This window comes from Rhincodon typus, chromosome 9 (genome assembly GCF_021869965.1).
Source record: "Rhincodon typus isolate 14 chromosome 9, sRhiTyp1.1, whole genome shotgun sequence".
In the NCBI taxonomy this organism is placed as follows: Eukaryota; Metazoa; Chordata; class Chondrichthyes; order Orectolobiformes; family Rhincodontidae; genus Rhincodon; species Rhincodon typus.
This window is the reverse complement of record NC_063340.1, coordinates 20,516,548-20,571,250: the sequence shown is the minus strand read 5'-3', so window position 1 is coordinate 20,571,250 and position 54,703 is coordinate 20,516,548. Positions and strand designations below refer to the sequence as shown.

Here is a 54,703-nt window from a genome sequence, read left to right as displayed (position 1 = left end):
AAGCTCACCTTCCCAGGCTGCCCTCGCGCTTCCTCCCGGACTCCCGCCGCTGAAACAACTGTTTTGTTATGATGATGGATCAGAACCCTGAAGAATTTATAAACATTTATTTCTTTTAATTCCAAAATGCATTGTTTTCAAAAAGGGGATTTTAGATTTAAATTCAGAAACTCTCTAGCAAAGACCTGTGTGAAGCCATTGGAATATCGCATGCAAATTATCAGGGAAACTTCAAACAGGGAGAGATTTAACAAGAAGAGATACCAATGTGAGTTGACAATCTGCCTATCTTGACAGAAAGCCACTTCTTACAGACATGTTGTTTCACCCTCCAGGACAGGATTCAAATAGCTAGTTTCAACTCTACTGGAGTGGACTAGTGGGACTGACCACTCTCATGTGTTCTGAGGAAGGATTACCAGATCCAAAACATTAACTCTGATTTTTTCTTCACAAATACTGCCAGATCTGCTGAGTTTTTCCAGCAACTTCTGTTTGTGTACACTTATGAGTAGCTTGGGTTTGAGTGTTAGCATGCTGTAAAGATCACAGTCAAAGAACTATCCCCTAGTTACCCCCCGTGTTGCAGGTAAAGGCACTCTCTAAGCCCAAGTGCTGCAAACCAGTTAAAAGGAAACAAGGCAACAGGACACTCTCTCTCACTGTGATTCAGCCTACAAAACTAAGAATCTCTAAAGCAACTGTTCAGCTATCAAACTCAAAGCTACAGTAAAGTAACTTTCACTCCAACAGTTAAACCATTCAAATATTCACTCTTTGTCAATGATTTAAAGGCTGACAATAGGATCCCTACAATGTAGGAAGAGGTCCATCTGCATTGTCTGCAGTCTGCACTGACCCTCCAAAGATCATCACAACCTCACACAAACAGTCATCCAAGGCTGGAATTGAACCTGGGTCCTGGGTACTATGAGGCAGCAGTCCTTACCAATGATCCACCATGCAACCTGTGTGCCTTTTTAAAAATTCTTTTGTATTTTTGGACCTCGTTTCTACTCTGTATGCATGCTACAGCATTGTTTTTTTGTGTTTAGTAATTAATAAACTTTTGTTTATTAATTCAGAAAAACCTGGTTAAATTGGCTCCCTTTAAAATGTAAGTTCAGTTGCTTCTGGGAGAAAAGTATTGACAAAGGAAGGGATTCTTTTTGAATTAATTTTGTTGCAACCAACCAAGGGGTTTGGTGGATAAAGAAATGGATCTGGTTCAGGTATAGTTTGGGCCGTAGGGCTAAAAGTTAATGATGATATTCGACGGCTACATAAGAAAATGGATTGTACAGGATGGGCCAATAGGCTGGGAGAGTTTAGAATAATACTTAACAAGCTGCATGACCTTAAATGAGTCCTGTGTACATTCCTTTACAAGCTGAAGATGAGACCTGCACTTGTTTGCCCATCCTGTGTTGTCTGTACCAGCCAGCAGTTTTGTCTTGCTGTATCTGCTTTCTTTACGCTGGCTGTTTGTCACACTGTGTAAGAGAGACAGAGAGAGTTTTATTCCAAGCTGCTGCTGCTGTTGGATTTCACTTCGGCTCAGAATCACAAACAGTGCCAGGAACGAACCTAAGCCTCCAGGCCAGCCATCGATTGAGAGATCCCCAACAAGTAGAACAACATGAGACTTGTTGCTTTTTCTAGAAAGGTGTGAGCATTGTTGCTTTTTTTCCTCTTTTCTTTTCCATTTGTTATTACCACTATAATGATTTATTATTATTTAATAAACATTCATATTTAAATAAATTGCTGTTGTTGAACCTTCTCCTGATTATATTTACCCCAATCTGAAAAGAAATGCTCAGATACGTGCTGTGATCCAAAGCACCTTTTGGCGATGAGGATGGGATTTGGGAAAATATTTAAGAGAAGGGAAAGGCAACCTGGTATTCCAGAGCCTTCGTATTCCAGGATGGAATGCAGGCAGACTCTGGATTTAGGTCTGTAGCTAATTTGTTAGCACAATTATGGATGGTCATAATGGGAAAAAGAGAGAACGGAGGGTCTTTACTATAGGCTGTCATACATGAGTGCTAGTTGGAGCCAGGCTTCCCCAGAAACAAGGACAGTGTATCACAAATGGGATGGATATTGTTAACAGCTTTGTGTTCTACATGTAGGGAATTGGAAGAGTGCCAGGCCACATATAGACAGGTTGAGTCCGCATTGATGGCAGTAGAACTGTGCAATGTTATCCTAACAGAAGCAGTTAAGACTGCCCAGGAGAGAGCTGAGAAGGCAAAGGAGAAACAGAACCAGATAGTATGCTGTCTGGCAACAGCACAACAGAAAAAGAGAGAAAAACACCGCAACTTGAAAGTTGACCCACACAAAGTGTGCATGTTATTAACCTCGCAATGAGACCCCGACCATTGGGATGGAGACATTCAGTGTTCATCTGATTCAGAGTCTGAATGAACGGACGGGGAGGGAAATGCTGCAGCTCCAGAGCCATCCTAAGGTAAGGGACTAATAGCACGATGTCTAATTACAAATAAGGCAAAACAATGAGGAGGACAGAACCCATAAAATTCGAGAATAGTGAGAGATTACCCTATGTCCAAATTGCAGGATTTGGCATTACGCTTTAAGCAGAAGTTGAGCAAACCCTTGGCCTCTTGGTTGATGCGGTCATGGGACCAGGGTGCAGCCCATATTATGCTGAGTGCCACAGAGTGAGGGAATCTGGAAGCACCAAGTGTTGATCCACATGTGAATAGTGTCTTTAGAAACATAGGACAAACTGAATCATTGTGGAATGCACCGACACTAGCTGTAGGAAACAAGTATCCTTCCCCAGTAGACTGGGAAGGCGATGTTGAAAAATGGGAGAGCATACCAGAAGGTATAAAACGTTTGAGGGATTTGGCTACGCAAGCGGTTATGTATTTTCCATAGTTTCAGGGTCCAGATCAGGAAGCTTTCACAGCTGGAATGAGGAGCTGGCTAATGTGAAGTGGTCCAAGTGGATGAGATATGCCCTATTGGCCCTATTAGGGCCAACCGAGGAACAGGCAATGGGAGAGGTATGTTTGTTGTTAAGACAGTTAAGGGATGTGGAGGCAAAGAGTAAGGTCCACCTGAGCAAGTGACAAACAGGGACAACAAGTTAGAGATGGGGTGGGTTCGAAGGTGAACCAAAAGATAACCAGAAGGGAAATATGGACTGCATTACTGAAAGCTGGAAATAGAGAGGAGTAAGATAGACAGAATACCTATGAGTGCCATGTAAAATATGTGGAGAACCCACTGCTGTCCGAAGCAAAAGGAAGTAAGAGAGATCAAAGCAGATGTGGAGGGAGGAAAGAAAAACCAACATAAGGCAGGGTTTGCACTCCACTCCAACACAGAAAATGTTGAAAAATTGATAATACATAAGAAAGCTAAAGCTGTTCCAAATCAGAATTCATTCACTAAACATGTGCATGCCTTTCCTTCTGACTAGCACTGTCCCACTGCAAATAGGCAGATTGCACAAAGTAAAATTCATTCACCTTTTATGAAAGATGTCATGATTTCAGAAACTTCACCTTCCTTTCACACAGACTGCTTCAATACTAAACCCAGTACCAACATGTTTGGGCCTGTCAAGAAATTCAAACCCATCAGTCAGAAGCCTGTACAGAAAGTTGAGTGCTTACACAGTTCTCTAAAGGAAGCTATCCAATCAGTGCAAAACAAAGAATGGCTTAAAAAGATTTCTTATACAGTGATAAAAAATTTCTGATACAGTGATAAATGGAACCTTAAAAAAGATTCATTTATTGCACCAGAAAATGAACACTCTGCACTTTTGGCATCAATTGGAGCACACTGGAATTACAAAACTGAAACAGACAACTTCTGCAGTATCAAAACAGCTACAGGATATAAGGGAATATTCTCAAACAGGACAACCAGCCACTGAACCTTGTGCTCCTCTTCCTCCTCCTGCTCCTCCTCCAGATTTTCCAAAGACTGAGAAGTTCACTAATAAATCTGTTGTGAATGTAGAAGAGGCATAAACTGCATTATTAGAAGCGACTCAATCTGGCACCGGTGCAGCTCACTTAAGAAAGGTCTCTGTTCCGAGAAACACAGTTCAACTCAATGGAAGGCCATGTTCTGCACAAAAATCAAGCTGCTCAAGCCCATGCATTTCCCAATGAGCAATGTTGGAAATAATCGCATAATGACTTTAAAATGTCATTCAGAATACTTTCAAGAATGCGGAAGAAGTGTTAACCTTTTGTGGTCTGGTTTGAATGCCCCTTTGTTGGTTGCTAAATGTTGTCTTGTACAATTTGTGTCTTTTGGTTTCCTGGAGCTCGAGATCTGGGGATACTTTGAAATTTTAGTTTGCATTTTGGGAATGTCTGGTGATTTGAAACTGTGTTGTGTGCCTGTATCAGTGTGGGACATGTATGGTTAATGTAATATCCTTTCAAGAAACCATCAGTGGTTGTGTAAAGCAAAAAATCTGCAAAATGTTGGTTTAAAAATTTGGTTCATAGAGCTCGGTAAAAATTTACCTTTTGGAATTGGCTCCATGTTGTGTTTGGATTTGGGTAAATTTTAATTCCAGAAATTACCATGCTTGGAATTTCATGGCCAGAATGAACATCCTAATATTGTTTTGATATATGAGTGAATCTTTAATTCCGAATGATAAGATTGACTCAATGTTAATATCCAAGCGATAGGGATGTTGGAATATTGAAAATTCAACTCCCTGTGTGTGAGGAGTTTCGGAAAGGCAAATTTAACAAAGGTGTGGGCTTTACCTTCGTTCAAGGAGGAGGAGAGAGGGACGATATAATTATGTGCAGGAATTTACACCCCACCTCCTTTTTTCAATCCATTGGAGATTAACACTAATTAACCCATTCTGATTGTTGTGGAATGGTTGGAGATTGTTTGTTGATTTTAAAAATTGGAGACACTGAAGACTGAACCTGTTTGCAGAACTTCAACATTGCAACATCGTGATGGATGAAGTACCCTTGACCCATCAAGCAATTCATCAATAACACATTTCAGTGTTGGAGAAGTACTGTGAAAATATCAATTGTAGTGAGTGTCAGGAATCCTGAAGCCACTGACCCTGGGTGCACTTAAGCATGTCATGACAAAAACTATATTAAGACTCACATGCCCTGGTATTCGAGAACATTTAAATGGAATAATTACCTGAAAATTTAAAGGGATTCTGGAAAATGATAAAGTGCATACACACACAGCCTCAATGGCTCAATACGTTAAAAATGGTTAGTAATTTTAAGGGAGCAAGCAGAATATTGAATGTGGACAAACTTACATAGAGATATATAAAATATCTAAAATGAATTGTCAAGTAACTTTTAAAAAAATGTGGGTCATCTTAGAGAAAGAACAAAGTATGTTGTGCCTGAATCAAACAGAAAAATTTGACTTCTGTTTTAAAATATTATAAGATTATGTTCCACAGACTATCAAAAAATCTCTACAGATCTCTGTTAATCAGATATGATGGTAATAGTTAAATTGCAAAATTGGAGAGATAAGTAAAACTTCGTAGATCATTTGATAAGATCATGTGGGAGTCAAGAATGCATGACATGGTCTTGGGATACTGATATAAGTGTGCAAAAGTGAATGTTACCTCAGAGGTAACAAACATGAGACAGTACAAAAAACAAGCACTGAAGAACGGGTCTCAGACATTTACACTTACTTGACAAAAGGATTAGTGTGGCCTTGAAGAGCATAAAAACATAGTTTAAATGGTAAGACACTAACACAAAATCTGTAGAGAAACTGACTTTAAAACAATTAATGTAGTATTAGTGAAAGGGATGTAAAAAGAATTACAATCGAAATAAAAGTGTGTTTGGTTATTATGTCAAAATGCTACTGAAATGGAAGAATATGAATTCTGGGAGCAGTAATGGTGGACTGAGTGAAAGGGCCCATCAGATGACATACAGATACCCATCTTGAGTGTTTGTATGATGTATGTACTCCAGTGTTTACCATGTATATTGTATTTCAAAAGGGGGTACCTGCATTTGGAAGTTGTTACCACTCAATGATACAATCATTCATACAATTAACAAAGAGGCAAACATATATATGATGTTATTTTACAGTTATTGGGTGAGGTGGTCTGCGGATAGGGAACTGGAGGATAAAAACAGAACACAAATTAAGGAATCTGAATGTGGAATATACTGAATTTTAGAGAAAATTATGCAAGTAGATTAATTGAAAAAGAACGCAGACGATATTCTGGTCACCTCAAACAAGTGGCACGATTTGGTGGTTCCATCACGACCTTGACTGTACATCAGGGGTGGGATATACATGTTTAAGCGTCGGTCCCCAAAAGCAACTGCAATCATTAATTTGATGATACACCCTATTGTTGTACTCTTTGTATTGATGCTAGGTATTTTCATTGTGGTTTTAATCTTCTAGTGCAGGCTACATACACTAATTATATGTACTTGCACAGCTATCGTTGATTTGTGTCTGGGTTTGCAACTGTAACATGCGCTGTCAAATATCATCGGGATGGAATGTATAGGATGGGGCGAAGGGCTAAAAGTTAATGATGATATTCGACGGCTACATAAGAAAATGGATTGTACAGGATGGGCAAATAGGCTGGGAGAGTTTAGAATAATACTTAACAAGCTGCATGACCTTAAATGAGTCCTGTGTACATTCCTTTACAAGCTGAAGATGAGACCTGCACTTGTTTGCCCATCCTATGTTGTCTGTACCAGCCAGCAGTTTTGTCTTGCTGTATCTGCTTTCTTTACGCTGGCTGTTTGTCACACTGTGTAAGAGAGACAGAGAGAGTTTTATTCCAAGCTGCTGCTGCTGTTGGATTTCACTTCGGCTCAGAATCACAAACAGTGCCAGGAACGAACCTAAGCCTCCAGGCCAGCCATCGATTGAGAGATCCCGACAAGCAGAAGAACTTGTTGCTTTTTCTAGAAATGTGTGAGACTTGTTGCTTCTCTTTCTCTTTTCTTTTCCATTTGTTATGACCACTATAATCATTTATTATTGCTTAATAAACATTCATATTTAAGAAAATTGCTATTGTTGAGCCTTCTCTTGATTATATTTACCTGAATCTGAGAGGAACCGTTTGGATACACGCTGTGATCCAAGACAGTTCACCCCTCCTCACCGAAGAGTTTAACAGTTTGGGGTATCTCATCTAGAATCGTAAAAATTTAGGGAGCCTCACCCAGCGGCTTGTCGTAACAATACCGATAAATTAAATAGAGGGATCAAGGGATCAAGTTTGTGAGGATCCTGAAAATTAAATGGTGAAGATAGGTTAAGGAAGCAAGGCAGCAATAATGAAAATAGCAGCTAGAATATGATGGGAAGGGACAGATTGCAGAAACCTAAGAATGCAACAATAAAGAATGTTAGGGATCACAAAATCAGAAAAAAGACCAAACTAACTGCTATGCATATCAACGCATGTAGCATTCATAACAAAATAAATGAAATGACAGTGCAAATAGAAATAAATATATTTAATCTGATAACCATTATAGAGGTATATATGTCTAGAAGATGGTCAAGACAAGGACCAGAATATTCAAAGATTTGTGACATTAGGGAAATTTAGATAAGGTGGAGGGGTAACTTTATTAATTAAGAATCATTTTGTACCATGGAGAGAGATGATTTTAGTTCTGGGAATCAGGACGTAGAGTCAGTTTGAGTGGAGATGAGAAATAGTAAAGGCAAGGTTGTTGACTTTCTTACTAAATAGACAATAAGAGGACACAGTACGCCCTAACACACTGGCCACACTACCCTACATGAGGAACATATCAGAACTGACGCCAAGACTCCTAAGACCACTAGGAATCATGGTGGCACACAAGTCCACAGCCGGTCTACCCCATTCCTATAACATGCAGAACAACGATTAAAGACCCCATTCCCACAACATGCAGAAGCAACGTGGTTTACAAAACACCATGCAACGACTGCCACAAACTTTACATCGGACAGACAGGAAGGAAACTCGCCATCAGAATACATGAACATCAGCTAGCAGCAAAATAGCACGACAAACTTTCCTTAATATCGGTACATTCAGACAATGAAGGCCATCGGTTTAACTGGGACAAGGTAACCACAGTAGCACAAGCCAAATATAGAAAGGCACAGGAATTCCTAGAGGCATGGTTCTCCATCTGTGATGCAATCAACAAACACATAGAATTGGACCCCATATACAAACCCACACAGATCAAAACTGGAAATGACAGTACTCACCACAACGGACCGGACAGTATAAATTCCAGGCAGAGTAGAATAACACCGCTTTATAGGAGGCTCCACTGTTGATGTTACCTCATATGGTGATGAAACGTCTGAACGAGAACAAACCAGCTCAGTGAGGAAGTCAACAACCTCACCCACAACCTGAGGTACAGATGTTTGCCAAAACTTTGAAAAAATGTGTCTTTTTTTCAGAAATTCTCACATTCTGCACTACCAAATAAATATTTAAAATGCATTGAGGCAATTCACAGTAGAACATAATGCGTGGAGAAAACTTCATTTCTTTTGTACTCTCTGTAGTTTTCAATTTCAAATGTTTTGCCTTTCGGCTGTATACTGACAGGGAATACATGTTGTGAGAATAAAGATGATTACAATCATATTGGTACATGTAAGAGTGGACATACTGTGATGGAGACAAGTTGAATTTTACTGCATTTCTGCAACATTCAAGTCAATGCTTTTCATACTGTATTTTTATGTACTTTATGAACAAAGTACATTTTGAAAAAAATGAAAAAATTGATTGAAACTATCCTCTACTGTTTGAGAGTCTCATTTACAGCATGTAAGTGCGGCACCTGTTATTCTGTTCTGCGCACTACGTTTGACCCAGGTGCAATTCCACCCTCGGGCGACTGTTTGTGTGGAGTTTGCACATTCTCCCCGTGTCTGTGTGGGTTTCCTTTGGGTGGTCCGGTTTCCTTCCACAGTCCAAAGATGTGCAAGTTAGGTGGATTAGCCATGGGAAATGCAGGGTTGCAAAGATAGGTTAGAGGGGTGGGCCTGGGTGGGATGAATGGGCTGAATGTTCTGCTTCCACACTGTAGGTATTCTGTGATTCTATGATTGACATGGAAACAAAAAGTGGCAGAGAGGTCTCACAGAAAAGAATGAGTTGCTGGAAGAGGGAGGAGGAGAAGGACACAGCTAGCAGCTCACCTTAGCCCCCAGAGTCATCAGGAACCATGTCCCCTTCTTCAACCTCAGCTCAGACAGTTGTATCGGTCTCACTAAGCAGATGCACACTGAACATTTACCATCTGCTGCAACCTGAACTTTTTGCCCCTGAAGAGGGTAATAATAGCATTGCCATTGGCTGTGAAGGGAACTGTCGTGATGCAAGTTGTGCATCTGACTCCTTCCAGGCTTAAGTAGATGAGATTTGCTGCATCTTCCTCTTGGCAGGGAGAGGCAGGTGGTGTGAGAGTAAGGCTTCCTGAGGATTGCTGATTCCCTGATGGTGCAGGGTGAACTGACAGGTCTCACAGGTCAATGCACAGTTGGCAGAATTAGAAGCACAAGGGTTTCCTTTCTCTCAACGTCCAGATAGTGGGTGACTGGATATGACACATCATTGCAGGACAACACAACAGTCAAAATGCCCTCCTTTTGTGGCAGTCTGCTGCTGTGCCCTCTGCATGGGAGCTGCTGTGAAAAACACAGAAGAGTGGCTGGTGGGTAACTAGGTGACCCTCTGGCTGATGCCTCTGAGGCACAAGCCACACACAAATGGGCAAATTGCATGTAATGAGTGCCCAGCGTCCACATGAACAATGATTGAGCAGAGCAATGGGTTGTTGAAGCAATACATTCCCTGCCAGGATTGCCTAGAGGAAACCTGAAGAATTCAACAGGGTGCGTGTCGAAATTTGCCTTTGTCTAGTGATCATGAGGGGATGTTGTGGTTACTTTGCTGACTTTGAGCGTAGGAAGTTGAGGGGTGACCTTATAGAGGTTTGTAAAATCATAAGGGCTATAGATAAGGTGAATGGCAGGTGTCTTTTCTTGAGGGTGGGAGGTTTCAAAACTAGGGGCATATTTTTACGGTGAGAGGAGAAAGACTTTAAAAAGACAAGAGGGGCAACTTTTTTTTACACAAAGAGTGGTTTGTGTGTGGAATGAACTTCCAGAGGAAGTCGTGGATGTGGATACAGTTATAACATTTAAAGGACATTCTAGATAAGCACGCAAAAAGGAAATGTTTGGAGGTACATGGGCCAAGTGCAGGCAGGTGGAACTAGCTTAGTTTGGGATTATGATTGGCGTGGATTGTTTGGGCTGAATAGTCTGTCTACATGCTGTATGACTCTATAAGAACTACTAGCTCCATTGCCTTCTCAGTGTCTGCCTGGTGGATCTAGCCGATATATAGACATCTCTGCTCATCTTCACCTCCTCCACCTAGCCTTCTAGTGCAGCATCTGAGAACCTTGGAGTGCATTCACCTTTTCACCATTAGCCAATCCGCTTTGTGGGTGAGACTCTCCTGACCAACAACTCCTAGTAACTGCTCCAGTCAGAATATACCTGCCCTTTTAAGTACTGCAAGTTAGCATTTGGTGCGTGGTGACGTCATGTGACCTTGCTCTCCATCCTGATGTCTGCAACTGTTCAAAAGTCTGTTTAGCTGTGAGCTGCAAGAAGCAATCATTTCATGAATAGGTTTTGCAGCAAGCGAGCGTCATGGGCCCCGTTCCACATTTTTGCAGCCATTCAATATTCCCCATTCACCTGCCGCTTTTTCCCCACATCACTGGCTGGGCCAACACTTATTGCCCATCACTTTTTACCCTGGAGAAGGAGCCACCTTCTTGAATTTCCGCAGTCCATGCGCTGTAGGTCAGTGAGGGAACAGCGATGTAGATGGTGTGTGGTTTAAATGCAAACCCAGCAACTGGTGACATTCCTATGTGTCCGCTATCCTGGTTCAAGAAACATAAAACACAAAGTGACACTAGGCACAAGGTGGTAGAGGTCACAGGTTCGGATGATGCTGATTGGAAGCATGGTGTGTTGCTGCCGTGTATCTTACAGATGGTATTCACTGCTGCCCCTGTACACCAGTGATGGAAGGAGTTCATGTTTAAGAGGGACGTCAATGAAGTGGGCCACTTCGTTTTGGATTGTGTCAAGATTCTTGAGTGTGAGAGCCGCACTCAGGCGAGCGCAGTAATTTTATCAGAACTAACCGCTTTAAATTACTGTTAGTTTACGTAAAACATTTGCCTCTGAAGATCTCCCATCATCCTTTTTTCTCCAGTATGACATGACTATGCAATCTTTCTCATGTGCACGCAGTCATACTTTTCTACTGCCTCACATTCGGCCTTACTCTGGTCAATGCTCTGTTCTCAGATTGACTGAGAATTAATCTAACCAGAAAGACTGCAGTAGGAATGAAGAAGGATTTATTCCTGGGACGTGTTACAGAGTATTTGAAACCTGTGCTGAGATGCAACCAAATAAAGCCACGGTTTGATGGACTGGTCAGTTTTGTTGAGGTGAAGTGCCTGTACAAATGGACAGGCATATGTGCAAATGTAAATTCTCCCTCGCAGAATAACTCATAACAATTCCTTTTTGACTGGATCAAGACATCACAAGGCAGCGGGATTGCCAAATAATGAGTAATTCTTCCACTGAGTGATGCTGTTTGTTTTTAATTGGCTACGTGGACTGACCTGATGGTGTGGACAGTGTTTTGAGCAGAGCTTCAAGCAAATGGATTTCTAGCCTATGGTAATGGGTGCATTCTGCAGTTATTTACACTACTGTATTACATTACATTCGGCCCTGATTCCATTGTTGCCTGAGCAAGGAAAAATTGGAAACAACTTTCCATTATGTCCTTATGTATTTTGCTGTGCAAATTTATGCTGTGCCAAAATTTAAACAGATTTTTAGAAAGTGCAATATTTGGTAATTAAACACATTTTTAATTTTAACATGTGGAGAATTCTAATATTAGTTTTGTTTTATTCCATTTCAATGCTTTCAAATGATTCAATTCCTTCCTTTATAGTACACTTAATTTTTAATGTTATGAAACAAAAAACTGCAGAGACTGAAAATCTGAAACAAGAACAGAAATTGCTGGAGAAACTCAGCAGGTCCGGCAGCATCGGTGGAGAAAGAAAACAGACTTAACATTTCAAAGCCAGTGATCTTTCTTCAAATCAAAGGTTCCTGATCCTGATAATTTAATTTCCTATTCCCATTAGTAAGTTATAGATGCAAGGTCATATATTCATCAATGTTATCATATCAGTTATAATGGGCAATCTATTACTACCCATTTTGCAATTGTAATTTATTATTCAACAATGCATAATAGGCTTCCAATTGATATCAGTTATTCACTCAACTTTGTCTTTTGCACAAAGCTGTACTAGCAGAATGAAGACAATTGATTGTAGAAAGACAGACAAGTAAGGTTTCATTGAATTTTGATTTGACAAGGATCTCTTTCTTCCTGTAATAGTTTTCTTTCCATTCTCTAGGTGGAAATGCTGAGATTGATCATCTCTTTGTATTCATCTTGGTTATAAAGCCTGTAAGTAAAAAGTGGAAGAGAGCGTGAATCTGGTGTCACCGTTTGAAAAGAAGCAAAGCAACTGACGTCATTCAGGATCACATTGGTAGTTACCGCATAATATTTTCCACATCGTCGACTGTTTCTAGTAATCTTGTGCCCTTTGTTTCAGGCAACAGTTGCATCAGACCACCAGCTACCAGAGATAGAGCACCTAGAAGAAAATGGAAGCCAATTACAATATGCTGCTTATGCTACAATATCCACCACTGTTTGATTATGTGGAGACCACTATTGGCTGGTCTTTGTTAAAAAAAAAAACTTGCATTACGTATTGAAAAGTTGAATGTGCAGTAAACATCAGTCTGGACATGGCTGTCATAAGTTAAACAAAATATGCATTGCAAGTGTCAAGATTCCAGTTGGAATAGTGCACTGAAAATCATGTTCCACTATTCTTAGCAGAGAATATCACAAGTGTAAAATGTAACTAATTTAATCTCCAGAATGAATAATGCTTAACTGTAACCATTGACTGAGATAAAAGAAACTTCAGGCTTCATCAATGAACAAGAAACCAAAAATTTATTATAACAAAATCATCCTCTAACATGTGACAGAACAGATTGTTAATTACCAATGCAAGCTTAAACTACACCCACTTTAAATCTAAACACATATATATTCATTTATATATAGGTTGGACAGACAGATGACATAAACATACTTCTTAGGAATATCATGGGTAAAAAAGAAATATGCAAAAAGGCACAATGTCTGTGGCTCCAAGTTCAAACCAAAAGTGTAGAAGAGATGACCTTTCTCCAATTTATTTACGTTTTTGGCAACCATGTTATATTCTTTTTGACACTGGTGAACCTCAACTCGATAATCAACCAGTTGGGCCTAGGTCTTGACTTGAATTAGAAGTTATCTTTCCTTTTGCAATGCCATTGGTTGCTATTTAATTTCCAATTAAAAAGAAAGAAAGAGAGAGACAGCAAGAAGTATTTGGCTTGCTTACAGGCTTTTAGAAATCTGTATTCCAACTGTTTCTAAACTGTCTTAAGCCAATGCAAACCTTTTTTTGCCGGTCAGCTACATTTTGTCAAGACATGTGGTGATGGTGTCTCAAAAGTATTAAGTCCAGTTCCAGCAAATGAATGCCACACAGTTCTTCTATCCTTCAAGTCATTCAAGCTTCTATTTTACAGTTTATAATATATCTATAGTCCATACATACCCCACTCTTGAATAGTGAAATGCCAGTTTTAAATGCAAAAATAAAACACAAAAAAAGTTGTATCAAATCATCTCATTCATTCTTTTTGCAGGGTTTGTACAATTTCTTATTTTATTTTCAAATTATTAACCTATTCCAGTACATTTATGTTCTTGATAATGTGTCTGTAATTACATTCTCCATTCCAGCAAAGTGAACAATCTGATATTATAAGGTCAAATTGGTAAGTTCTGTTGAAATAGTCTTGCACGTTGAGATTTAACTTAAGTCTACAAAAGCAAAGGGATTAATGTCAGTGCATGTTAGTGCTTCTTTCTAGTCATGGTGGACATAAACTTCACAATGTTTAAGTGCCAGTATCAATCCCAAAGTCTCCTTCTCCACTGCAGAATACTTCTTCTAATTAATTTCTTAGTAACGTACCCTACAGGTTTCCCTATTCTTGGTACATCATTTTACAATAAGACTACACCCACCTTCAAGTCATTAATGCCAATTGCCGTTTTCAAAAATTTACAAAATTCAAGTGTGACCAACACCAATTCATTAGGTTGGCCTTCAGCTTCCCAAAACTGTTTGACACTCTTCTGACCATATTACTGTTGCCTGTTCATTTACTAGGTTATCAAGTTATTCTCAAGCAGGTATTGAATCTCCATTTCCACGTGATCATTCTCTTTTGGGTTTAAATGATAAGGATGTTGTTTTGTCTGTAATGATTCCCCTACATCCACAGAGTATAGGAGTTGGGAGGTCATGTTGTGGCTGTACAGGACATTGGTTAGGCCACTTTTGGAATACTGCGTTCAATTCTGGTCTCCCTGCTATAGGAAAGTTGTTATTAAACTTGAAAGGGTTCAGAAAATATTTACAAGGATGTTGCCAGGATTGGAGGGTTTGATCCATAGAGAGTGGCTGAATAGACTGGGACTATTTTCCCTGGAGTGTCAGAGGTTGAGGGGTGACCTTATAAAGGTTTATAAAATCATGAGGGGCATGGATAGGATGAATAGCCAAGGTCTTTTCCCCAGGGTAGGGGAGTCCAAGACTAGGGGGCATAGGTTTAAGTTGAGAGGGGGAAGATTTAATGGGACCTACGGGACATTTTTTTCATCAGAATGTGGAGCATGTTTGGAATGAGCTGCCAGAGGAAGTGATGGAGGCTGGTACAATTACAACACTTGAAAGGCATCTGAATTAGTACATGAATACGAAGGGTTAAGAGGGATATGGGCCAAATGTTGGCAAATGAGATTAGATTAAATTAGGATATCTGGTCAACATTACTGAGTTGGACCAAAGGGTTTGCTTCTATGCTGTACAACTCTATGACTCTATCCAGTGTATCACTATAGATTGCCTTCAATTTCCTAGCTAAACTTACTAAGTCTTCCTGCTGTCTTTCCCAGAAGTATGAAAGTACAATGTACAACTGTCCCAATCTTTTAGTATTGTAGGATTGTAGGAAGTACACTTTTGACCTGTCTAACTTTTCTTCTGCCTTACTGCTTACTGTCTCTGCCATCTTCAACTACTCTTACCACAAAACAAACTTGCTTTTTGTTCTTTTTTTCTCTACATTGATATTGCTTTAACATGTTTATGTGACATAAGCTATTCTTTGTGTGATCTGGAACATCTGTCATAAGACACTTTATGCACACTCCTAATTACCTTATATCGATCACTAAATCTCACTTTCAAAGGTTCACCTTATAACACTAACACTTCATCTTCTGTTTGAAACATTCTAGCTATATATAGCAGACCTGTCTGCACATTCTTTCATCTGTGGAGTTTTTAATTGCTCCTGCGCTACTGTACATGTTCACGTGAGCCTGTCTAGAAACATGGACATGTAAGCCAACATTGACGATTTGTTCTTTTTGCCTTAAAAACCTTTCTCTGATCAATTTTATTGGACCACTTATCCCATGACCATAGATCAATTAGACCTATTGGATTAATTTGGGGAATCTCTGGTAGCAATTAACAAAAATTCAATCCTTTGTCCCAATCTTGCAGGTATCTGTGACAATATGTCTTAAGCATTGTCTTAAGAATCTGACGGTATCCCTCCACAGCACCCTGTATTTGAGGATAATAAGCAGTTGACCTCAAATGTTTTATACCCAAATTACTGATTGTGTCTTGAAACTTTTGACATTAATTTGGAAATTTAGTCCATTTTTTCATTGCTAGTCTGCAATGAATAAAAAATCTGAATTGATTTTGGCAGGATTATAGCATCACACACAATTATTATGGCACAGTAGGAGATCATTCAACCTGTCATGACTGACCAGCACTTCAAACAAGCATCATGATCAAATGGCAATCTCTTATTTTTATCCCCATGCCTTGGCACACTTTTACATCCAAGTAATCAGCCAATACCCACTTGAATGTCTTAATTGAATCTGCCTCCTTGACATTTCCAAGCTATGCATTCCATACCTTAACATCTTGCTATGCCCAAAAACGTTTTCTCTCTCATCACCATGCTTCTATTGCACATCATTTTAATTCAATGCCCACTGATTCTTGTTCCTTTATGAGTGGGAACAGGTATTTTGCCTATCCACTCTACCCAACCCCACTTATAATATTGAAAACTTATATTAAATCTCCTCTCAGCCTTCTTCTCTCCAAGGAAAGCATTCACAATCTCTTCAATCTGTCCTCATAACTGAAGTTTCTCATTCCTCAAACCATTCTTGTAAATCGATTCTATATTCTCTCCAATGCATTCACATTTTTCCTATAATGCAGCATCCACAACTGTACACAATAATCCATCTGAGATCAAACAAGAATCTCATACAAGTTCTACACCACCTCTTCACTCTTATACTTTATGTCCTTCATTGGGGTTTGGCTCCTCTGCACTGACTGAAGGCCTGGTTCCACTAACAAGAAGGCCCACAATGGAACAAGAGAGAATAAGCCATGTCTTCTGCAGTGATTGCCAAGCCTATATGAGAGGCCTGTTGGCCAAACATCTACAGTTTCACTTGGCTGTGGCATTTGCTTTAGTTTTTACAGCAGCTGGCATCTTCAGGTTTGTAGTCGGTGAACCAGGAAGAAAGCATTTGCTGACTTTTTGAGGAAATATGAATCTGTGAAGGCATTTGAGGCCATGAGGGATGCTAATGTATTTGAAAGTGTGAAACCAAAACAGCAGATTCTTGCAAAAAGGAATCTTGGAATGAGTGATAAGATTGGTCCTCTATCACACACTGGGGAAATGGTGATGGAAGGATATGCTTTGTACATCAATACCTGATTAACAAATAAAACATCTAGTTCACTGAAACAAAAGCCAAGAATACTGTATGCTTTATTAACTGCTCTCTCCACCTGTCTTAACAACTACAATGATCTATGCACGTATACACGCAGGTCCCTCTGCTCCCTTTAGAATTGTCCCCCATTATATATTGTCTCTCAATGGTGTTCCTACCAAAGTGCATCAGCTCACACTTTTCTGCATCTGTCACTTATCCACTCACTCCACTAACTTGTCAATGTCCTTTTGGAGTTCCTCACAGTTTTCAATTCTACCAAGTTTCCTGTCAACTGCAAACATTTGAAATTGTCCCCTGTGCACCAAGATCCAGATCATTAATATATATCAGGAAAAACAAGAGTCCTGATTATCTTCGCTGTAATTCCCCTTAAGGAATAATTTCCAGAAATCAGATTATCCCATCTATAACTGTAAGGAAATACTGGGGAGCTGCATTTATTTTAAGTATTTTTTCTTCAAAACGTGGTGCGTATTAAGTTTTGGTAACATTTTAAGATTTCCTTACTACCGGACATGTGTGGCATGTTTTACAGCATTGGCCCACACCTTTATAAAGTCCTAGCCAGCTAAAATGCCTGTTTTTCAATGCTTGAGTTTTCTGTATTCCTACCTATCCTGCCATAGGAATTCCATGTGCTACTCACAATATCCCCTTATGATATCCATCAAACAACAATGCATTCCTCACCTGCAGATCTGTGAAGGGCGTCTCCCCTTCCTCATTAGAACTTCATACCCAGCATAATGATATTCCACAACACCTTTCATCTCAACTCCAGAGCAAATTGGTTGTATTAACTTGTTTAACTCTGGATCTGCTCCCCGAGCCTCAATTAACGAAGACATGCTAAATACTTCATGAATTATCCCCTCCCTTAAAGAAAGGTTTGGTTACTCTAACATCTGTTCTTGGTCTCATTTTGACCTCTGCTCATGGACTTTGTTTAGCTATTGCTTACGTTACCACACACGATGGGAAAATACCTGGAATTTGTTCCTATAACCATTCTGTCTCTTAAATCTCACTTGGACATTCTGTGCTTATCGGTGAAACTATAACTTTCACTCCAAGTAAATCATTACCCAGAAATAAGTCAACTCCATCCACAGGTTATTTCTGAACAACTCCATTACCACTGTCCCAGACATCAAGTCACCTTCCAAGTTCACTTTTCACAAATAAACAGTTGTGCACTCTCCAGTTATCGTGTTACCTCGGACCTCAGCTTTCAATGCATTCCCTCAAGGAAAAAAAATACTAAGACCTTCTCCAGCAAAGCAGTTTGCATAGCTCCTGTATCCTTTAAGATAGTTCTGGGTTTAGCTGGATCATTTGAAGAAAAAAAGGTTATTTCCCTTTTGACAAAGACATTTCATGCCTCTCATCTTACTTATTCACCTCACCTGAACTCATAGTAGTTTTTACCTCCGGTTTCCTGATTATAGCTACAGCTACAATTTGAGCTGTTGCATATTCTTTGTCAATTCTCTTCTCAGATTCATTGTCATGAACTCTATTAACTGCCATGGGTTTCCCATTCAACTTGTAGCATTCTGAATGAAAGGGTCCCACTTTGTCACAATGGAAATACTTCAGCCTACAGCTCTCACTTCCATGCTCAGTATCTTCCTTCCTGATCAGAAGAGGAGATCTTGGTGCAGTCCCAGATGTCCCTTCTTGACCATAGCTACCTGTCTTCCTTTCCACTCTTCCACTGTCTACCCATCTTGAGTTTACAGGGGTGACAGAAAATGGGTTTAGTTTTATATATCAGCTCATAATTATTGTTCATTTTTGCTACCTGCTTTGCAGCTGCTAGCTCTAGACTTCAACAGGAGTTTCAATTACAATAAGTAGTGAGTTTTTAAATTCTTTTAAAAGTCTGATTTCATACATGGTATTTACTCCAAATGTCCATATCCACTGGTCAAAATTACTTTGTTTTACACTTTCAAGTTCAGTGTAGATTTGCCCAGACAGCTTCCTTAAATTTCAAAACTTTTGCCTGTATAATTCAGGAACAAACTCATACAGACCCAGAATAGCATTTTTTTTTAGTGTCATAAGGTCCTCTGACAGTGATGCATACATTTAATGTACTCTACTTAATGTAGTCAGCTATTTTATTGTTTTGCTTCATTTTCAAATGGCATAGCGAATGATTCTACAACCCATGTAGGGTTCAAATAGAATTAAATATTTCTTGACTTAGTCTTTAAGTTATGGCTAAGGTGTTCCCCATCTTCTACATCTAAGTCTTTTTGTTTCTTCTAACGGTAGTCTTCTAAACCAATATTTTGTTTCTTTCCTCTGTTCTGTTCCCTTATGTAATTCAAGTTCCAACTTCTCAAATTCTCTTTACACTTTCCTTTTCTGATCTCAGGAATTCTCACTCTTTTTCTTTCTCTTTTTCTGTCAGGCTCAAACCTTTTCATCTCCATCTCTGTCCTTTTCAAATGCAATGTTCTTTTCTTTTCTCTCTGTCTCTCAAGCTGCCTCAATCCTTTTTCAAGCTGGAACTGCCTTAACTGTAACTCAATCATAACTATGTCCGTACACTCACTGCTTGGAGTACCTGATCTCTTTTGTATTTGTGCCAGTCCCTGTGCTAATATGTTAATTATCTCTGCCTTCCTAGTTTTTGCAGAAAATTTCATCTTTATTTTCTTTGCCAATTCTGTGGCCTTTGACTTTGTTAATTCTTGTAAAAGAGTCAGCTCTATTTCCTTTATTTGGAGGATATTTTCGCTGCTCCAAATGCTACCTTACGATACAGCATCAAATCTGATTTCTGTCCTTTTATCCTTTACCAATTAATCTTATCCAATTTCACACTGTCCATGTTTAAAGATCCTGGACTCAAACTCTTGTCACAGTCCTGGTGGAAAGAGTGCACTGGACATTGATCCTCACTTTTCCCCAAGTCATCACAAATGTGAAGTATGACCAATTCAATCTCTAGGATGGTGTCAGCCAAGGGCAGCTCATACATAAAACCAGCAGTTTGTGAACTGAAGTAACCCAAGCCCCAGCCACTGGCTTGTGTTGGGTGGAACTAGCCAGAACTAGCTTGATTCAGAGGAAAGCAAAGAAAATGACACAAGGTACAAATCTGTATTTGGTGGAAGAGAAATGAGGTAATGCTACCAGTGTCCTTGGGCCAGAGCCTATAACAAAAGGACGCAGGCTCGGCAGATGATCCAGAGCCAATGAAAGCAAGATGCCACAGTTTGGGAAGCTAAGGGAAAAAGATAGAAATGAAGGATTTTGAGCGTGCAACCAGTGAAAACTTCAGAGAGCAACAAGATCCCAAGTGGAACACCCAACATTGGAAGTGTGGAGACTACATCGAGGACCCAAAGGATTGTCTGACCAGCGTGAACTCGTATTCTTGGGTATCAGCCTTTTTTTCTGTGACTGTCCAGGGAACATCAGAGAAACCCAATGGGTATGCGCATAGATGTCTGCTTCATGTCTGGGTATGTCTGCTTTAACTAAACTCAAAGTTAATTGTTAGTTGATACAGATTTGGCTCTCTTTCTCTTTGTGTCAGCCCGTTAACTGTTGTTGAGGGTGGTAACCAAGCAACGATGGTTAATGCCTGACTGACTATAATCTGAGAAAAAAAATCAATGAACTAGAACACCAAGGACTGAATCTTACATATTTTGGCAAAGGCTAAGTTGCATCCAGTTTTTTGGAGGAGTTCTAGCTGTGAGGCTTAACAATTACTCTCATCGTATCTTACCAAGCTCGCCTCATTAATTAACTAATTTTTGGAGTCTCTTACTTCCAATTTCTGTCCCATCTTTCCACATGCCATCCCTGGAATAATGCACTTATCTGTTGATATCCGAGAATTCATTGGCACATCATCTTTAAAAGTCTGATGTGTACCAGGACAAGTACCTGTCAGTTTGGAGCTGCCCTATGTGGTTCTTGACATTTTCCCTAGACATGACAGACATGGGGAGATTGGCACCCCACTTTCCTGGTACTTTTTTTGTAGCAATAATTTCCTTTTCCTCCTTTTGTTCTTGAGTATTTAGCATTTTTGGAATACTAATAGTCCACCCTGAACACTGATGCAAAATATAAACTTTGGAGACAAAGCAGAATTAACGTTTTGTGTCCAGTGACCCCTCTTCAGAACTGGACTGGAAGCATTAACTGTGTTTTCTCTCCACAGATGCTGCTAGACCAGCTGAGTTTCTCCAGTAATTTCCGTTTTTGTTACAGATTTCTAGCATCTGCCATCCCTTGCTTCATCTTATTGATGCACAGTATTGTGTGCAGTTCTGGTTACCCTGTTATAAGAAGGGTATTATTAAGCTTGAGAGGGTTCAGAAAAGATTTACCAGGCATGTTGCTGGGAATGGAGGGTTTGAATTATAAAAATAGGCTGAATAGGCTAGGACTTTTTTCACTGGAGCTTAGGAGATTGAGGGGTGACCTTACAGAGGTTTATAAAATCATGAGGGGCATAGATAAAGTGAATAGCAAAGGTCTTTTTCCTAAGATGGGGTAGTTCAAAACTAGGGGGCATATTTTTAAGATGAGAGGAGAAAGTTTTAAAAAGGACATGAGGGGCAACTTTTTTTACACAGAGAGTGGTTCCTGTATGGAATGGACTGCCAGAAGAAGTGTTGGATGTAGGTACAGCTACAACATTTTAGAGACATTTGGGTAAGTACATGAATAGGAAAGGTTTGGAGGGATAAAGGCCGAATGCAGGCAGGTGGGACTATTTTAGTTTGGGAACAAAGTTGCCGTGGATTAGTTGGACGAAAGGGTCTGTTTTCATGCTGTATGACTCTATGGCTGTATGACTCTGCCAGTTCCTGATTCCCCATTGTTATTTTCCCAGCTGTGTTCTCTCAGGGGCCTACAATCACTTTGGAATCTGTTTTGCTCTTTATAGATATTTACTGTCCATTTTCATAATATTCTGTAGAATTTAGAAGGTTAAGGGGTGACCTGATCAAAGTTTTCAAGATATTAACAGGAAAAGACAAGGTTGACAAAGAAAAACTATTACTACTGGTTGGGGATTCTAGAACTAGGGAACATAATTTAAAAATTAGGGCTAGACCATTCAGAAGAGATATTGGGAAGTATTTCTGCACACAAAGGGTGGAGGAGATTTGGAACTTTCTTCCACAAATGGCAGTGGATGTTAGATCAGTTGTTCATTTTAAATCTGAGATAATAAATTTTTGTTAAGCAAAGGTATTAAGGGATATGGGCTAAAGGCAGGTATACAGAGTTAGGCTACATATCAGCCATGATCTTATTAAATGACAGAACAGGCTCAAGGGTCTGAATGGCCTACTCCTCTTCCTCTGTTCCTATTTGCTACTTTACCCTAAACGTTTACTGTCTCCATCTTTACTTCTTCTTTGGTTGTCTTTTGTTAGTTTTTAAAACTTCCAATCCACTATGTTATGACTAATGGTTGCCAAATTGTGTTTTTTTTTCAATTTGATGCGATCCTTATAGTCCTTGGTTAAACACAGTTGACATATCCCCTTCCTAGAATCAGTCTTTCTCACAGGGATATGTCCCTTTGCGAGTCATGAACTATTTTCTTAAACATCTGCAATTGTGCTTCAACCATTTTCTTTGCTAAATTCCTTCCCTTGTCCACTTCAGCCAATTCAGTCTCTACTCCTTTGTAATTTGGTTTAGCACCGTTGGTTCGGACTCATGTTTCTTGTTGTCAAATAGAATGCTAAATTCTACCACGTTATGGTCACTGTTTCTGAAGGAATCATTCAGTCTCAGATTATTCATTAAACCTGCCTCATCACACATCACCAGAACATTTTGGTTTGTTGTCTCCCAAAGCAGAATTGCCAGTCCAAAAATCGTGGCGAGTGAGCAGTATTCTTCCAGTAACATGAGTGAGAATGTGAAAATATCTCATTCACCACCATAAAGACAACCATGGGTAGTGAATGAAGATGTCAAACTTAATCAACAAGTTGAAATATAAATGCAAAGTGTTGCATTTTGGTGGGTCAAACCAGGGCAGGACATACACAATCAAAGAAGAAGGTTTCTGAAGAAGGGTCTAGGCCCGAAACGTCAGCCTTCCTGCTCCTCTGATGCTGTTTGGCCTGCTGTGTTCATCCAGCTCTACACCTTGTTATCTCAGATTCTCCAGCATCTGCAGTTCCTACTATCTCTAAGGCTACAGGTTCATAGCTCTTTGAAAATGGACCCACAGGTAGACGGGGTGGTGAAGAAGGCTTTCGGCATGCTTGGTTTCATCGGTCAGAACACTGAGTATAGGATTTGAGATGTCTTGTTGCAACTGTGCAAGACGTTGGTGAGGCCACATTTGGAGTACTGCGTAGAGTTGTGGTCGCCATAATATAGAAAGAATATTATTAAATTAGAAAGAGTACAGAAAAGATTTACTAGGGTGCTACCTGGACTGGAAGGTTGGAGTTATAAGGAGAGGTTGGATATGTTGGGGCTTTACTCCCTGGAGTGTAGGAGACTGAGGGGTGACCTTATAGAGGTATAGAAAATCATCAGAGGCATAGATAAGGTATATAGCCAACAGCTTTTCCCCATAATAGGGGAGTCTAAAGCTAGAGGGTATAAGGTGAGAGGGGAGAAATACAAAAGTCTCCAGAAAGGCAATATTTTTCACTTAGAGAGTGGTGAGTGTCTGGAATAGGCTGCCACAGCTAGTGGTGGAAGCAAATACAATTTCATCATTTAAGAAACATTTAGACAGGTACATAGATGAGATTGGTATGGAAGGATTTGGACCAAACACAGGCAAATGGGACTAGTTTAATTGTGAAAACTGGGTGGCATGGATAAGTTGGGCCAAAGGGCCTGTTTCCATGCTGTAGACCCTAATGACTCTATGACGTGATGCTTCATGTATCGGTAGATTGAGAGCAAAGATTTGCTTATAGAAAGTGGAGATGAGCTGAATATGATTCTGTTGAAGCCAGACCAACATCCACAAATTCAGGACACATTTAAATAAAAAAGAGAAATTGCTTGATATGAACTCCCATGATACCGCAAAAAAGAGAATGCCTGTTCCGATTGAAAAGCAATTACCTGGTCCAGAAATCCAGGATACTACAAGGAAGAAAGTAATTATTTCATCAGAGAGGTTTGGGTCTCCTGGGTCTGTAATCGGCCACATGCTGACTTCAGGAACAACAACCTCCATTAAGAACATCTAAGAGGATGAAAAATCATCTACCAGAGTAACAGGAGGAGGCCATTCAGCCCTCTCAATTCATTCTGTCATTCAGTAGGGTCATGGATGATTTGTATCTTAATGCTATCTACCCATTTTGGTTCCTTAATCCTTAATATATTTACCTAACAAAAATTCAGTAAGTTTAGTTTTGACGTTTTCAATAATAGCTTTTTGATACTATCTGTGACATAGTTTCAACATCTTGGGGAGAATGGACTCAATAGTTCTGCTCTCCAAAAATTGGATAAAATAAATTCATTCAATTAAGTGCTTTCAAAAACTCACCAAAAATTACCAGAGGAAGTTCGCTCCAAATGATCGCTGATTTGAAGAGCACAAATGGTGCAGCAATCCCACCAATGGCACTCAGGGACGAACATGCTGAAACACCAAAAGTCCTGTTGTTTTAAAGCAACAACAATTACTTCATTAGTATTTTACACCAAGAAAAGAGAGAGCAGGCAAACAAAATAAACCAAAACCAAGTGCTGACAGAGAAATAAATGGCTACAGACTGAAGGACAAGTTTGCAGATAGGCAAGAAGGAGATGAAAGATAGAAAGGAGCAGATGAGGGAAGAAAATCAAAGCATTAGCAGCATAAAGTTGGCAGGAACAGAAAAGGTAGAGAGGATGCAGTTGAGAGTAAGTAAATCAGGCTCCATTAAAGAAAAGTGGAACTGAGATAACCAGCCTCCAACACACCCCATCCTCCTGGACACCACCCCAAGGCCTCCTATCCTCCCTTGACCTCTTCATCTCCAACTGCCGTCGAGACATAATCGCCTCAACCTCTCCACCCCTCTCACCCACTCCAACCTCTCCCCCACAGAACGTGCAGCCCTCCGCTCCCTCCGCTCCAACCCCAACCTCACCATAAAACCCGCGGACAAGGGAGGCGCAGTTGTAGTATGGCGCACTGACCTCTACATCGCCGAGGCCAGACGCCAACTCTTTGACACCTCCTCCTACTGCTCCCTTGATCATGATCCCATCCCCGACCACCAAACCATCATCTCCCAGACCATCCACAACCTCATCACTTCAGGTGACTTCCCATCCACAGCCTCTAACCTCATTGATCCCCAACCCCGCACCACCCGCTTCTATCTCCTTCCCAAAATCCACAAACCTGACTGCCCTGGTTGACCAATTGTCTCCGCCTGCTCCTGCCCCATCGAACTCATCTCTACTTATCTCGACTCCATTTTCTCCCCCTTGGTCCAGGAACTCCCTACCTACATCCGTGACACCACCCACGTCCTCCACCTCCTCCAAAACTTCCAATTCCCTGGTCCCCAACACCTCATCTTTACCATGGACGTCCAGTCCCTATATACTCGCATTCCCCATACAGATGGCCTAAAGGCCCTCCGCTTCTTCCTGTCCCACAGCCCGAACAGTCCCCCTCCACTGACACCCTTATCCGCTTAGCTGAACTCATCCTCACCCTTAACAACTTCTCCTTCAATTCCTCCCAGTTCCTACAGACAAAGGGGGTGGCCATGAGTACCGGCATGGGCCCAAGCTATGCCTGCCTCTTTGTAGGACACGTGGAACAATCCCTCTTCCAAAGCTACACTGGCCCTATCCCCCACCTCTTCCTCCGTTACATCGATGACTGTATCGGTGCCGCCTCGTGCTCCCATGAGAAGCTCGAACAGTTGATCCACTTCACTAACACCTTCCACCCCAACCTTAAGTTCGTCTGAACCATCTCTGATACCTCTCTGTCCTTTCTGGACCTCTCTGTCTCCATCTCCGGCATCCACTTGGAAACCGATATCCATTTCAAGCCTACCAACTCCCACAGCTACCTAGAATACCCCTCCTCTCACCCACCTTCCTGCAAAAAGGCCATCCCCTATTCCCAATTCCTTCGTCTCTGCCACATCTGCTCCCGAGATGAGGCATTCCACTGCCGGACATCCCAGATGTCCTCGTTTTTCAAGGACCGCAACTTCCCCTCCACAGTGGTCAAAAATGCCCTCGACCGTGTCTCTTGCATTTCCTGCAACTCATCCCTCACACCCCCTCCCCGCAATAATAACCAAAACAGAATCCCCCTCATCCTCACGTACCACCCCACCAACCTCCGAATCCAACGCACCACCCTCCGACACTTCCGCCATCTGCAATCTGACCCCACTACCAAAGACATTTTTCCCTCCCCACCCTTATCTGCTTTCCAGAGGGACCACTCTCTCCGTGACTCCCTTGTCCGCTCCACACTCCCCACCAGCCCCACCACCCCCGGCACTTTTCCCTGCAACCACAGGAAGCGCTACACCTGCCCCTACACCTCCCCCCTCACCCCCATTCCAGGCCCTAAGAAGACCTTCCACATCAAACAGATGTTCACCTGCACATCTGCTAATGTGGTATACTGTATCCCGCTGTTCCCGTTGTGGCCTCCTCTACATTGGGGAAACCAAGCAGAGACTTGGGGACCGCTTTGCAGAACACCTACGCTCAGTTCGCAACAAACAACTACACCTCCCAGTCGCAAACCATTTCAACTCCCCCTCCCATTCCTCAGACGACATGTCCATCCTGGGCCTCCTGCATTGCCACAATGATGCCACCTGAAAGCTGCAGGAACGGCATTTCATATTTCGCTTGGGAACCCTGCAGCCCAAGGGTATCAATGTGGATTTCACAAGCTTCAAAATCTCCCCTCCCCCGACCGCATCCAAAACCAGCCCAGCTCGTCCCCACCTCCCTAACCATTCCTCCCACCTCAAGCCTCACCCCCATCTCCTACCCACTAACCTCATCCCGCCTCCTTGACCTGTCGTCCTCCCTGGACCGACCTATCCCCTCCCTAACTCCCCACCTACACTCACCTTTACTGGTTCCAACCCCGTCTCTATGAACTGCCTGTCTCCTCTCCACCTATCTTCTCCTTTATCCATCTTCTATCCGCCTCCCCCTTTCTCCCTATTTATTTCAGAATCCCCTTCCCCTCCCCCATTTCTGAAGAAGGGTCTCGACCCGAAACGTCAGCTTTCCTGCTCCTCTGATGCTGCTTGGCCAGCTCTGCACCTTGTTATCCCTTAAAGAAAAGTTGGGTTTGTATTGGATTCAATTGTGTTGAATTCTGTTGTATCCCACATTTAATCTTTAAAAAAAAACTGCTACCTTATTTCCATTATTTCTCCAACAAACCCTCATGAACGCATCCATTTTGTTGCCTTTACTATTCTCTTTTCATCTCTGGAGTTACACACTATTGGTTCGCACCACAGAATTATTATTGTACAGGCCTGTCCTACCTGCACTTCAGTGGCACAGAAAGACCTTGGATTTTTCTCTGTGGAAGGGAGAAAGGCAAGGAGGGATTTTATAGAGCTTTTTGGGGGATTTCAAAAGAATCAATAGGAAGAAATGATTCTGCTGGCAGGATAGTCAGTAATGAGAGGAACCATAGAATCCCTACAGTGTGGAAGCAGGCCATTCAGCCCATTAAGTTCACACCAACCCTCTGAAGAGCATCCCACCCAGCCTCAGCCTCTACCCTATGCCTGTAACTCTGCATTTCCCATGGCTAATTCATCAAGCCTGCACATCCCTAGATACTATGGGATAATTTAGCTTGGCCAATCCACCTAACCTGCACATCTCTGGACTGTGGGAGGAAACAAGAGCGTGCAGAGGCAACTCTTAACAACAGTTGTCTGAGGCTGGAATTAACCCTGGGGCTGTGAGGCACCAGTGTTAACCATTGAGTCACCATGCCACCCCAAAGGAGGAGACAAATGCAAATGAACTAGCAAAATAACCAGGGAAGATGAGGGGAGGATTTTTGCCAATTTGCTGCATGTGATCATTCTGGAATGCCCTGCCTGAAAAGATTGAGCCAGTAGGTTAGAAAGTATCTTTCGTAAGGGTATCGGTGATGTTGAAAAGGGGTATAAGGAGAAAAAGACTGAGATGGCACATCTATCCTTTCTTCGTTCAATCTACAGTCATTGAAAAGGTTTTATTAGTTACCTTATTGAAGTGGGTTGTAGCTCATTGGTCACAAGGAAGAGTATACTGAGTGACATTGTTGTTCCACATCTGCCCAATGTGGCAACGGCACTTTTGAGCCAGTGCATTTCTTTGAGATGAGAAAACAAAGTTGATATAAGAATGTAGAATGAAATGTAGAGTTGGCAATACAGCAGAACAGTCAGTCACTTTTGGTACATGATTTCCATTGAACACTAAACACACCCATTCAATTGCATCATACATTTTCTAAAAAGGAAATCACCATCAAAATACCTGATGTTTAAAACATTTATCAATGCTCTCCCCAGTCATTTTTATGCTATATGCAGTGGAAAATCGATCATGGGTTTTGATGAAAGGAAGTCTTGCAGCCCAACACTAACCGTCTTCTGCCCCGGTACGGAGAGTGGCGGCAGTGCCCTGGTACAGAGCGTGGCGGCAGTGCCCCGGTACGGAGTGTGGTGGCAGTGCCCCGGTACGGAGCCCTTGGGGAAAGACTTTTTTAAAAATTTTGCCTCTTGTCTCTCTGACCTATGATTATACTGCGTATAGCTGTAATGTAATACTTTTTTCTTGATTTTTCTATTCTGTAACAAAGGATTGCACCTAGGTACTGTGTACATAAGATGGCGCTGTGTGCTGGTGACATTGCTACATTGTCACTAATCTGTAACTGAAGACGTTGTACCTAGGTGCCTATACTGGTGTTATAAGTGGCGACTTATAAACTCTTCACTGTATCATTTGAGTACATATGACGATAAAGCTCATTCAATCCCATTAGGGCATGCACACTGACGTGAGCACTGAATTATGGGCTTACAGCCTCTATGCTGCTTTGTTGCGTGGTGATTTAGTGCAGGGAAAGAGGTTGGCAGCCTGTTATTGTTGGCAGCACTGAACAGTTAAGGGACTAGACATGCCACTCTGCGGTTCTGTGCTGTATCAATGGTACATCTGCAAATGTGCCAGCTGTTTATGCAGCAAACTCCTGCATGTCATTTACCAAGAGGGTGATGTATGATACTTGGAGGGGAGCAGCTCATTGTGGAGTCAAGACAGTCAGTCTGGGTATACTGCCACACTCAAATGAGGCACTTGTCTGAGTCCAGTTCAGGGGTTTGGACATAGTCAGTCAGCATCTGGGCGTCCATATCATTCCTGCCTGGGGTTACGGGCACAGACAGTCCTCCAAGTCAAGTGCAACCATTCCAGGGATTACAGGTAAGTCACTCAGGGAGTTGTGGAGGCATCAGTCCTGGGACTGGGCCATGCTCAGTAAGGGTTGCCCTGTCAAGTCAGTCTTGGAGGTTTGTTCAATAATATTCAGGGAACGTATCAGGTGGCAGTCCATGGAGTCCTGGAGAAAATGGCCAACTGAAGACTGGGCATGGACTTCATTGGACTGGGCTGTTGAGGGAACTGTCACTGTTACAGGGGACAATTGGAAAGAGCAGGGTTTGCCCACAAATAGAGTAGGAGGGAGTTATGGAGGGCTAGGGGCGGTGGGGGAAAGGTTCACACAGGTAATGGCCTCTACATATGGAGGGAGTAAAACCAAGAAGGACAGGGGGATTTCTAAGGTCATGGGCTCTGGTGGAAAGGTGGGGATATTAATATTTGTATAAAGGGGCTCAATAGGAATGAACAGAGGTTGAAAGCTCCTAGGGGCCACAGGGACAGCAACACAAAATGGAACATGAAGGATGGGCGGGGTGGGGAAGCTTCATGGGTCATAGGTGGAGTCCAATGTCAACCTGCTTTCCCCCCATATGCTTGTGATATCACGTCCATCTGAACAACCATCCAATGTGACCATTAAACCCATCTCCAGGCAGTGCATTCCATACACTAACCACTTGTTGAGTGAAAAGATTTCTTCTCCCATCACATTTACAACGATAATTCAAGAAGCCATGTCCCACTGTTTGGTTATAATTGTACGTTTGGCACAGGAAGGTTAGTGCTCTGCCTGAAACAGCGATCCTCTGGATAAGAACTGAAACCGATTCCATGTGCCCGTTTCCACTCTGCAGAAAAGGGCCGGGTTCAAGGAGAAAATCGAAACTCAGCAAAACCTGAGGTTTCTCTTTAACATTTCTCCCATGTATTAGGGAGATAAGCATTTCTTTACAGAATTGGTGAGCCCTTACCAACTGAAATACATGCCGCCAGTAGACAGAATGTCCCTGCCAGTATGTTGGAAATCAACAAGGGACTGCGCCGTCCAAAGCGATCGACCACAAGGATACCAAGAATCGCTGCTAGAAGTTCCACTGCACCCACGACTAAGAGATCTGTGTAACTGTCACCTCCCTGGATTCCTAAACGCAAGATAAGCCCAAGGTACACCAAATTGTTTGTGAACCTGAAATAAAGAGATACAATAAATACAACAGCTTTTGTTCCTCTGAACCCCTGATACTGATTACATTCACTGCGCACACTCACCGCTGAAATCAAAAGTTAACCTTTTCAATCTCTTTAAAGCTCCATTAAACAAGAAGGGATTGGACAAAAATTAAATAGCTTTTTGTCCTATGTTTTTTATAGCTGCTCATGCTTAGAGGCTCATTCATACCGACAGACAGTCCTCGTGAACTAATGGGTCAATGGCATTTAGACCTAGTAACATTTTTAACCAAAATGTGACCATGAGACTACAGGCTGTCATCTGGAACCATAGTCAATGGGCCCTTCAGCAATTACTGTGTCTGACCTCTCTCCTGATCACTGTTCTTCTTCCAGTCCCAGATGAATGCTAGGATTTGGTAGTTCACCCAATGAAAACCCTTCAGGTTTACCAATTAGCCTTTCTTATTCATGTTTAGGATGTTGGCAAAGCATTTATTTCTTGTCCCTAATTGCCCTTTAGTAAGGGGTAAAGTCACTATATCTCTATTGGACCGTAGGGCTACTCTCTCATTTGACAGAGAGAGAGACAACAGATGGTGGTTTAACCTGAGGGTTACCACACCTCAGGCGAGGTTGGGGTGAGGGAGAATGATTGAGAAGGCGTCTTTCAGAGGTAATCTCAGTCAGTGCAGGAGTTAAACCCGTGCTGTTGGCATTACTCTGCATCACAAACCAGCCTTCCAGCCAACTGAGCAAATCAAGCCCCTGTTTGAAGGAGGTGATGAATCACCTTCTTGAATTCAACTGAGCATCTTACTAGGCCATTCCTCAGAGCAGTTAAAAGTTAATCATATTGCTTGGATCTGGAGTTATATATAGGCCAGACAAGAATGACAGAGGATCTAGGGTGTTGGTGCTAATCTAAAATTTTCCGGGTTGGCCGAAATGAAATGTGTTGAGAAAAAAAAAGATAAAGTCTGCTCTGTTGAAATGTCAATGGTTAGATGATGACCTAATAATTAGAAAAATCTTAATGTTTCTGCGTCTTTCTGAAGTAAAGTATGTATGTTTAATTAGGTGGTGTAAACTCAGCAGTAATGGACTAAACTGTTACAGCAACTCTGAAAGGTTAGAGTCTTGTTTTAAAACTGGCTCAGTGAAGTAGATGACAACATGACTATTTATCAGCTAAACAGAGTGTGCTTAACCACAGAATTGCGCTGTGTAAATGTCATATGGTTGATTGGATGACATATAGGAGGCAACAAGCTAAGCCAGGGTCAAAGGTCGTGAAGACCAAGAGAGAAGCCTCTTTCCAGGGAAACAAGTAAATGTCTGGTCAAGCTGGTCATGGAAAACAGGACACATTTGTGATTTAGGCCAGTGGTCAAACTGATCAAATTGCTGGAGACTGGACAATGTCAGAGTTTGAACATTCAGCTTTGCTTGTTTGGAAAAAAGAGTATAAGAAAGCCTGCCTCAGGGTGATAGTAAGCTAGCTCAGCAGAGGCCATCTGATCAGTGACTGGAGGTCAAGACTGATCACTTGTTTTGGTCTGATCTTCCACATAAACAAGTTCACTTACAATTACAAGCATTATATGGGTAAGCTGTAATGTATTGCTATTTTTGTAATATTTTGTGGTGTACTTTGCTTAAGTATATCCCATTGTTAGTTCTGCTTTGTGTTTTTGAAATTCAGAGTAAACCTGTTGGACCTGGGAAGGTGGGAATTGAAGTTCTACAGAATTTACATATAGGCCAGACCAGATATGAATGACAGATCTCCTTCCTAAAGGAGATTCTTCATCCTGGTAGGGTATATGTAGGGCCTGCTGAAGCAACAGAGAAGCCATGACAGAACTGGTGATGATGAGGCATGAGTTGTTGACTAGAGAAGCCTGGCTGTTTTTCAAAATGAAGGGATTTGCTGTTTCCTCCAAGACATCATTATCTACACCATAATGGCCACATTCTTTTGTGTTCTGTCACCTTGCACTGGGAATGCTTCTTATGTCAATAGTTTTGTGTTTCAGCCTTGCTGATGTGGGAGAGATCCTCCAACCCGGAAGGAGTTGGCGGCAAAAAAGTAAAATTCAAAACGACAGTCATGTTCAGTTCAATTCACTGTGCTGCTTCCTTAATGGAAATGTATTGAAATTCTTCAGTCAGAGCCAGCATAATTCTCCAGATGCTCCTAGGGAAAGCAAAGTACTCTATGGATTTCAGCAACAAAAGCCAAATTAGGCTTCTAAGTCTGTAAACCCTGTGGAGTAGATGTCTGTAAGTAAGAATTGAAATTTATTCTGTGATACCTCTTTCTCATTTGTTCAATTAATCCTTTACAATTTCTTCCTCCCCCATAAGATCAGAAGTGAGGTAAATCAAATTAGTGACATTTCTCCAGTCCAAAAATCAACTCTCCCCAACACTCGCTGCGAACAGCAGAAGCTTCCAGAGAAACTCCACCAGGTCAAAAACAGCAAAAGTTGATTTTGGTACAAAGCTTCACAAAGCTTGATCTCAATGAGACTGGCCTGTTCAATATCATAGATTCCTCAGGGATGAGTGTGTGCTCCTTACTGAGGGAATCTGACCAGCTCTGCTGAGGCCAGTCTGATGACATAAGGGGCGATATTTTAAACGTGGCACATGGAACTTGGATCACCGCTTGGCACGATCCAGCCACTGGCTAATCCTGCCAGAGCGAATGAGCATCGGAAGCAGCCATTAGCCTCTCACCCCCGTGGGGACATGGTAGCCATTCATTCCAGTTAATAAGCCACTTGGAGTGCTGTCGGGATCTTACCAGCTACAGATGATCCTTAAACTATGGATGAAGCCCAGCGACTCCCCAGTGACAGTCCACAGACATCAGCAGAATCCCTCCACTCCCCACCCAACCCACACCCCAGCATTACCTCCATCTCAGGACCACAGCTATAGTCGCAGGTCATCCAGAGAAGAGGGTCACAATTATTGCTTAGCAACAATTGGTTGGACAAGACATATCTTCATTTCATAGAATCCCTACAGTGTGGAAACAGGCCCTTTGGCCCAACAAGTCCACACCGACCCTCCGAGCATCCCACCCAGACCCATCCCCCTATAACCCATCGAATCTACACATCCCTGAACACTACAGGCAATTTAACATGGCCAATCCACCTAACCTGCACATCTTTGGTTATCCTAAGTTATTTTAAAATGTTCCTCCATCTTCGAAGAGTGCCTCCGTCTTGATGTCCTTCTTCATGCTGCGGTGGTACTCCATGCTAGCATCTCCGCAGACCCTCACATTGGCCCAACCGCATTCATACCCTATTTACCATCTTGGATTATGTTCTTTCGAGTTAATGTCTTCATTAGGAATGTGGCACAGGTGGGCACTTTTACAGTACCAGTGGCAGTGGGACCCACGCTCAGTCCCAACATTGGAAAATGCTTAGAAGCAGTGAGATTTTGCCCAATGTCTTTAATGCAGAGGCCAAGCACTCAAGTTAGACTTTGAGGTGGTGATTGGTAAAAGTATTCCAGAATATAAGGTCCATGCGCAATTCTGGCTGGGTGGACAGGAAACTGCAACTTTTCACCAGGCGAACCCTGGTTTATGAATCTTTGGGGCAAGGTGATGTCGATAAAGCACATCATTTGATTTTGCTTTTACCTTAATACCCGATAATTGAGTGGTGAAAAGAGTTACACTGCAATAGACAGCACAGCTATTATAGATTGTCACCCAACAGGTAAATGGCTTCCAATAACAAATGGTGCCAATTTGCATGATTTGCAATTTTACCTGATTACAAATTGTAATCAAATTATCTTTACAAATATTCCTGCTGAATTGTGACCGAGAAACATTTTTGCTTGCTCATGTTGAACAATACTACTCCTTTTGCCCAATTTTCTTTAACTTCATCAGTGCTGTTTGACTTGCAGTCATGCACAGAAACTTGCTGGCATTGTGACAACTGCTGAGTCTGAACCCCAACATCTACACACATACAGTTCCAATGGGAGTTATTAAAGGTCAAGACAGGATGATTTTCCACTGCCTAAAACAAAGGCCTATAGCATTCCTTCTACAATAATGAACTGAGCGCAAGTTGGGCCTTGAATCTTCCAGGTCAGTATGGGTTTTTTTATTCAACAGTACTAATTTCACAGAATCCCTACAGTGTGGAAACAGGCCATTCAGCCCAACAAGTCCACACTGCCCCTCTGAAGAGCATCCCACCCAAACCCATTCCCCTACCTCTGCATTTCCCATGTCTAACCCACCTAACCTAAACATCCCTGGACACTATGGCAATTTAGCAAGGCCAATCTACCTGCCCTGCACATCTTTGGACTGTGGGAGGAAACCGGAGCACCCGGAGGAAATCCATACAGACACAGGAGAATTTGCAAACACCACACCGACAGTCGCCCGAAGGTGGAATCAAACCCGGGTCCCTGGCGCTGCGAGGCAGCAGTGCTAACCAATGAACCACTGTGCTGCCCAAACTCAACATAATCCTTAATTACAAGGGTCATGCAAATAGTATACAAAGGTAGAGTGCTATTGTACTTCAGACAGAAAAAGTGTCTTAATTTTCAGTAACACATTCGAGCAACCCACATGTAGTTTATATAAATGACCTTACCAGGAGTACATTAAAATAAATGTTCGCTTTCTCATTTGTGGTGTTCTGAACAGATCAAGTAAGGAGGGATTCTTTATTTCTTCAGAGCTGTTCTCTCCTCTTACTATCTGAAAAACATCAGCAAAAGCACCATGTCATTGGAAGGAAAGTTCATTGTTCAAAGTGCTTTTGTGCAAATGAAGAGTAATACCTGTACTTCATTAGGGAAAATGGTAGATCATTTCTGCTCAGCAAGCTCTTAAAAATAGTATCATAAGTGTGTCGTTACAATGTTATAGATATTGTAAAAGATTTTTATTTAAATGGATACTAAAAATGATTTAACTGTGATATCAACACAGACAGTCACAACTGGGACACCACCTTCATCTTCCATAGTGCCTGCCCTTCCTTTCGAAGGAGAACACCCACAATTGAGCAGAAAGACCTAAGACAGATGGTGCGTTGTCTGCCATTTAGCTCCTCATCCAGTATAATCATACAATCCCTACAGTGTGGAAGCAGGCTATTTGGCCCATCAAGGCCACACCGACCCTCTGAAGACCATCTCACTCATACCCAATATAAGGAGAAGATCCTGACTGAGCACCCTAAGCAGGACCTGGACTAGTAGCAGAGGGCACCTTTCAATTACAGTGCGGGAATTCCTGAGTGAAGGCTATTCCAATTGACTGGACTGAGGCCTACTAACTACTATGACAAATGCCCTGGCTCTGTGTTGGTGCTAAACGGCACAGCAAGACAGCAATGATATAAGAGATAGTAGGAACTGCAGATGCTGGAGAATCTGAGATAACAAGGTGTAGAGCTGGATGAACACAGCAGGCCAAGCAGCATCATAGGAGCAGGAAGGCTGACGTTTCGGGCCTAGACCCTTCATCAGAATAAATGAGTTTACCAGATTAAGAGGAGACTTAGAGAAGACACTGTCAGCAAGAGACACCAGTCACCATGGAAGCAGCAAAAAGGCTAACTTAGAACTCCAGAGGCAAAACTTTATTCAGTAGCTCGTAAGAATCCCTGCGATAAAGGTATAGGCTAGAAAAGCAAAGAAATGCAAATACCAGAAAGTAAAGACCAGGGAGTATAAAGCAGAGCTCTCAATTCTCACAATGAGCATTGCCATCATTAAAACTGAAGAGCTACAAGGAACAGTGAAAAGATGATAGGAAATTTAGTCTGGGACAGCAGGAGTAAGAGGGCCTTAGAGTTTATTTAAGATGAAAATTGGCATTTTTTAAAAATCCAGCAAAAGAGTCTTGCAGAAGAAGAAAGCTTGGGAAAAAAAAAAGATTTAAAAGGACTGGAGCTCAATAATTGAGTGCAACTATTGTTATCTCAGCAATGATATAAGCTGGGTATTGCTAGCTGAAGGGGCAAGGCAAGGCAATGTGTTGTGAGCATTCAGGTTGGCTCAGAATGAGCGAGTACTATGGGTCCAAGCAAGGAGCCCAGAGCTGCATCCTGGTGCAGTCCATGAGCTTGGTGTGTATGCCTGAGCACGCAGTGACCTTGCTGCAGCTTTACAGTGAGAGTGCACCCAGTGGCATGTGAGCGAATCAGAGATGTGCCATGAGGTTTCTTAGAGGCTGGCACATGTCGTTTGCCAATGTCCATGGGCACGAATGTGTGTACCTGGTGCCCTTGAAGTATGCCCTGAGATGTTAGTGCCTGGGGTCCAATGCGGAGGTAGTTTGGAGCATGCAGAGAGCTGAATCTGCCAGGTACGAGCTTTGATGTCCATGCCGAGTTTTCCTAACGTCTAGTTTGTTTGGTGAGTTTGGTAGATTCACGACTGGAATAATAATGAGGTGAGTTGGACTGTCAACGAGGATCTTAACAAACGATAATCCCCATCACCCATCAACTAGCAGCTCACCACCACCCTGTGAGAATCTCTCGTGAGGAATCTAAAAGATAGTTATGAGATGACCTTGACATTGAGGTATGAGTCACCAGATTCCTGCCCTGATTTTGCCATGCACCTGACTGCAGCTCAAGTTGTTCAGACCATTGTAAGGTTTTGCCCCGTGTCTCCACACCCAGACTGTGTGACATCAGTAGAATAGGTGTAACCCATGCAACATGAACATGAACCCATTCAGAACCTGTACCTTCTCCTCCCAAGCTTTTTTTTGCCACAATGGTGTTTTTCCAGTTAGTCCTAGGTAAAATAGGTGTTTTCCTGCCTTTCCTTCTACACAAATATTCAAATTCTCTGGCTGTAGCCTTTATAAATCTTTCTGCTAAAATTGCACTCAATTATTGAGCTCCAGTCCTTTTAAATCTTTTTTTTTTCCAAGCTTTCTTCTTCTGCAAGACTCTTTTGCTAGATTTTTAAAAAATGCCAATTTTCATCTTAAATAAACTCTAAGGCCTTCTTACTCCTGCTGTCCCAGACTAAATTTCCTATCATCTTTTCACTGTTCCTTGTAGCTCTTCAGTTTTAATGATGGCAATGCTCACTGTGAGAATTGAGAGCTCTGCTTTATACTCCCTGGTCTTTACTTCCTGGTATTTGCATTATTTTTCATATAGATATTCCTTTTTTCCTTAAGGATCACTAACTTTATTTCCTGGAAACTTCCATTACAGAGCTCCTTTCAGAACCTCCTTCACTAAGACCTTTGTATTTTCTAAATGTAGCTGGCACTTCTTTGCTTTTCTAGCCTATACCTTTATTGCAGGGATTCTTACAAGCTACTGAATGAAGTTTTGCCTCTGGAGTTCTAAGTTAGCCTTTCTGCTGCTTCCATGGTGACTGGTGTCTCTCGCTGACAGTGTCTTCACTAAGTCTCCTCTTAATCTGGTAAACTCATTTATTCAAAGCGTTTTCTATTCTTCAGGGCTTTCTCAATTTTTTTCACCTTATAGTAGGGATCAGATTCATACTGCTACAACCCTGTAGCATTTTCCCAGATGACCACTCCTTACCACCTCTATCAATATGTGGTACTGGGCAAGTGTTATGTGAGGTACTTCATTGCTACTAATCCTCCTTTGTGCTTGACCTACCTCGTGATTAGTGGTAGAGGAGACATTACCATAGAGTATCTATAAAAAAGGCACTGTTTTTGATAACAAGAAGGGTTATTGCTGGATATTAATAAGTACAGCTATTTTTCATTTGCCATAATTTATAGGATTTTAAGGAGCTGGTATGTCTGCTCCCTTCAAAAGCTACAGTAGAGCACCTTGTCTCCACCACAGACTGTGAATCAGCAGATTGGGTGGAGTCAATGTAGCATGAACATTAACTCCTTCAGAATCATTACCTTATAAAACTAATTCTGCAACGGTAAACCAAAACTCATTAACTATGGTTTCCTCAGAGGTGCAAGTTCCTCTTTTCTACCTTATCGAACTTGCAGAGTAGAGAGGCATTCAAGTTACAGCTCAGACAATATCTCAGCTAAAAGACAATGGATGGGACTGTACCCAGCACATTTAAGACACTTGTGACGTCAACATTTAGGCTGGAACTACAGACAGCTTTTTCCTGGAGCTAGTATATATCTGCTAAATGTACTCAGTATGAAATAACCTCTTCAGGGTTTTGTCCCAACTCTTCAAGTCTGGGACTAACATTCACTCTTCACTCTAAGGTAACTTAGTTCATTATATATCCTTCCCTTCTCAAGAGAACTGGTCTACACAGCCATCCCGTTCAAAAGTCTTTATAGGATTGCTTCAATCACAAAGTAAAACTACAAAAAAAACTCTGTGTAAACTATGGGTATTTCCCTAAAAGTCTTTAGCAAACCTTGAGGCCCCATAATTTACCTTTCTGAGTTGCAAAACAATCTAAAGTACCCATAAGTCCATGAGCGATGTGCACAAACCCATTTCTGTAAAGCCATGCCTCAAAAACTGCTTTTGAAATAAATCACCATAGATGCAGAAATGCTTCAATTTAATTGATAACTTCAGACACACAGAAAAACCCACATATCTCACAAACCCAGAATCCAAGGACCAATCTTGGAGTAAATGATATTAAAACATACAGATAGACTTAAAAAAACCAAAAACTGAACAGGTGTTGGGGAAGTAGGAGTGGTCAGATATTCACTAAGTATTAAACGGGTGCTTGAACTCTCTTATTTTGGTCCCATTACTGATCCTTTATAGGTGACAGCAGAGTAGTAGTGACACCAATGTCACCTCAAAGTATATTTAGGCCTAGACATGTCCATGACAAAACTATTCAGGGTTTGCTTTTATATGTTTTCAATATATATGATCCATACATAATATTGTATAATTTGTTCACTGGATACAAAAATATTTTCTTATTTATATGTCATTATGGACATGATTTGCCTGTTACTTTATGATTGACTCTGACTCATTTTAAAACAGAAGTTAAAAGAAATGGAATCTTGGCCATTATTTTCTTCATTTGCAGTGGTGTTCAGTAAATTCAGTGACCTTGGTTAAAAGGTCCTCACAGGGATCATAACAATATTTTTAACCTTTTACACATTTTAAGCTCTGTACAGCATCAAGATTGCGACATTTGAAATTCATAGCTGGTTATCCAATATCCCAGCATAAAACACAATCTATTACCTCTTTGTAAGTCGATGGGAGACTCTTGCCATTCTGTTCTGCAATATCCTGGGCAATTTTCAATGCTTCTTTGATCCGTTTACGAGTCAACAACCATCGAGGAGATTCTGGGATTAAGCTAAAAGTGGAAATAGTCAATAATGCGCAATCAATTCCATCATACAGCAAGTGATTGCGGTGCAATATTATCAATGTGAACTTTCCCCGCAAATTCAAATTACCAGCAGTAAAGCAGCAGAACAAAGTTTGGAATGGTAATGGCCATTTGGATTCCTTTCCAAGATCGAATTAAATAGGCCAAACCAGGAAGTACCATGATACCCGATGAGACAGCTGCTTGTGTTACAACTATAACAACTTTTCTGTATCTTGGTCCAACCAATTCTGCAGCTGAAAGAGAAAGCAAGTTCATTTGTTCTGTTGGTTATAATGATAGCCACACAATAAAACATCAAATATACACGGTTATTTTATTTGACTATAACTGAGCTTTGAGCTGACAACAACAGACTAGAAGACTCTTGGGTAAGGCAGCATATCAAGTGAGAGAGTGAAATATAGTTGGATTATTGTATCAACAGGAAGGATTAGTGGATGGAAGCAGGCTTATGTTATTAAGAGCCATGATTGCAAAATTATACTTTTAAAAGGCATTTACTACACTCAAAACACATTCAGATGTAAGATTTACCAATGACAGCATTGATCAAGCAAATCCCTCTTCCAAATAAGCCTTGTAGGATTCGAAAAATCACAAACACTGGGTAAGTTGGTGCAACAGCGACAGCAATCCCAGAAACTCCTGTTCCAGCCAGACAGGCCAGCAAGCAAAGCTTTCGTCCAAACCTGAAAATTGAAAGACTGCTTCACTTAGGCAATGAAGGAGTAAGTGGACAAGGCAATAATCAGGCTGTGGGTGTCACGTACCTATCTGCAGAATAGCCTGTGATCAGTGCTCCTAGGAAAAAGCCGATTTCAATACATGTTTGAGACATATCCACCTTCCAGGCATCTTCACACACAAGTTCATACTTTGGGAGATGATAATATGGGAAGAACGGAGATAGTTTATTAGCTGTATAGATTTACCATGTATTTCGGAATCTCAAATGTTACAAATACATCTGATACATCTGGTTCTTTCCTGATAACACCGGCTTGCTCCTGAACAGATTCCTGGAATTCTACCCTCTTTATATCCTTCCTTTTCTGTAGTACTGTCAAACTTTCTTACATTAATAAAGAAAAGGCTTCAACAGGGTGAACAGTGAAAATGAAGGATTTCCCCTGGGAACTGAAGGCTTAATAGTCAGATCTTCAAAGCAAATGAAGGGAAAGGTTGGGAGAATTTTCTTTACACAGTGGACTGCTGGAATAGTGAAGAAACAATAGTAGTTTTTAATAATTTTTATAAAGTAAGAAAAAAGAAGGGAAAGGAAGGATATATATTTGATGAAGAACACATTAAAAGGGATAGCACTTTCATAGAACCAGTGCAGAAATCAAAGGCTAAATAGCTTCCATCTCTACTGAAAGTTGTTGCATTTTTACCACTTCACTGTTGTCACTGCCATATTCATCAATTCCCTACCTTCATCCTGTGCATCTAGAAATCTGTGATCTGTGCTATATCCAGCATAACCATGAGAATAGCCACTACCCTGTGGAACTATTCTGGCTCCTCTCCCAAAGTACCTCAGCTCAAAGCAAACCTGTATTTCCTATGAAACAAAATTTGACCTTAGGCATGAAGTGAATAGGATTGTACATTATAGGATGACTAAAGAACCCATACGTCATAGTGTGTTGAGGGACCAGCTAGCTCAGTTTGTTCGACAGATTAGGTCAATACCAACATCATGAAGTTAGATTCCCATTCCAGATGAGACCTGCCTCCTTGGTTACCTTGAGCAAAAGAAAACTCACAAAGCTTTGCTGTGGTTTGGCAAATGACTGCAGAGGATCTGCCTTTGGACCAAGAGATGAAAATAATACGACACATCAGAAATAAGACATGCTACTCCTGTTGGGTTCACTGAATCACTGCTCCAGTTTCGATATGGCAGGTCAGCAGTATTCCACGATATAAATGGAGATAGGGACAAGGATGAGCTTTTTTTTTCTGTGAGATTGTGTGAATAGTATCTCCTCTTATCAGCACAGAAATTGTTTTTTGTCAGATCCCATTGCCGGGCAGAATGGGAAACTTCGTCCTTCAAGAAATTGTGAATGAAACTGACCTTTGTGGAATTTCCAGCAAACATCCTCAGTCCATCTGTGATGAGGGAAGCCATTCATGAAATTGTTAGAGTTGGTTGAGCAGCATTGAGTAATGGATGTGCCTCTTCATCAAGATTGTTACAATGAATTGAAGAGGGAATGTCAGCCATAAAAGACAATCCCTTTCGGGCGAGTAAGCAACTGTTGCAGTTACATATGCAGAACATTGGTGCCATAATTTAAGTCTGGTGCCATAATTTAAATCTACAACTAGTTAATCCTTTTTCAGAAATTGATCAAAACAAAGCTAGTAATTTAGATGAGATAGTAGGAACTGCCAATGCTGGAGAATCTGATATAACAAGGTGTAGAGCTGGATGAACTCAGCAGGCCAAGCAGCATCAGAGGAGCAGGAAAGCTGACGTTTCGGGTCTAGACCCTTCTTCAGAAATTGCCTGAGATGTGGTGATACTGAGGTTAAACCACTATCAGTCATCTCTCTCAAATGAGAGAGCAGCCCTGGTAAGACTATGACGACTTTACCTAACACAACTACAGATTGTTCCTCTTTTCATTCTTAGTTCGTAGGTTAAGTTATAAAGTCTTTCTTTATCTAAAATGTGTAATTTCAGCTAGAAAGAAACATGAGTGAAAATTGTAGCCAGAATTCTGCTGCTGGTCTCAGTATCAGGAGAAAAGGAAACAACTTGTTGGAGTTGTGCTAATGTAATAACACAATAGAAACATAGAAATGTAGAAAATAGGTGCAGGAGTAGCTGATCATGCAATTTCAGTATCCCATTCCTGCTTTCTCCCCATACCCCATGATCCCTTTAGAGGGACACATCCAGCTCCCTCTTTTTTATATCTAATGAATTGGCCCCAGCAGCTTCCTGTGAGAGAGAATTACACAAGTTCACAACCCTCTGAGTGAAGAAATTCATCCTCAACTCAGCCCTGAATGGCTTACCCCTTATTGTTAGACTGTGACCCCTAGTTCTGGACTTCCCCAGCATCGGGAACATTCTTCCTGCATCTAGCCTGTCCAGTCCCATCAGGATTTTACATGTTTCTATGAGATCTCACAATCATTGTCTGAGGAAATCTGGAGGGTTTGCACTCTGCACTTTTCTTCCCCCTACCTGAGGACAAAAGGACGTTTACATGGAAACACCGGACATACAGATTACAGAATGGAGAAGTTATGATGATTTACTGCAATTTCTATAAATTATTCACCATTATAAATGAGACTTTAAGTGTTACCACACACCAGAAGGAAAATATAAACAGTCTTTCTTACCTTTACTTCCTGGCATACTGTCAATAATTTACAAGGATGACAGCAGGCATGAGAGGCATCAATTATATGGGCATGTTCTCCTTACAGCAGATTGTAGAAAGAAGTCTTAATAGAAATATTTAAAACTATGAGGGGTTTAAATAGAGAAAGTAGGGAGAAACGATTGAATCACTAACTAAAGGATGCACATTTAAAATCATTGGCAAATACGAGGGTTGGAAATAGGAGAATATATTTTTCACAGAGAAATATCAGCATCTAAAATGCACAAATTGAAAGGCAGGTGGCAACACAGTCAATAGGGGCTTTCAGAATGAAATTACACAAATATTTAGAGGACTAATTTACAGGTTTACAAGGATAAAACTGAGGCATACGTCAAGATGGGGCAAACATGTATAAGCATGACGGGCCAAATGGCCTTCTTCTGTGTTGTAACCTTCTATGATTCTATGAAACCTCCAGTTATACCTAGTGTAGTCAAAATTAAAAAGGCCCACTTTCACAATTACCCATTTGTGGACTAAAAGGAACTAGCAGGAACATTACAGGTTTGCCAATATTCACCCGGCTGTACATTCATGAAACAAATATGATTTCTAGTTACCTCGCTGACAACTGTTGTTCGTGAACCATCAAAAGACCAACCATTTTTACAAGTTGTGCGTAGAAAATCTCCAGAATCATTAGTCATTAATGATACAGGATATTCACAGGTGAGAAAAGTTGCATTCCAGTCTATCTCATAGCTTTCACATCGACTGTACGAGGAGCTGCTTGATCTCTCCAGAGGCACGGTATAATTCTTTTCCTGTTCCAGAGACCATCCACACCTTTCTCTTAGCGCCAATAGGCCAGGGGGACCCCTGCACCAGTGATTTGGAGTCATTCCCAGAAAAACAAATGCGATAATCAGGAATGAAAATGTTACCCCACTTAAAGACAAAAGCAGAATAATCCACCTCTGGTATCTTCCAAACTCTCCGATGTCCTTTAAAATATCATCATATGTTAACATTTTTGCAGGCTATGTGTCTTGCACAAAGAGACAAAGATTTACTGCTGTCTGCCTTTGCTGGCTCACGTTCTCTCTCATGGGCTGTCACGGTTCACTAGTACACAGTGAAAGTAGAACAGAGTTCACGTAAACACCATGACTGTAAACTCTGATAAACTGATTCAAAAAGTGTTGACCATTCATAAAAGCCATCAAAACTCAGAAACAGCTTTGAATACAATCTACCACCTTAACGCAATTTAATAAAAATGTTATAAGGATTTGAAAACTGCAAAACAAATGCTATGGACATATCTAGCCTGTCCTTTGTTGCCCTAAAGAAGGCAATGTGGGCCATCTTCTTCAATTGCTGCAGCTCCTAGGGTGAAGGTATTCCCTCAGTTCTGCTTGGCAGCAAGTTCCAATACTTTTTCCCAACAACAACAATTTTCCTTCAAGCTAGGATGATGTGTAACTTGATTAGAAACTTCTTTAGCCATGGACCTGCTTCCATCTTGCTTCAAGGACCTGAAACGCACAGCTTGGGAGGTGCTACTAAAGGAATATTAGTGCGTTGTTGCATTACATCCTGCAGATAATCTTCAATAAAGTTACGACACATCTTTAGTGGGGGTTACTTAGTCTGGGGCTGGAGGAACACAGCAGGCCAGGCACCATCAGAGGAGCAGGAAAGTTGACGTTTCAGGCCGGGACACTTCTTCAGAAATGGGCGGGGATGTGGGCGGGGAGTGGGGGAAGGGAGCTCTGAAATAAATAGAGAGAGGAGGGGTGGGGCTGGGGTAGGTAGGTGGGATGGTGATAGGTGAGTGCAGGTAGGGAGTGGTGGGGATTGGTCAGTGAGGTGGGAGGGACGGATAGATGGGAGAGAAGATGGACAGATTGTGTCAGGTCAAGGAGGCGGGGATGAGAGGGAGGGTTGGACATGGGATGAGTTCGGGGGTGGGGAGATTTTGAAACTAGTAAAATCAACATTTAGGCCATTGGGCTGTAGGCTCCCGAGGCAGAATATGAAGTGCTTCTCCTCCAGTTTCTGGGTGGGGTCGTTGTGATAATGGTCTCAATGTGGACATTACTAGTTTCAAAATGTCCCCACCCCCGGCCTTATCCCAAGACCAACCCTCCCTCTCATCCCCGCCTCCTTGACCTGTCCATCTTCCCTCTCACCTATCCGCTCCTCCCACCTCACTGACCAATCCCACCACTCCCTACCTGCTATCACCATCCCACCTACCTTCCCCAGCCCAACCCACCCCCCTCTATTTATTTCAGAGCCCCCTTCCCCTCCCCCATTTCTGAAGAAGGGTTCCGACCCAAAACATCAACTTTCCTGCTCCTGTGATGCTGCCTGGCCTGCTGTGCTCCTCCAGCTCCACACTGTGTTATCTCAGACTCCAGCGTCAGCAATTCTTACTATCTCTGAGTGAGTTACAACAATAATGGAGCTTGTTGACTAATTATAATGCTCTATCTCTATCAATCAGTTTACAGCAGACCCAGATATGACTGAATGAAAACACTAGCAGTAAAGATATTGTAAAGGTGTGTAAAGTCATTCAGTAAGTTTGCTGCATTTACTATGTGGCACTACTTGTATGGGTTGTCCCAAAATGTTATTTTTGGAATGAAGTCAATGTGGTTTGCAGGCTATGACTTAATACTAATCATTTTCCATTGTCTCCATAGAGAGCCTTCCTTATAGATTAAACACTTATACACTGAAATATCGGCCGCATTGATTAGTTTGGGGCTTGCCACTGTTTCAAAGGCTGTTGTTCTGTTGCTTTCGATAAGAAGAAATAGAATGTTATTATCGTTGTTGTTTGTGACATCTATATGTCACACAAATTAACTGCATTGATTGCATTTACTTGAAAATCGCTTGTGTGTTTGTTTAAAGCTAAAACTAAGACACGCAGTACAGAATACTGTCTAGACACATCCTTGGCCTAGGATATTGCAATGCAGAGTGACCATGATCTCCGGTCACAGGGCAACATACTGACCTTTGGCCCATCAGAACTTGTTTATGTTTCCGTGGTCAGGAATTTAGAAGTTTCTGAAGAGAATGGAATTATAATAGACAGACTCTCAGCTGTGGAAGGGGTGGGCCCTGGGTCAAAACCCCAACTGCCTCAGCAGTGGGCTTGCTGCTGCTGTTAGGGTGGTTCATCGCACAGCAGGAGTGATGCCAATGCACAATCCCAAACTAAACTAGGCCCACTTGCCTGGGCTTAGCTTATATCCCTCCAAACATAAGTGTACCCACATCCACCTCTATCTCTGGCAGTTCATTCAATACACAAGTGTCTCTCTGTCTAAAAATATAGCCCCTCATGTCTTTTAAAATCTTTCTCCTCTCACCTTAAAAATATGTCAAAAATAGTCATAAATTCCCCCACCCTAGGGAAAAGACACCAGCCATTCACCTTATCTATTCACCTCATGATTTTATAAACCTCTATAAGGCCACCCCTCGACCTCCAACACTCCTGTGAAAAGAAGTTGCCTTGCCTGAAAACTCAAATCCTCCAGTCCCAGCAACATCCTGGTAAATCTCTTCTGAACCCTCTTCAGCTTAGAGAGTTGGGGGCTCACTGAGGCAGTGAGCAGTAAGAGTTTTGTCCCTTGTAGTTAGGTGCACTGCTTCAAAAGAGATTGAATGCTTTCACAAGAGCAAGAAAGGTGAATGGCACAATCACCTCCACCCTCCAACTACACAGTGCTCTTCAGGGCAATACACATTACAGCAGATTCTCCTACCCACATCTGAACCACCAACTCTCTCATCCTTATCCCAATGCCATCCCTTGTGGGAAAGAAAACCTTCACTCAAGGTCTCATTCCATTCTTTCCACATGTTCCACTTCTAATTTCCAAACTCTGTACTTTGTGTAAGACAGTGCACAATTCTCAGAAGAGGCAGGGAACTTGGGGGAGATAACAATAACTGCAGATGCTGGAGTCAATACAGTGTGGAGCTGGAGGAGCACAGCAGGAAGGTCAGGCAGCATCAGAGGGGCAGGAAAGTTGACATTTCGGGTGTACACCCTTCATCAGTATTGTGGAGGGGGAACGGAGCTCAGAAATAATTGGGGGAGTGGAGCTGGGGGAAGGTATGTGAGATGGTGATAGGTGGATGCAGGTGGGGGTAGTGGAGGTTAGTCAATGGGAAGGGTGGGTGAAAAAGATGGACAGATTGTGTCAGGTCAAGCAGGCGGGAATGATAGGGAGGGTTGGACATGGGATAAGGCTGGGAGTGGGGAGATTTTGAAGCTGGTGAATTCTACATTGAGGCCATCAAACTGTAAGCTCCCGAGGTGGAATATGAGGTGTTGTTCCTCCAGTTTACGTGTGGCATCACTGTGACACTGGAGGAGGCCCACCAAGAGAGTGGGAGGGGGAGTTAAAATGGTTGGAAACTGGGAGGTGTTGTTGATTATAGTGTACGGAGCGTAGACGCTCTCCGAATCAATCACCGAGTCTGTGCTTGGTCTCACCGATGTAGAGGAGAGCACATCGGGAGCAACAGATACAGTAGACCAGATGGGAGGATATATAGGTGAATCCCTGTCGGATTTGGAAAGATTGTTTGGGGCCTTGGACAGAGGTGAGAGGGGAGGTGTAGGGGCAGATGTAGTACTTCCTGCGATTGCAGGGAAAGGTGCTGGGTGTAGTGGAGTCAGTGCGGTGTGTGGAGTGGACGAGGGAGTTACAGAGTGAGTGATCCCTATGGAAGGCAGATTGGGTGGGGAGGGAAATATCTTTTTGGTGGTGGGGTCAGATTGCAGGTGGCGGAAGTAAATTCTTCTATACCGCACATTTCTACATTCTTTTTCTGTTTGAATAATATTCAGCTCCTCTTTTCTCCAACATTTTCCAACATTGTATTCCACTGCCAAGTTTTGCTCACTAACCGAAGCAGTCTATATCTCCCTGCAGACTCTTTGTGGCATCCTCACTATTTGCCTGCCCACCTATTTTTCTGTTATCCACAAACTTAGTGACAATACATTCACTTTCTTCATCAGTCATTTATTTATTGCAAATGATTGTGGCCCAGCACTAATCCCTGTGGCATTCCGTTTGTTACAGATTGCCATCCTGAAAATGCCTTCTGACTCTTTGTCTTCTATTAGTCAGCCAATCCTCGCTCCGTACTACTGTATTACTAACATCATGGGCTCTTGTCTTATTACATTGCCTTATGTGTGGTACCTTACCAAATGCTTTTAGAAATCTAAATATATTTAATCTACTAATTCTCCTTGCCATGCTGACTCTGCTTGATTTTATTATATACTCCTAACTATTCTGTCAGGGCAGGCAAAAAAACAGTCAACCTATAACTTTGCTGTAGCCACAAGTGCGATACCAGATAGGTCTACCTGGCAGTGTAGTTAAAAGCATATTTGTCCAATAAGGAGATTAACCTCTAAGTGTGCGTTATTGTGTTACTGCTTTAGGAGTTGTGCTGGTTAATAATCCAATAATTCAGTGTTAAGGAACACAACACAAGAATATGACAGATACATCGCTGGTGATTTTTCCTAAAACACAAAGCCGCAGCCAAGATTCAAAGGACAGAAGTTACCTTTACATTGAGAACCTGGAGAAAATAATTACTATACAAGTGCCACAGGTAAAGTATGATTTCATTTGTAAGCTGGCTGGTGATCCATGGGAGCAGCATGTCAGCTTCGAATTGGACTTCAAAGCACAGGGCCTTTGAAATGAAGTGGGACATAATTCTTGAACAGAAGGAAAAATGCATGTGACACAGAAAAACTTGAGCCACAGCTAAAAACAGTACAGGAGAGGATTAGAAAAAAGCAAATGAAGATCATTGTCTGCATTGTCTACTAATCCAGCAAATACCCTCAACATCAATAACAACTGCAAAGCTCAGGGGCCCATAGGAAGATGACTAGCAAATTCCCTAATGTGAATTGGAAGGTTACAGATGTCCTATCTGAATTTAGATTTTTTAAACAAATGATGGAGTTTTTTTTAGATTGAGCCACTGCAGAATGGGCAAGCAAGCGGTGAAAATAAATATAGCCATTAGAAACAAGGGGCTACACAGGGCCATTGTTTCAGGTCGGTCTGAAGAGGATCAGAAAGATCCTGCTGAACTATGGGAGATGCTGGAGGATCACTCTCATATGAAAGTGAACTTTACAATTTATCATCTAGAGCTGATGACTTAGAGGCAACAGCCAAAAGAACCAATTGATCAGTTCAGTAGGAACTGTGACTGTGATTGTGATTGTGACTGTGACTGTGACCGAGGCTGAGCAGGTAATGGAGCTGGTTATCGCTTTAACGCCCATCAAAAACCTTTTAGAGAAAAAGGAAGATTGTAAGATTAGCATGTTGCTAAAATGTGAAACCATTTTAGCTAGACAGTAACATCAGCAAGTATTAGGTGCATTTACGAAAATTGGCTGGTAGTCAGGGCACAGAAGGCTAGCTGGGAGGGGGTGTCTCTCGCACAAACCATTAAGCTGACCTACATTTCACGACTTTTGCAACTCAACAGTTTCTAAGGGACAATGTGCTTATCAAGAAAAGAATTTTGGGGAGAACGAACAAGGCAAGGGAGTACATTTTGAAGTGTAGGATCCTAGGAAGTGCAGAGGATCAGAGATATCTTGGTGTGCATGTTCATAAATCCTTTATGGCAGCAGCAGAGGTAGATAGGGTGGTTAAGAAGGTATCTCAGATACTTGCCTTTATTAGTCAAGGAACTGAGTACAAGATCAAGGAAGTTATGATGGAACTGTGTATAATATTAGTTAGGACATAGATGGAGTACTGTGTGCAAGTCTGGTCACTGCACTTAAATAATCATAGAATCATGCAGTACAGATAAGGCCCTTTGCCCCATCAAGTCTGTACCCCCAAAAATATACTGCTACCTAAACTAGTCTTATTTTCCCATACTAGGCCCATAGCTTTAGACCATATGATATAGGAGCCATTCAGCTATGAAAAGAGACTAGATAGGCTGGGATTGTTTTCTTTATGGCAGAGAAGGCTGAGGGGGTCTGACTGATGGGCATAGACAGGATAGATAGGGAGAAACAGTTGGAAGCTTTCACCACAATTAATATTATTTAGCTGAAGAAAATTGGTAAACACATGCTCATGACCAAAGTCTATAGGGGAGCCAATGCAAATATGCTAGCAGTCATAATTCAGAAGGATATGTAGCTAGATCTTTGGCAATCATTCATACAACTTACAACAGCAAACATAACTGCATATAATGAATCATTCATCTTTACTTTGGTACATTCACAATGAAATGTAGCAATGGGGATTCTACATTGAGATTTTACCTGGTAGACATAAATGGACCAAGATATCAATTACAGCAGAAGTAGCAATGCATGCTGGCATCAAGTCTGTCCAGAAATTACAGCCAGTTTAAACAGGCAGATTGAGATCATAGAAAACTTCAAATATGATTCTACATTGCACCTCAGGGAAGACCTGGAGAAGGAAGACTGAAGAGCAGCAAGTCTAGACAAACCAAAGGATCATCTCAGCAAATCCTTGGACAGGAATCTTTGAGCTACTTTCCTAGGTGTTCTTGGCTGGTTCGAGTAATAACTAGAGGTTATTAGAGGTAATAACTAGAGGTTGCTGGAGGTCAATCATCACAGCACCAAGACATGACCCCAAGAGGTCCTCCATTCAACCATCTTCATCAATGACAGTTCCCTCCATCAGAAGTTCAGAAGTGGGATATTTCCTGGACAAAATCCATACTGGAGTTTATAAGTGGCAAATAATATTCATGCGACACAAATGCCAGGCAATGAGCATCTCTAATAAGAGACGGCATAACCATTGCCCTTTGACACTCAATGGCATTGCCGTTACTGAATGCTCCACTATCAAAATCTTAGGGGTTACCATTGACCAAAAACTGAACTGGCCTAGCCATATAATTGCTGTAGCTACAAGAGCAAGTCAGAGGCTAGGGATATGGCAGTGAGTATCTAACCTCTTGACTCCCCAAAGCCTGTCCATCATCTTCAAGGCACATGTCAGGAGTGTGACAGATTATGCTTACTTGCTTGGATGAATGCAACTCCAACAACGCTCAAGATATTTGACACCATCTAGACAGAATCTATGCTTGATTGACACCCATCCACCACCTTCAACATGCAGTCCCTTCATCATTGTGTGGACTATCTACAAGATGCACTGCAGTAACTCACCAAGGCTCCCCCGCCAGCACCTTCCAAACCCACAATGTCTACCACCTGCAAGGGCAAATACAGCAAGTTCATGGGACACCAACACTTGTGAGTTCCTTTCCAAGCCACTCGGCGTTCTTGCTTGAAACTATGTCACTGTTCCTTCTCTCTCTGATGCTTCTGGTCATGTACTAATGAACCAGATATCTCAAGAGCTGTAACCGTTATAAGGAAATAAGTGTTTATACCTAAAGCTTTTCACCAGGAAATACTTTCACAGTTACATCAATGACATATGGGCATAGAGTGAACAAGACACCTGGCACAGTGGCCAGGAATTAACAATGGCATTGAGTAGACAGTGAGGAGCTTGAGACCACCACAGTCACCAACCACAGCACTATCCCTTGATTCAAAATCACAACAAATTTATTCACGGTACATAGAGTCAAGTTTCTCCCAGTTATCATCTCCAAATTTCCAATTGTTCGACAGTTAAAGCACACTTCAAGTGTGTCCATGGCAGATACAATGAGTGCCATCTTCAATATATTGGGTACACCTGAAGACATCATATCTGTCAATGGCCACAAGATGAAGATCAACCTTTAGGAGCATGTGTGCCAAATCGAGTATAAATTGTAGGAGGAAGGAGATAGATGGTAACTTCAGGGAGGTGGTCACACTGCAGGTTCAGTCAGGCCGATGGTTGATCACCAGGAGAGGTAGGCAAGTAGTGCAAGAGTCTTCTGTGACTATCGCCCTCTCAAACAAGTAAATCATCTTGTATACTTTTGAGGGGGGAGGTATAGTCTCTCAGGGAAAAATAGCAGCAGCAGCCAGGTCTTTGACATCACAACTGGCTCCACTGTAAAGCAGGGTATGGCCATGTCCAAGCGAGCAATTGTGGTACTGCACTCTTTAGTCAGGGGAACAGACAGGCATTTCTGTGGCTGTGAATGAAACTCAAGGATGGCATGTTGCCTCCCTGGTGCCAGGGTCAAAGTTGTCTTGGAGCGGTTGCAACAAATTCTCAAAGGGCAGTATGAGCAGCCAGGGGTTGTTGTACACATTGGTACTAACGACATTGGTAGAAAAAGGGCTGAGGTCCTGGCAGTGATTGCAGGGAGTTAGGCAGGACTTTGAAAAGAAGGATCTCAAGGGTAGTAATCTCTGGATTACTCCCAGTGCCACATGCTAGTGAGAGTAGGCATAGGAGGATAGGGGAGATAAATGCGTGGTTGAGGAGCTGGTGCAGGGGGGGCAGGGATTCAGATTTTTGGACATAAGGGTCTCTTCTGGGGCAGTGATGACCTGTACTAGAGGGGCAGGTTGCACCTGAACTTGAGGGGGACTAACAACCTGTCAGGGAGATTTACTAGAACCACTTGGAAGGGTTTAAACTAGTCTGACAGGAGGGTGGAACCCTAAACAATAGTGAGACAAGAAAGAAGGTTGAGGCTGGTACAGATGTTAAAGAGAGCCAGTTGAATAGATAAGGCAGGCAAGAGCAGGAAATGAGGCAAGACTGATAAATTAAACTGCATTTATGTCAATGCAAGGGGCCTGACAGGTAAGACAAATGAACTCAGGGCGTGGTTGAGAACATGGGACTGGGATATCATAGCTATTACAGAAACATGGCTGAGAGAGAGAGATAGACAGGGCTGGCAGCAGCTCAATGTTCCAAGGTGCAGGTGCTATAGAAAGGATAGAAGGGGAGGCAAGAGAGGACGGGAGTGACGTGTTTGATTAACAAAAATGTCATGTCAGTACTCACTGAAGTTAGACTCACCAGAAGTGGGGACCGCTGATGTTTGCACAATCTTCAGCACCACTCACAACTCCTCAGATACTGAAGCAGCCCATGTTCAATTGCTGCAAGACTTGGGCTTATCTATGCTTGAGCTTATAAGAGGCAAATAACATTTGTACCACACAAACGCCAGGTAATGACCATCTCCAGTAAGAGGCAACCTAACCATTGTCCCTCAACATTCAGTGGCATTGTCGTTACTGAATCCCCTACCCTCAAAATCCTGGAGGTTAACATTGATCAGAAACTGAACTGGACTAAACATATACAGAAGAAGGTCGGAGGCTAGGCTAGGAGGGTGATAGTGCAGAATGAGAGAGGCTATTGAGGCAGTTGGATTGGTTTTTGAGAAGAACCTTCAAGGCCAGATTAGCAGAAGTGAAGAATTGTGATCCCTTGTGACGTTTAATGAGATCTTACAACCCCCGTATCATTAATGTCTATGAGGAATTGTGAAGATATCGATGCGTACTGTATTGATCATTTTACTATATATTGTGCACTAAGAGGTGCTTAGTCACAGTCTATTTACATGTTAATTCTGAATGTTAGAAATAAGTTGTAAATACCTTGTTGGTTACATTACTGTTCTAATATTCAAAACAATGGAAGTTTTAGCCTTTATTTTCTCACTGGGTCTCCTGTCTCCTTTTAAAACCAGAGATTACTGGCCTAGCCAGAACGTAAGTCAGGATCATAACAAATGCAACGAAACAGGATTTTCATATTGTAATGCTACACCCAGGATCCGCACTTCTGAATATGCGCTTACTGTGACCAGCAGATGTCATGTTTGGAAGGCAAACTCAGCCAACCCTGTGAAGCTATGATCCATCCAAGTTTTCAGAAATTCAGAAATTCTCGAAAGAATGAGGGAGAATGAAGATGGTACAGACTGATGTGCAGGGCCAGAAATGCATTAACTATTTCTAGGGCTGATTCTACCCAAAATGTACAAGTGAGTTTGGATCCTATGCGCCACCGTGTTCCGATGCCAACATTTCTATCTCAAACCTGCTGCAATGTTCCAGCAAGCCTCAGTACAAGCTCGAAGAACAACATCTCATTTTCCACCTGGGGAACCGGCAGTTTTTGGCATTCAACATCGAGTTCAGTAACTTTCGAGCCTGATTCCATCTTTCCATGTTTTTTATCCACCCCCC

General features: G+C 41.8%; 1 protein-coding gene across 2 annotated transcripts; it reads right to left on the bottom strand.

The window, feature by feature from the left end:
- Nucleotides 1-11,996: 11,996 nt before the first annotated feature.
- LOC109910577 (solute carrier family 22 member 3-like) lies at nt 11,997-44,791 on the bottom strand. Of its 2 annotated transcripts, none has more exons than XR_007262883.1 (11): nt 44,103-44,791; nt 40,900-41,003; nt 40,664-40,818; nt 40,194-40,362; nt 39,973-40,090; nt 35,401-35,507; nt 30,550-30,764; nt 28,394-28,502; nt 24,687-24,782; nt 12,728-12,827; nt 11,997-12,632 (listed from the first exon to the last, which is right to left on the bottom strand). XR_007262883.1 is itself a non-coding variant. In XM_020509791.2 (11 exons), exons 1-11 carry the CDS (start codon nt 44,511-44,513, stop codon nt 12,578-12,580), a joined length of 1,656 nt encoding a protein of 551 aa, XP_020365380.1. In that variant the 5' UTR covers nt 44,514-44,772; the 3' UTR covers nt 11,997-12,577. The 2 variants fall into 2 exon arrangements, 1 of the variants encoding a protein (XP_020365380.1); XM_020509791.2 differs by having other exon boundaries at nt 24,687-24,799; nt 44,103-44,772.
- Nucleotides 44,792-54,703: the final 9,912 nt, after the last annotated feature.

What these genes read in the sequence shown, in the direction of transcription:
- LOC109910577 (XM_020509791.2), bottom strand. Translation starts at nt 44,513, where the DNA reads ATGTTAACATATGATGATATTTTAAAGGACATCGGAGAGTTTGGAAGA. An exon ending in TCCCATCGACTTACAAAGAG is followed by an intron (nt 35,508 to 39,972) that starts GTAATAGATTGT and finishes GATGTTTTTCAG; the next exon opens with ATAGTAAGAGGAGAGAACAG. An exon ending in CTACAACCCACTTCAATAAG is followed by an intron (nt 24,800 to 28,393) that starts GTAACTAATAAA and finishes TTAAAACAACAG; the next exon opens with GACTTTTGGTGTTTCAGCAT.